The 72,089-nt window shown below is 45.6% G+C and overlaps 1 protein-coding gene across 1 annotated transcript; it reads left to right on the forward strand.

The window, feature by feature from the left end:
- Window positions 1–14,634: 14,634 nt before the first annotated feature.
- Window positions 14,635–56,396, forward strand: LOC137547904 (interleukin-8-like). The gene is made up of 4 exons (XM_068271125.1): window positions 14,635–14,793; window positions 15,120–15,255; window positions 16,887–16,970; window positions 55,968–56,396. The coding sequence occupies exons 1-4, from the start codon at window positions 14,727–14,729 to the stop codon at window positions 55,990–55,992; spliced, it is 312 nt and encodes a 103-aa protein (XP_068127226.1). The 5' UTR covers window positions 14,635–14,726; the 3' UTR covers window positions 55,993–56,396.
- Window positions 56,397–72,089: the final 15,693 nt, after the last annotated feature.

Below are 72,089 nucleotides of genomic sequence, written 5' to 3' on the forward strand. Positions count from 1 at the left end.
GCTGCTGACCACTGGCTGCTGGGGTGGATGTTATAGCTTGCGTGGGGCGTTGGCTGTTGCTGTTGTTGGGAGTGCTGCTCACAGCGGAGGTCTCTGAGGAACTCATGGTGAGCTCATATAGTGGTTGACGGTGAGTGGAGTATTACTGATCCCAGCAATATACACACTGACTGGCAGAGTACGCAATGCTATATAGTCTGGCTGAGCCGTGTACACAGAGTGGCAGTGAACAATGCTATATAGTCTGGCTGAGCGGTGTACACAGAGTGGCAGTACACACAATGCTATATAGTCTGGCTGAGCCATGTACACAGAGTGGCAGTAAACAATAGTATATAGTCTGGCTGAGCGGTGTACACAGAGTTTCAGTAAACAATGGTATATAGTCTGGCTGAGCGGTGTACACAGAGTGTCAGTAAACAATGGTATATAGTCTGGCTGAGCGGTGTACACAGAGTGTCAGTAAACAATGGTATATAGTCTGGCTGAGCGGTGTACACAGAGTGGCAGTAAACACAATGCTATATATAGCGTGGTTGAGCGAGGTGCACAGTGGCAGTACACACAATGCTATATAGTCAGGCTAAGCCGTGTACACAGAGTGTCAGAAAACACAATGCTATATATAGCGTGGCTGAGCGAGGTGCACAGTGGCAGTACACACAATGCTATATAGCCAGGCTAAGCCGTGTACACAGAGTGTCAGAAAACACAATGCTATATATAGCGTGGCTGAGCGAGGTACACAGTGGCAGTAAACAATATATAGTGTGGCTGAACGAGCGGTGTACCACTATTCCCAACAGACACAGAACAGTACACAGAATGCTATATAGTGTGGCTGAACGAGCGGTGTACTACTGTTCCCAGCAGACACAGAACAGTACACAGAATGCTATATAGTGTGGCTGAACGAGCGGTGTACCACTATTCCCAGCAGACACAGAACAGTACACAGAATGCTATATAGTGTGGCTGAACGAGCGGTGTACCACTATTCCCAGCAGACACAGAACAGTACACAGAATGCTATATAGTGTGGCTGAACGAGCGGTGTACTACTGTTCCCAGCAGACACAGAACAGTACACAGAATGCTATATAGTGTGGCTGAACGAGCGGTGTACCACTATTCCCAGCAGACACAGAACAGTACACAGAATGCTATATAGTGTGGCTGAACGAGCGGTGTACCACTATTCCCAGCAGACACAGAACAGTACACAGAATGCTATATAGTGTGGCTGAACGAGCGGTGTACTACTGTTCCCAGCAGACACAGAACAGTACACAGAATGCTATATAGTGTGGCTGAACGAGCGGTGTACTACTGTTCCCAGCAGACACAGAACAGTACACAGAATGCTATATAGTGTGGCTGAACGAGCGGTGTACTACTGTTCCCAGCAGACACAGAACAGTACACAGAATGCTATATAGTGTGGCTGAACGAGCGGTGTACCACTATTCCCAGCAGACACAGAACAGTACACAGAATGCTATATAGTGTGGCTGAACGAGCGGTGTACTACTGTTCCCAGCAGACACAGAACAGTACACAGAATGCTATATAGTGTGGCTGAGCGAGGTACACAGTGGCAGTAAACAATGCTATATATAGTGTGGCTGAGCGAGCGGTGTACTACTGTTCCCAGCTGCGACACACAATGACTGGGGGGGACCCTGGCTAGCGTGGCTGGAGCGCGAACTACCCTGCCTGCCTACCCAAAGCTAAACCCACAGACAAATGGCGGAGATATGACGTGGTTCGGGTATTTATTTACCCGAACCACGTGACCGTTCGGCCAATCAGAGCGCGTTCGGGTCCGAACCACGTGACCCGTTCGGCCAATCACAGCGCTAGCCGAACGTTCGGGGAACGTTCGGCCATGCGCTCTTAGTTCGGCCATGTGGCCGAACGGTTTGGCCGAGCACCGTCAGGTGTTCGGCCGAACTCGAACATCACCCGAACAGGGTGATGTTCTGCAGAACCCGAACAGTGGCGAACACTGTTCGCCCAACACTAGCTGTGAGCCACCTCTCCTATCTCCATCTCTGAGAGAAACCTACCCACTACCTCCACTCCTCTATCCTGTGGGATACTGGAGTAGAGGGCCTCCACATCCAGGGCCACCAACAAAGACCCAACAGGCAATTGTGCACCCTCAATGATCTCCAAAAGATGTGAAGTGTCCCGAACATATGACGGCAGACGATGCACATGTGGCTGTAAGTGTTTATCCACATAAACACTTATTTGTTCGGTGAGTGACCCATTGCCTGAGACAATGGGTTGTCCCGGTGGTCTCACTAAACTCTTATGCACTTTAGGTAAAGCATAAAACGTAGGTGTGGTGGGGTTCTCCACCTTGAGAACAGATCCCACTTCCGCCGTAATGATACCTTGGCCAATTGCCGTATCAATTAAATCAAAAAGCATACGTTGGTTGTTGATGACCCTGGATGCAGGCACCCTCCGATACCAGTCCTTGTTGTTTAAAATCTTATGACACATGTATGTGTACTGTTCAACCCTCATGACGACCACGTTCCCCCCCTTATCCGAAGGTTTAATAACAATGTCCCTATTATTGCGCAGCTCAGCCAGTGCGCATTGTTCCACCTCAGAGAGGTTGGGTGTTTGATTATTCGTTATCCATAGATTACGAATGTCCCTCTCAACTAGAGAGACAAACGTATGGACACTGGGGCACAGGGAGAAGGGGGGGAACGAGGCAGACCTAGGTTTAAATTGCCGATTGATCTGCTCACTGACAGTTCGTTTAGGAACAGTAAAGCCAAACAAATCTTCCCCATCGTCACAATTAGTCTCTTCACTTAACTTGATCAAATCCATAAGCGCTCTGTAATCCTGATTGGACCAATCTTTCCAATCTGAGATGGCGCCCCCTAGAGGAGCTTCGCTTTTTCTTTTATGTAAAGTCTTTAAGGTGAGGTTGCGGCCAAACAGATGTAGATCCTTCACAAATTCAAATCTATCCAGGTTGCTGCTAGGGCAAAACCCAAGACCCCTACCCAAGAGGTCAATGGTGCCCTGGGTTAAGTCATAACCTGATACATTAATGACTTGCAAGTTGCCAGAACTTGTAGGCAAACACTGGAGTGGAGAATCCACTACATCCGTATTGGCGGCTCCTCGTCCTCCCCTAAAAAACCAACAGAAGAGGACTGAGAGCTGGAAGGCCCACATGCTCCCAGATCTGATTCACTCTCCTCTCCCTGGGAATCTGTTACGTTTGTTAGATATTTATTAATGGGGCCTGTCTGTTTATCCTTGCCTCTATTCTGTTTCTCTCTCTTCTTTTTAATTTCCTTGTTTTTGACAGTATCAGGTAAACTTTTTCCAGTGACCGATCTAGTCAAAGGGCGGTGCGGAGTATTGGGATGCAGATCGGCAGAAGATACTGAAGTGTGAACGGACGAATCAGAATCGTCCACTGCGCTAGAGCCAGCCGGAGCCTCAGCAGGAACCTGTGGTGATGGCTTCCTTAGGGGATGTCTATGGGGCACCGGTTTTTTAGGTGGTGCTTTCCCCCACTTATATGCGTAACCAAACTTATACGCGATTTTATCACGCTCAAGTTTGTTATCCTTTCTATTGACAATCTCCTTATTATATTTAGCAATGTGAATTTTTAGATTCTTGTTTCTTATATCTAAAACACTTGCTGACGAGGACAATGCTTCAATGGCTTCTGCTTCACTGGACAGAGATTCATCAAGTTTTACTAAAATGGACTGTAATTCTAAGACAGCTGCTAAACAGGTGACTATTACTGCAACATCAACTGAAGTAAGCAGAGCCTCTGAGTCCTCTGCTAGAGATCCTGAAGCATCCAAAGTACTGGGTGAAGCATAAGACTCTGCGGCTTCAGCTTCACTGAACAGGATCACTGAACAATCCATGTTGCAGGGCAGAACCATGGAAGCACCTGCTGGACAGCACAATGATTCTGTGACCTGAGCTTCATTGGACAGAACTACTGAGTAATTCATGGTACAGGGCGAATTTACTGGAACATTTTCTGGATAAGGTAATGATTCTGTGATTTCAGGTTCACATAACAGATGCTCTGAACCATTTGTGGAACTAGAGCAAGGTGCTGAAACAGGAGGATCAGGATACAGAGTTTGCGAATCTGAATCACAGTTCTTCAACTGTGAAGTTGGAAAATTCAGATGCTGGGGTTCTAAGGTTAGCAAACATGATTGCTGAGACTCGGGAACTGATGCAGTGCATCCATTGGTGTCTGCTGGATCATATGGTTTGCAGGATGCAGAAAACAAATCAGTAGGAATTTGTTTGTATTTTTTAGCAAAACGTTTTGCGATCAATTTAACAAATTCCAGGGGGTCATCAAGAACCTCCTCGTTTTCATCAGCAACTTCCTCGGCCCAAGTTCTCATCTTGCTATCAAGCAGGTATAAGATAATAAACCTGGACTGCTGAAGTGTTGTAGCTGATATGAAAAAAAGAACACAAATTCAAAATTTTGCAATTCTGCAAGAAATTCAAAAAATACTTATTGCCACCATTATAATGGGCTAGAGAAGTAAGGTGTGCATCTGGAAGAAGACTAGCAGGTGATGTCGTTGCTAGGGGCAACGGAGAGACAGAATTGACATTGGTTAATGAGTGTTGCTCACACTGACTCCCAGAGCGATCATTCAAGATCTCATTTCATGCATCAATTAAAGGAGTCACAAAATCATGCACACACAGATCCATTTCAATCAAAGAAAAATCAGAATCGATGCATGCATGCAAAATGATATTACTCTTAGTAGTGTAAAATTCATAGAAATATTCTCGAACATTCTCCAATTCATAAATCAAAGCTTTAATTTCCCATTTTTCAAACGGAGGATCCCATTCATTCTTGTCAGGAACTAAACAATTATTCTAGGCATGATTTTTAGCTTGAACAGTCTGCAGGAAGCTAGCAGGAGTGGACTTGGCTTGGTTTATAGTTCCTGAGAAAATCGATTGTAAAGTTTCAAAGGAAAAAAAATACACATTAAAAAAACAGCCAACTTTAATGGTTAATAGCAAATCCACCTTGAATTCTAGAAACCCTAAATTTGCAGGATATGTTAAGGAGATCATTGGGAATAAGAGGAAAAAACAATTTTTCAAAAAGACCTTATAGTTTTTGAGAAAATCGATTTTAAAGTTTCAAAGGAAAAAAGTATACTTTTAAATGCGGTAAATGTCACTTTTAGTACCTAACGGTAGTGTCATTTTACATGTATCAAAAGAAAGAGCAATACATTTCCTGACAGGGTTTCCAGGGGGTCCATACGCAGCCGCAGTGCTTTGGCCAGGGATTGCTATACAGCCGCAATATGGCTGTATGAGGATCCCTGGCATTTTTTTCCTATTTTCCCAATTTTGTTTTTTTAGAGTGTGGGAATTTTTTTTTTTTAATTATGTAGGGTCCCCCCTCCTGTAAATTTTTAACCCCTTGCCCCCCCCCATGCAGGCTGGGGTAGCCAGAATGTTGAGCTCCGACCGATTGGGGCTTAAAACCCTGACTATACCAGCTGCAAAAAAGGTCCCTTAACCACTTGCCGACCGCGCACTCATAACGCGCATCGGCAAAGTGGTAGCTGCAGGACCAGCGACGCAGTATTGCGTCGCCAGCTGCAGGCTAATTAATCAGGAAGCAGCCGCTCGCGCGAGCGGCTGCTTCCTGTCAATTCACGGCGGGGGGCTCCGTGAATAGCCTGCGGGCCGCCGATGGCGGCTCGCAGGCTAAATGTAAACACAAGCGGAAATAATCCGCTTTGTTTACATTGTACGGCGCTGCTGCGCAGCAGCGCCGTAAGGCAGATCGGCGATCCCCGGCCAATCAGCGGCCGGGGATCGCCGCCATGTGACGGGGGACGTCCTGTCACTGGCTGCACAGGACGGATAGCGTCCTGTGCAGCCCCGATCACCGGGGATGACAGGTAGGAGAGGGAGGGGGGGAATTTCGCCGCGGAGGGGGGCTTTGAGGTGCCCCCCCCGCAACATGCCAGCCAAGAGGAGCGATCAGACCCCCCCTGCACACCATCCCCATAGGGGGGAAAAAAGGGGGGCGATCTGATCGCTCTGCGTGCTGCCTGATCTGTGCTGGGGGCTGCAGAGCCCACCCAGCACAGATCACAGAATACTGCGCTGGTCCTTAAGGGGGGGTAAAGGGTGGGTCCTCAAGTGGTTAATGCCAATTTTTGCTCCGGGGTATCTGTTGGGGGGGGGGGGGGGTTGGCCCAGGTTTATTTTGCCCTGGGGCCCCATTGTTGCTTAAACCGGCCCTGTTCTTTACAGAAGGTAATTGCTTAGGGATTCTCAGCATCACAGGATCAAAATGGAATCACCTGCATCCTGATTGTTTTTGAATACAGCTGACTGGCTAGCTGCCAGGAGTTCATTGAGAGGATATGGTAATGGGGATATTCTTAACCAGTTATGGATCACAAAAGCTATAAATTCTAGAGGCTTTTCTCTCAAATTAGAGTGATTCAAAACATCAACTGCCCAGTCATAAAGTTTACCTTTGAACAGAGTGTAAACTAACTGAACACCCCAGGTAGAGACAGGTGTCAGGAAAACATTTGCTTGCTGTTTCAAATCTTGCAAGCTTTTCAAATCTTTCAAAAAACAAGGAACCATAACACACTGTGTTAGAGACCTCCTCCATGTGAATTTGTGATGGGCCCGACATAATGTGATGGCTGGGGGTTATACTTTCTGACCACCCAGATCAACAAGGCTAGTGGCTGAATAATGGAAGAGGCTACACAGGTTGCCCAGAGCAACTGCAGCTCTGGGCTTCTGATATCGCTACAAATAAGACACAATGGCAGCGTAGTGCAATGTTGCGCTGCCTATGGTCTGAGTAAAATCACAAACACTGGTCCACATGACAGCCCAGGGGCCCCTCACTCACTGGGGCCCCCAAACCACCATGCGACACCTAGAGGGAAGTGCGGGCAAGCCCTGGACCTGCTCACCTCCAGGGAACTCACCCCACCACCTCTAAACTGAATGCCAACTGCAACAAACACAATTGCTAACTTCCAGTCAGAGCAATATCCTGCCTCTATCTGGCCAGCAGACGCTAGTCAGCCAATCAGATGCACTGTCATACACCCTTTGCCTGCTGTACCATACCTAGCAGGAATTACATAGATCAGCATTCAGGTGGGAGGCTTCGGTTGGACGCAATCGTGAATTGCGTCGTTTACAGGGACGCCTCGTGTAGGCACATCTCCCACACGGTCCCCTCCCTAACCACTCACCTGTCAACCGCATCCTAGAAGCTGCAAAAAATAAAATACAATTTAAAATCACAAACCCTGGTCCACATGACAGCCCTGAGTAACCAGACAAAGAATGAACAGACAGACTGACTTGACTGACTGACTGTTGCCCAGGGCGGATGCCGTCTGAGCCTCTGGCTAAGTAACAAGACAGATAACAGAAAGACAGACAGTGTTTGCAAGACTAAGCGCTGCCCAGGCGATAGCAAGCTGTGATGATCTGCTCGGCTGCCTGTGCAGGCAGGCAGTTTTTTGACCATTGTTTAGGTTTGCATGCTGCATGACTCTGGAAAGAAGAGCTTCTATCAGTTTTGCAGCTTGTGCTTGCAGAGGAATTTGCATACGTTGTCATGCAAATTGCCTGGCCACATTCATTGGAGGCGTGTACTATAAGTACTATGTGTTTCCCACAATGCTTGGCTGTTCATAAGGATTTAGTCCTGTGTAACACTCCTGGAGGGGTGTCAGCCTTACTCTCTGTTTGAAGATCAGCTTAGAGTAATTCCTGGAAAACTGCACTAGGCAGGTTTCCTTAGTGCAGTTAGGATTGCTTATCTGTTTGTTTGTTCTGTTGCTATTGTCCTGTCCCAGCGGTGGCCGACAGGAAATGGTTCTGATCTCTGTTCTTGAAGTATAGCTGGAGCAGCGGTTGCTATCAGCTATCTCTTCTGATCTGTCTCACTTGGATCGCACTAGCATCTTGCGCTAGCGCTGTGGATTCTTCTGTTCTGTCCCCTTGGATCGCGCTAGCCACTTTCCGCTAGTGCTGTGTATCCTTCTGTTCTGCTACTCTGTACCTGGATCGCACTCGCCTTGAGCTAGTGCTGTGGATCCTTCTGTTCTGTCTACCTGGATCGCACTCGCCTTGAGCTAGTGCTGTGTATCCTTCTGATCTGTCTTCCTGGATCGCACTAACCGCTAGCAGTAGCGGCTGTGGATCTTTCTGATCTGTGTTTCTGCTTGGATCACACTTGCTCTGACGGAAGAGCGGTGGATCCTTTCTGCCTAGTTCCTGTTTCACGTTTGTCTGTCTTGTCTGCTACGAACGCTTGCTGGAGGCTCGGTGAGGTAACCGTTAAGCAAGCGCTCGTGTCCTCTGTTTCATGTTTGTCTGTCAATGGTTAGTTAGGCGTGCTTGTCTCTATTGTGCTTATCACGTGGAGACCGCGCACGAACGTGCACTGTTGCGAATGAGTGCGGTGTTCGCGTTCAGTTAGCGTTTGTTATTTTCCTTGTTATTCTCATTGTATTATTTGCTGTGCCTTTGCTGACCTCGTATTCTGTTCTGATCTGCCTTGTGTCACGTCTGGCGATCGCACCTCTCGCGATCGCGTTCCTATTTCATATCTGCTGTTGTGTGTGCACTGTCGCGGGGTGGCGACTAGGTTGGCGCACACACATACAACCTGTCCCTTTGCTCGTTCTCATTCGCAATCGCCTCTCTTGCGATTGCGTTTTGCACTTCGTACAATTCCTGTCTGGCATTTGTGGAGGTACAGAGGATTGGTTCCTCTGCACTCCCCAGCGCCATCTGCCGACAGGAATTTCCCTCTACGGGTGCGTAGCACCTTTTGCTGGGTGCCTGCAAATATACGCTTGTGGAGGATTTCCGCCGTATCAGCGCACGCGTTGTGCGCTGATCACGGAGAAAGTTCCACAATCGTTACAGTATGAACAGCCCAACCCAAAACCCCAGTGTAGACGGAATTTCTGATTTATACGATTTTGTCGAGTTTGGGTCCTGTGTCTTTAAGAGCTTTAAAAGGCTAAATTCAGAGACCAAGGCGGAATTTCTTTCTGAATGTGTGAGGTTTTGCCTGAATCCCACTTTTCAGATTTCTAATCCGTCCTCGTCGGCTCTTCTGTTTGCCTATGTGCTCTTAAAAGACGATTTGTTCACCTGGGCATATGATGTGCTAAAAACCAATTCTTGGAATAATAATCTGTATCAGTTTCTTGCAGTGATATTCTCTCACTGGTTTAAACTGCCTGGCTTACCACCTGCTCTGATTGAGTGTGTAGCTGCTGATAGGTCAGCTGATCTTTCCCTTCCATGCAAAACTTTTCAGTATGACAATCAGTTCAATGTGTCTGTTGCCACTTCAGGTTTTAAACAGCAGACATGCAAAGTGGCTAAAAAGAGAAAAACTAAAAAACGCAAGCATCAGAATAAAACACTCCCTATTGATGTTTATAATGATGTTGTTCCGTCTCCGGCTTTTTTGCCCCAATCCAAAGCTTATGTGGATCCTGCTATAGGTAGGATCGCACACTATATTAAAGCAGTTAAAACATCTGTTCTTGTTCCTGAACTCCACCCATATGGAGATTATCTGGATACTAGCCTGTTTGAAGCCCCATTTGCTTCCTGGGATGTTGGGGCCTTGCTGTAAGAATTTGATTTTGATTGGAAAGCCTTTTGCGATTTTTACATTGCAAAAAGCGAAGATGTCTTGAATGATTGTCTCGATTCTATGTACCTTTTGATTGATTCCGATGAATGTGACGAGGGTGATGTGGATCTGGTGATCTATGTATGGCAAACGATTTTGGATGAGTTGTACACACACCAACCAATTGATTCCAATAAAGAGACATCGTTGTCGGATGATTGTTCCTGCCTTTCTGGGGTAAAGCATGAGAGTCTTGACTTTGTGCAATCTGAAATGAATGAGTGTGCCGCTGTGGTTGATTCCTGTGCGAATCCTGAAGGATTCTCTCCTGCCAGTGTGCAGTTTGAATCTGTGCGATCTGATGCCGGTTTCTCGGATGTTCCTGCAGATTGTGATCGGCATGAGTCTGCCGGTTTTCTCAAGGATGTGTGGGATCCTTTGTCATTTAGTAACAGATCTTTGAGATCTTCCGTCTGTGACCCTACTATGGGGAAAATTTCTCGACTATGCAGCGTCAAAAGTAAAATTAATATGCCTAATAAAGTTTATCCTGTTGATGTCACTATTTCTTCTGCAAATGAGTCTGTCTCACCCTGTTCACACCTGTAAGGACCCGTTGCCTGATGACAGTTGCTCCAGTGTTTCGGTCCTAGATGCCTTGCAGTCTGCTCCGCAGATCGCGGAGGTTTGCGCTATGGAAGCATCAGTTTCATAACCTAAAGTGAATTTTGATTCGCAGGTTTTGCGTTCTGATTCCTCGGATTCGACATTGTTAGCTGAATCTAAGAGTGAGACAGCGCTTCGGTTTTGCGAATCTGATGCTGAACCTTCTTTGCCTTATTCAGAGACGCTTTCTCTGAACCTGCCCTGTACCATGAATGAAAACATGTTTTCCTTTCACACTGACGTTTGTGAGCCCCTTTCTTGCTCTGAGGGAAGTGCTGATTCTGCACCCTGTACTCTGGATGAGTCAATGTGGCCCTGCTTAGAATCCCCTGCAGTGTCCCTAGAGGCTCGTCTAGGTATTGCCACTATACTCACCTGTTTTTCTGCAGTTTTGGAGTTACAAGCTAGTTTGACTGCCACACAGAATTTTGGGTACAGTGAGAATGAAGTTGGGGAGTCAGTGTGTGTTCCAGTGGATATACCTGTACATTCCCCTCATGATGATGAGATCCAGTCTCAGTTTGTGGTGGAACCTTCCCTGGGACATCTGCCCTGTCCACAAAATAAAGTTCCAGTTTTGCCCTGTAACATGGATAGTTCAGAATCCTTCTTAGAAAACCTGGAAAATGATGTTCCTGAGGTCTTGTTTGATGTTCTGGAGGTCTCCGAGTTCCTCCCAAAGGGTGCAGAACTTGTAGGAGATGTCTCCTGCCCCCCAAGTTCTTCTGAGCTGTTGCCCTCTTCCGTGGGCATTGCTGCCTTGCTGGCTACCTTTTCAGCTCTGGTGGAGCTTCAGTCATGGGTAGTCAATGATGAATTTCTGTCAGATACCCTTACAGTCATTGAGATATCTAAGCCTGAGACCGAGTCTTCTTTTGAAATACCAGTACCTGTGACCTCTACTCGTGATGACTTTCTGCCCGATCCTGGTTTTGGTCTGGTCGTGCCGAACTCTGAGGTTGGCAGTTCCCCGACATGTCCTGAGGTTTCTCTTGTGCTGGTGTACCCCAGTGTGCTCTGTGACCCAGAAAGCCCAAGTGTGCCTCAGTTACCAGCGTACTCAGATGCTTCCTCAGTGGAGACATGTTCTGATTTAGCCTGCCTGCTTGCATGCCCAGAAGTGGTCCCTGAAAGTCTTGATCTTGATGGGTGTCCTCATAATTCTGAGTCTGGAATTGTCATTGGTTCCATAGTGGTTCTTGATAGTTCTCCATGTGAGCCTGGTGATTGTTCTGCCCTCTTGGGATCTCTGTGGAGCTTCAAAAGGTTCTGGGAGATTCCGGGAGAAATTTTGCTTGGTACCCTGGATAAGATCAACGGTGGCTTTTGTGTTGTAAGGGACACTTCGAACAGGTTTTGTGGCAGATTCGGTATTTTCGGACGCTCCTTGGAAGGTGGTGGGTATTGTCTGGAGGGTGTTGATGGCTTCTTCTCTGGTATCCACAGTCCTGATTGGTGTTACGCTGCGACTTGTAGTGCTGATGGGCATGTTTCGGTGGCTTCTGTTTCCGATGAGGTCGGTTTCGGGTGGACTGACTCTGGAATTGGACCTTGTCGGGCTGTCCCGACCTTCATGAGTCTTCGGTTGGAGTCTTTTGCTAATAGCAGTTTTGAGGGTCATCTGGAATTCGACCCTGGAGGGGGGGGGGGGGGGGTACTGTGATGATCTGCACGGCTGCCTGTGCAGGCAGGCAGTTTTTTGACCATTGTTTAGGTTTGCATGCTGCAGGACTCTGGAAAGAAGAGCTTCTGTCAGTTTTGCAGCTTGTGCTTGCAGAGGAATTTGCGTACGTTGTCATGCAAATTGCCTGGCCACATTCATTTGAGGCGTGTACTATAAGTACTATGTGTTTCCCACAATGCTTGGCTGTTCATAAGGATTTAGTCCTGTGTAACACTCCTGGAGGGGTGTCAGCCTTACTCTCTGTTTGAAGATCAGCTTAGAGTAATTCCTGGAAAACTGCACTAGGCAGGTTTCCTTAGTGCAGTTAGGATTGGTTATCTGTTTGTTTGTTCTGTTGCTATTGTCCTGTCCCAGCGGTGGTCGACAGGAAATGGTTCTGACCTCTGTTCTTGGAGTATAGCTGGTGCAGCGGTTGCTACCAGCTATCTCTTCTGATCTGTCTCACTTGGATCGCACTAGCATCTTGCGCTACCGCTGTGGATCCTTCTGTTCTGTCCCCTTGGATCGCGCTAGCCACTTTCCGCTAGTGCTGTGGATCCTTCTGTTCTGCTACTCTGTACCTGGATCGCACTCGCCTTGAGCTAGTGCTGTGGATCCTTCTGTTCTGTCTACCTGGATCGCACTCACCTTGAGCTAGTGCTGTGGATCCTTCTGATCTGTCTTCCTGGATCGCACTAACCGCTAGCGGTAGCGGCTGTGGATCTTTCTGATCTGTGTTTCTGCTTGGATCACACTTGCTCTGACGGAAGAGCGGTGGATCCTTTCTGCCTAGTTCCTGTTTCACGTTTGTCTGTCTTGTCTGCTACGAACGCTTGCTGGAGGCTCGGTGAGGTAACCGTTAAGCAAGCGCTCGCGTCCTCTGTTTCATGTTTGTCTGTCAATGGTTAGTTAGGCGTGCTTGTCTCTATTGTGCTTATCACGTGGAGACCACGCACGAACGCGTGCACTGTTGCGAATGAGTGCGGTGTTCGCGTTCAGTTAGCGTTTGTTATTTTCCTTGTTATTCTCATTGTATTATTTGCTGTGCCTTTGCTGACCTCGTATTCTGTTCTGATCTGCCTTGTGTCACGTCTGGCGATCGCACCTCTCGCGATCGCGTTCCTATTTCATATCTGCTGTTGTGTGTGCACTGTCGCGGGGTGGCGACTAGGTTGGCGCACACACATACAACCTGTCCCTTTGCTCGTTCTCATTCGCAATCGCCTCTCTTGCGATTGCGTTCTGCGCTTCGTACAATTCCTGTCTGGCATTTGTGGAGGTACAGAGGATTGGTTCCTCTGCACTCCCCAGCGCCATCTGCCGACAGGAATTTCCCTCTACGGGTGCGTAGCACCTTTTGCTGGGTGCCTGCAAATATACGCTTGTGGAGGATTTCCGCCGTATCAGCGCACGCGTTGTGCGCTGATCACGGAGAAAGTTCCACAATCGTTACACAAGCATTCAGGCAGGTACAAGACAGGACTATAGATTGGAGCGTAACTAGTAGCAACCGCAACTCACAGTCACGTCCACAGAAGCAGAGCAAGCAGGTTAACAACCAGTCACCAGCAAGCATCCACACAGGCAAGACTACACGAAAAGAACGTAACTAATAGCAACCGCAGCCTATAGTTACGTTCCCAGAAACTAGAGTAGCAGAAATACTACCAGTCACTACCACAACGTGGGGATGGCAGAATCCAAGCTCTCACGATAGTGGACTTCACTGACCCACAGCGGATGCAGCGAACAGCCGTCAGGCATGGAAACAAGGCAATACACAATGGTACAGAAAAATAACAAACGGCTCAACTAACGGATAAATATATATTAGCAAGTCAAGTCAAGAAACTAGTCAAGAAAGTCAAGAAACTAGCTAAAGCACAGGTAATAAGGTTGCATAGAACTACAATAACAGATCTATACAGAGTAACAAAGTGCCCAGCAGACCAGCGTACTGACCGCTATGTCAGGCAGAGTCTGAAATGGGAGGCAGACTTTTATGCCGGCATCAGCCAATGGATGCAGGTATACAAATTTCCACACACCTGAAAGGTAATCATTCAATCCTGAGCTGGCTTGATTACCATTTGCTAGCTGAAAGACTATCATAACAAATGCATGCAGTACTATGCAACAACATGCATATAGGAAATCCAGGGCTATCTGGCTGCGGCTCAACTGCAGCAAACCATACGAGGAATCCTGACAGCATCCTGAACTGCTCTGAACTGCAGAGTGATTGCAAATGACAATCAGACTCACTGCGAATGCGCGACCGAATGCAAGCAGACTAGCCAGAGCTGCCCAGTTTCAGCTCCACTGCAAGCAACAGAACATGCTACAGGAGAGATCCTGACAGTTGCATGGTTTATATCATATACGGTATGTGTTCTATAGTGTGCATGTGTGTACATGTCTGTGTCTGTGTACAGGGGAGGGGGAAGGGAGGTGGTCAAACAAGTTTTCTTTTCTGTGGGAAAAAAAAGGTCCCTAGGCACAAGTAATAATTCCTTGAAATCCTAATTCATATCATGACAAGCTGTGACGAAGGACAAATTGCTGAAACTGAAATGTACAATTCACTTCTCAGCTGCAAAACAGAAGCTCTAGGACACAGCAAAGCTAAAACAAGCAAGCAAGGAAACCTGCCAAGGAAATCCGCAAAGGACTTCAACCATGACATTCAGCAAAACTTTCACTGTTGCTCTCGCCCTATTCTTAATTTTCACCACTGCAATAGAAGGTACAGCAGGTTTATAAATAATTTTTCAACCCTTTTTTTTGCTTAATGACCAGTTATAAAATCAGATTTTGGATTTTTTGGGGGATTTTTAGGCTGATTTTAGGCTGCATCTGTACAGAATACATTTAATTATTCAAAAAGTATTTAGTTGCCTGTAGTGTTGACTACATAGCTGAGAAAAAAGCTGAGAAACAGGAAATAGAAGCAAATAAGAATGTACTTGCTGTATGAATGTGAGCATCATCTGTGCAGCAGAAGCATGTCTTCTATATAAGTGGTTGATTTAAGATTAAAAATGTTTTTTTGTTTGAATATTTTAAACACAGGTATGTCAATACAGAGATCAGCAAGAGACTTAAGATGCCAGTGTATAAAGCGTCAATCAAAAAAAATACGTAGAGTCTTAATTAATAACTGGGAACATTTACCCAGTGGTCCCCACTGCAAAAAGGATGAAGTAATGTAAGTATAATTATACGCTAACAGATTAAACCTAGTACTGTACATATTCGCTATTACACTTAGTTCAATTGGTTCAGATTAAAAAACGTTTTTTTTTTAGTTTTTGGTGGCATGAGGAAATGTTAGAACTTTTTTATTATAACTATACACTATACTTTTATTATAACTATGCATTAGTGTAGAATTTCCCTTCAGTTGGCACTGTGTAAAATACTTGGGGGGGGGAGATGTAAAAATCTTATTGTTGGAGGAACAGTTTATGATATACCCTCAATCTGGGCACCTGCTCTGATGACCATTATCAAATATATGAATATTTTCCCTCATATCTCTTTGTATTTCTGGGAAAGAACGTGGGGAGACTTTTCTGAAAAGAGGGCATAAACAGAAGGACATGTAAACACTCCACTGGGAGGTACACTCTCAGAACCTTCTCAGACTTGAAGGACTACTTTCAAGGGAGTCAGAAAATAAAAAAGGACAGTGATATCAATGCTTAAATGACACACTTTGTAACAAATACTTTGTCACTCAGTTACACAAACACTCAGCCCCAGCTATCAGCAAAAGTCACAATAGCACCACAGTATGGCTACATTCAATTTTGTTGTGCATGTTGGGGGGAGCATGGGCGGCACTACACTGGGGCACTGCCCCCCCTCCTGTGAATCACTGTGCCCCTGAGTGCCCCTCCCCCCCGCTCAGTAACATACAGTTAACTGTTTCCAGGCTCCAGCAGCATGCAGGTGAACAGGATGTGGTCTGTAAAAAACGCTTCATGTTCCCCTACGTCTATGTAGGTGTTAAAGGATAACCGAAGTGACATGTGACATGATGAGATAGACATGTGTATGTACAAATAACTATGCTGTGTCCCTTTTATCTCTTTCTCTGCCTGAAATAATTAAATATCAGGTATGTAAGTGGCTGACTCAGTCCTGACTCAGACAGGAAGTGACTATAGTGTGACCCTCACTGATAAGAAATTCCCCTTTTTATCTATTTCTTGCTCTCAGAAGCCATTTTCTGCTAGGAAAGTGTTTTATAGTTGGAATTTCTTATCAGTGAGGGTCACACTGTAGTCGCTTGCTGTCTGAGTCAGGACTGAGTCAGCCACTTACATACCTGATATCTAACTCTTTCAGACAGAGAAAGAAAAAAAGGAACACAGCATAGTTATTTGTGTGCTAGGCACTATACATACACATGTCTATCTCATCATTTCACAAGTCACTTCGGGTATCCTTTAAGTAAACCAAGGGTCTTATCTATTTGCCATAAACACCTCACAATCCTTGCAAGATCCATTGTAATTAATATACTTGGATGACACTTATATTTGCAAAACAAATCTCTCTACCTTCTTCTGACTGTATGTTTTAACATTGTCAGTCAACAGGAATAGTCTGGAGAAGGCTTACAATCTGAAAGCTTACGGTTTTTCTTTTAAATTTGACAATAAACTAGAGTTTGTATTTCACAGACAGGAATTGTTTAATCAGGATAATAATCCAGATTCATGACTTCCTGTCTGTAAACAACAAGCTCTAGTCTCCATGTTTGCATTGTTATGTAATAAAACATTTGCCATACAGATATTTATAGTTTTAATATATATTTAATTTTTTCAGAATCAATCTTAAAAGTGGACACCAGGTCTGTGTGAACCCTTCTGCTACTTGGGTAGTTAAACTTCTCAAGGAATCACCAAAAGGGTAAATTTATAGGCATTGCTAAAGATGTAATAAAATATAAAATAATATGCCTTTGTTTAGTTTTTAGTTTTTTTTTTTTTACTACCAATACATAAGTGCATCATGTGTTTTACTTGAATATTTGATATTTGATACAAACAGTTTGAAGTCAGCAAAATTGTACTTCTGGCACACAGTACTGAGATGCAGATCCTGCATTCAGACACCGTTAAAGTGTACCCGAGGTAGAATCATAGTAAAATAGGCGTACATTTGAAAAGGGCGCCTGGAAAAAAGGGCACCTGATATCGACGAAAAAAGGCCAGATTTGGCTACAAAAGGTGCCTGGCATAGCGGAGATGCCAAAATTGGCTACAAAAGGCGCCTGGTGTGGCCGATAAGCTACAGTGGGATGCAAAAGTATGGGCGACCTTGTTAATCGTCATGATTTTCTGTATAAATCGGTGGTTGTCAATTATATATATCATATAGGAGACACACACAGTGATATTTCAGAAGTGAATTTAAGTTTATTAGATTTACAGAAAGTGCGCAATAATTGTTAAACAAAATGAAGCAGGCGCATAAATGTTGGCACCACAAAAAAGAAATGAAATCAATATTTAGTAGATCCTCCTTTTGCAAAAAGTACAGCCTCTAAACGCTTCCTGTAGGTTCCAATGAGAGTCTGGATTCTGGTTGAAGGTATTTTGGACCATTCCTCTTTACAAAACATCTCTAGATCATTCAAGTTTGATGGTTTCCAAGCATGGATAGCTCTCTTTAACTCACCCCACAAATTTTAAATTATATTCAGGTCTGGGGACTGAGATGGCCATTCCAGAATGTTGTACTTGTTCCTCTGCATGAATGCCTTAGTGGATTTTGAGCAGTGTTTAGGGTCGTTGTCTTGTTGAAAGATCCAGCCCCGGTGCAGCTTCAGCTTTGTTACTGATTCCTCTACATTGGTTTCCTGGACATTGGTATCCAGGATGTGCTGATACTGAGTGGAATCCATGTGTCCCTCAACTTTGACAAGATTCCCAGTCCCTGCACTGGACACACAGGCCCACAGCGTGATGGAACCACCACCATATTTTACTGTAGGTGGCAGGTGTTTTTCTTGGAATGCTGTGTTGTTTTTCCTCCATGCATAACGCCGCTTGTTATGCCCAAATAACTCAATTTTAGTTTCATCAGTACACAGCGCCTTATTCCAAAATTAAGCTGGCTTGTCCAAATGTGCTTTAGCATACCTCAAGCTGCTTTGGCTTCCTCTGCATCACTCTCGCATGCAGCATTTCTTTGTGTAAAATGTGACGAATGGTTGAACGATACACAGTGACTCCATCTGCAGCAAGATGATGCTGTAGGTCTTTGGTGCTGGTCTGTGGGTTGACTCTGACTGTTATCACCATTCGTCACTTCTGTCTATCCAAGATTTTTCTTGGTCGGCCACTTCGAGCCTTAACTTGAACTGAGCCTGCGGTCTTCCATTTCCTCAATATGTTCCTAACTGTGGAAACAGAAAGCTGAAATCTCTGAGACAGCTTTCTGTATCCCTCCCCTAAATCATGATGGTGAACAATCTTTGTCTTCAGGTAATTTGAGAGTTCTTTTGAGACCCTCATGTTGCCACTCTTCAGACTAAATTAAAAGAGGAAGGAAACGAACAATTGACCCCCTTAAATACTCTTTTTCATAATTGTATCCACCTGTGTATGTAGGTCAGGGGTCACTGAGCTTACCAAGCCATTTTGAGTTCCAAACATGAGTTCTAAAGGTTTTGAATTCAATAAAATAACAAATTTATGCACCTGCCTAATTTTATTTAAACAAATATTGCGGACTTTCTGTAAATCAAAGAAACTTCATTTCACTTCTCAAATATCACTGTGTGTGTCCCCTACATGATAAATTTAACTGACTTTTTTATCGTAACAACCAACGATTTATACAGGAAAATCATGACGATTAACAAGGTTGCCCAAACTTTTGCATCCCCTTGTAGTTTTAGTTTATTAAAAAAAGATGCCAGCTATTTTCCAAAATATGTTGGGCTATGACAGGGTGCTGTATATAGCCGAAATTTGTTGGACTATAAAAGAGTACTGTTATAGCTGAAATTTGTTGGGATGATAAAGGGCACTGGATATAGCCGAGAAAAGTGATATAGCCCACAAAAGTGATATAATCGGGAAAAGTGATTATTATGACCTAACTTCTCCCTACTCTCACACAGAATCCTCCCCTGGTGGTGCCTATGTCTAATTTTAAGACCCCTCCCCCCGATGGTGCCTAACCCTAAGACCCTCACAGTGGTGCCTAACCCTAATACCCCCCCAGTGGTGCCTAACCTTAAGACCCCCCTGGTGATGCCTAAACCTAAGACCCCCCTAGTGGTGCCTAATCCTAAAACCCCTCGGTGGTGCCTAACCCTAAGACCACAGGGGGGGGGGGCCTTGTGGTGCCTAACCCTAAGACTCCCCCAGTGGTGCCTAACCCTATGACCCCCTGCTTGAAATGCCTAATCCTAACCCAGTGGTGGTGCCTAACCTTAATCCCCTATGGTGGTGCCCAATCTTCAACGCATTTCATGTCAAGTGTATATGTTATTTTGAACTGATATAACTGGATTAACTGATATAAATGAATTAAAGCACATATTATTATTATTGATTTATGAAGTGCCAACACATTCCAGAATAAGAAACAGCAAAGTTATATTTAATTATTTATGTATTGTCTGGTTCTACAACAACATTTTAAAACAGGAACATATTAGAAACGTATGAAGTATGAAACAAACTTTTCATTTTCTTTGATTGGAAATCTGTCAGCTGGTTCGGTGAAATTAAAGGACACCTGAAGTGAGAGGGATATGGATGCTGCCATATTGGTTTCTTTTTAAGCAATACCGGTTGACTGCTGATCCTCTGTCTCTATTACTTTTAGCCAGAAACCCTGAAAGCATGTCATGCAGCCAGCAGATCAGATGTTTCCAACTTTCTTTTTTCAAATCTGATAAGGTTAGCTGCATGCTTGTTTCTGGTGTGATTTAGACCCTACTGCAGCCAAACACATCAGCAAGGCTGACAGGGAACTGGTATTGTTTAAAAGAAAATAAACATGGCAGCCCATATATAAATGTGACACAGTGTCGGGCATGCCGCTTGGGAAGTTTTATAGAGCACCATGTTCTCCCAGAATAGGCACCATGTACCCCTTCCACCGATCCCCTCTCCCTCCAGAACTGAGATGCAACATGATGATTTTATCAAGCTGCGCCCCTGTACATTGGACAGAGAAGATCAGAGCTGGTGGTGCTATCGGCGCAGGCGAAAGGCACGATGAGTATCATTGCCAGCTACCTGCTATCGATGCAGACAGAGAGGAGGGGAGGGGGGATCCTATAAAGGGGCACCTATAGGTAACTAACCTGTACTAGGGCACCTATAGCTAGCTAACTTATACTGGGGCACCTAACCTAGACTTGGCTAACCAGTACTGGGGCACCTATAGCTGGCAAACTATACTGGGGCACCTATAGCTGGCTAACCTATACTGGGGCACCTATAGCTGGCTACCTATACTGGGGCACCCATAGCTGGCTAACGTGTACTGGGGCACCTATATCTAGTTAACCTATACTGGGGTACCATACCTGGCTAACCTATACTGGGGCACCTATAGCTGGCAAACTATACTGGGGCACCTAAAACTAGCTAACTATACTTGGGGCACATTTAACTGGCTAACTATACTGGGGCACCTATAACTGGCAAACTATACTGGAGCACTTAAAGCAGTATAAATATATTGGGGCACCTTTAGATTGCTAACTATACTGGGGCACCTATAGTTGGCTAACCTACACTGGGGCACCTATACCTGTGGATAACTTATACTGGAACACCTATAGCTGGCAACCTATAGTGGGGCACCTATAGCTGGCTACCTATACTGGGGGCAGCTATACTTGGCTACCTGTACTGGGGACAATTATACTCACCATTGGCGTGCTGATCCCTTGTCGTGTACCTCTGATCAGTGGGGTACCTAGGGCATTTGACACCCAGTGCTGTGTATTAAAAGACACCCCCACCCCTAAAAAAAAGGAGAGGAGTGAGTGTGGCATTTTAAGCGTGCCATGGCTGGTAATGCCAGGTATAGGTGCCCCCAGTATAGGTAATATAGTTGCCCCAGTATAGATAGCATAGTTGCTCCCATAAAGTTGGCCTAGTATAGGTAATAAAGTTGCACCCAGTATAGGTAGCTAGTATACTTGCCCCCAGTATAGGTAGTATAGTTGCCCCAATATAGGTAGTATAGTTGCCCCCAGTGTAGGTAGTATAGTTGCCCCAGTAGAGCTAATATAGTTGCCCCCAGTGTAGGTAGTATAGTTGCACCCAGTGTAGGTAGTATAGTTGCCCCCAGTGTATGTAGTATAGTTGCCCCCAGTGAAGGTAGTATAGTTGCCCCAGTATAGCTAGTATAGTTGCCCCCGTGTAGTTAGTATAGTTGCCCTCAGTGTAGGTAGTATAGTTGCCCCAGTGCAGTTGCCCCAGTAAAGGTAGTTTAGTTGCCCCAGTATAGCTAGTATAGTTGCCCCCAGTGTAGATAGTATAGTTGCCCCCAGAGAAGGTAGTATAGTTGCCCCAGTATACCTAGTATAGTTGCCCCCCCCCCCGTGTAGGTAGTATAGTTGCCCCCAGTGTAGGTAGTATAGTTGCCCCCAGTGTAGCTAGTATAATTGCCCCAGTATAGCTAGTATAGTTGCCCCGGTATAACTAGTATCGTTGCCCCCAGCAAAGGTAGTATAGTTGACCTCGGTATATGGGGGAAGCTTGGAAGAAGGGGCAGCAGTGACAGAGGGGAATCAGACCCCCCACCTCCCTCACCTGGGTCCCCTCCTTCTTGCACTTCCCCCTCCAGATTAGCGACGGCAGACAGAGGCGGCAGGAGAGGAATTACTCACCTGCTTGCTGCATTCCAGGTGATGGCGTGCAGAGTCATCGTCACGCGACACTGGTCTACTCCTTCTCCACCACTCACTTTGCTTCCTTATTAGCGGAAGCACAGTGAGCGGTGGAGAAGGCAGAGACCAGTGTGATGTGATGATGATGCTGCGCGCCATCGCCTGGAATGCAGGAAGCAGTTGAGTAATTCCTCGCCTGCCGCTCCTGTCTGCCGCTGCTAATCTAGAGGTGGAAGCGCCAGAATGAGGGGACTCAGATGAGGAAGGTGGGGGTTTGTCCCCGCTGCCCCTCCTTCAGCACTACTTCCCCCTCCTGCTCATGGCCACTGTGAGGGGCCTTGGGGACACCCCCTCCTGTCTATCATCTGTGCGCCACGCCTCCGGCGCCCAATGGCAGGAGCGCCCCTCCCTCTGATAGTGACATTTTCTCTGGAGATTGTTGTTGATCGTGCCAGGATCACGCAGTGTCATCAACATCTGGGTAAAATAAAAGTTTGCTTTCTTAAAACAGAAAGTATTTACGATAATTCAGGTTGGAGTGAGCTCCGAGATGTCTGAGAGCAAACTTATTTTTTTGTATAGAATTCAATACAATAACCTGCAGGGAATTCTGAAGACGAATGAGCACAGCACAGTTAGCGACACAGGACAAATGCAATGCAAATGTATAAATGCAAACACGGGGGTATATTTATACACTGGGGGGCAGCGGTCAGGCGGCAGACATAGCTCATTCTTGAGAGATTTCATACTGAAATCATTCGGGAATCAGCCTGCTCTGTATCGGCAGCTGGAAGATCTCTCTCTAATCAGATTCGATCAGAGAGAGAATTGTCTCTTGGTCAAATCTTGTTATCATCACTAGATGTATGGCTACCTTTACAAGCTGTGAGCAGAAATTATGCCTATGCATAATTACACATCGTAATTTGCAATTGCGCATCATAATCGTAATGCTACATTTCAGGGTAAAATGTAATTCATTTTGTATGTAATTGTAATCATTCATAATTTCGTGTAATTTTTCACATAAGTTTTGCATAATTTTGTGCTGACTTTAGCGGCTAAAGAGACTCTGTAACAACATTCTCAGCCTTCTTTCTTCTATCCTATAAGTTCCTACACCTGTTCTAATGTGGTCTAGATTACTGCAGCCTTTTCTAGTTGCACTGTCTCAGTAATATATCTAATCTTCTTTTCTTTGTCAAGCTTTGTCGACCCAGGAAGGAACGGGCTGCCTCTGTTGTAATGAATTTCAAGTTATGCACGCCCCCTGCAGGCTCTGTGTGCTTTGTTTACTCCCCACTCTCTGCTCTCAGTTTCAGAAAAGACTGATGCAGTTTGTGAGGCTGAGGGGGGAAGGAGCTGCCTGTCACATGCCTGCCACACTGTGACTAATCCCAGACTGGAGTGCAGATAATTTAACTTGTAGTATACTGTGACATTATATATATACTGTATAATGCATATTATTATATAACACATACACACACGCACATATACATTCACACACATATATATATATATATATATATATATATATATATATATATATATATATATATATATATATATATATATATATATATATATATATATATATATATATATATATATATATACAGTGGAGGAAATAATTATTTGGCCCCTCACTGATTTTGTAAGTTTGTCCAATGACAAAGAAATGAAAAGTCTCAGAACAGTATCATTTCAATGGTAGGTTTATTTTAACAGTGGCAGATAGCACATCAAAAGGAAAATCGAACAAATAACCTTAAATAAAAGATAGCAACTGATTTGCATTTCATTGAGTGAAATAAGTTTTTGAACCCTCTAACAATAAAAGACTTAATACTTAGTGGAAAAACCCTTGTTTGCAAGCACAGAGGTCAAACGTTTCTTGTAATTGATGACCAAGTTTGCACACATTTTAGGAGGAATGTTGGTCCAGTCCTCTTTGCAGATCATCTCTAAATCACTAAGGTTTTGAGGCTGTCTCTGTGCAACTCTGAGCTTGAGCTCCCTCCATAGGTTTTCTATTGGATTAAGGTCCGGAGACTGACTAGGCCACTTCATGACCTTAATGTGCTTCTTCTTGAGCCACTCCTTTGTTGCCTTTGCTGTATGTTTTGGGTCATTGTCGTGCTGGAACACCCATCCACGACCCATTTTCAGTTTCCTGGCAGAGGGAAGGAGGTTGTCGTTCAGGATTTCACGACACATGGCTCCGTCCATTTTCCCGTTAATGCGATTAAGTTGTCCTGTGCCCTTAGCAGAAAAACACCCCCAAAGCAAAATGTTTCCACCCCCATGCTTGACGGTGGGGACGGTGTTTTAGGGGTCATAGGCAGCATTTTTCTTCCTCCAAACACAGCGAGTTGAGTTAATACCAAAGAGCTCTATTTTGGTCTCATCAGACCACAGCACCTTCTCCCAGTCACTCACAGAATCATTCAGGTGTTCATTGGCAAACTTCAGACGGGCCTGCACATGTGCCTTCTTGAGCAGGGGGACCTTGCGAGCCCTGCAGGATTTTAATCCATTGCGGTGTAATGTGTTTCCAATGGTTTTCTTGGTGACTGTGGTCCCTGCTAATTTGAGGTCATTCACTAACTCCTCCCGTGTAGTTCTAGGATGCTTTTTCACCTTTCTCAGAACCATTGACACCCCACGAGGTGAGATCTTGCGTGGAGCCCCAGAGCGAGGTCGATTGATGGTCATTTTGTGCTACTTCCATTTTCGAACAATCGCACCAACAGTTGTCACCTTCTCTCCCAGCTTCTTGCTAATGGTTTTGTAGCCCATTCCAGCCTTGTGCAGGTCTACAATTTTGTCTCTGACATCCTTGGACAGCTCTTTGGTCTTTCCCATGTTGGAGAGTTAGGAGTCTGCTTGATTGATTGATTCTGTGGACAGGTGTCTTTTATACAGGTGACTAGTTAAGACAGGTGTCCTTAATGAGGGTGACTAATTGAGTAGAAGTGTCTAACCACTCTTTGGGAGCCAGAACTCTTAATGGTTGGTAGGGGTTCAAAAACTTATTTCACTCAATGAAATGCAAATCAGTTGCTATCTTTTATTTAAGGTTATTTTTTCGATTTTCCTTTTGATGTGCTATCTGCCACTGTTAAAATAAACCTACCATTGAAATGATACTGTTCTGAGACTTTTCATTTCTTTGTCATTGGACAAACTTACAAAATCAGTGAGGGATCAAATAATTATTTCCTCCACTGTATATATATATATACTGCATATATAAACAAACATCACTTCCTGGTTAGCAGCCATGTTTTTTGTTTGTAAACACTGCCTGAAACTGACGATTAAAAGTCAGGATTGCGCCGGGGAGCGGCAAAGAGAGATCCAGATCACAGTGACTTGATTGGTATGTTGTACAAACCGGACAGTGCAGATTCTCTTTAATAGCAAAGCCCCCAGCCCCCCATACATGCTATTGCTATCAAAATTGCTGCATATGTTAACTAGAGAGGGCTCGAACCTCTGATATTAGGTGCGCAAACCTCGAACGCGAACTTCTATAAAAGTTCAGTTCACGCAAACTTTGCGAACCGCAATAGACTTAATGGGCAGGCAAACTTTCAAAACTTCAAACATTAATTCTGGCCACAAAAGTGATGGAAAAGATGTTTCAAGAGGTCTAACACCTGGTGGGGGGCATGGCGGAGTGGGATACATGCCAAAAGTCCCAGGGAAAATTACAGATTTGATCCACAGCAGGGTTTTAAGGGCAGAAATCACATTGCATGCTAAATTGGCGGCATAAAGTGCTTTAAAACATCTTGTGTGTGTATACATCAATCAGGGAGTGTAATTTGTGTACTGCTTCACACTGACAGACCAAACTCACTGTGTAACGCACCGCAAATAGCTGTTTGTGTAGTAATGGCCAAGCTGGACTGGTGCCCATATGGTCGAGCTGAGGTAGCTCAATGACTGAACAACAGTGACTGAGTGTCCAGCTGATCGAATTTGTTCTGTCCACAATGAAGCAATGACCTTATTATCTTGGGTCAAGTGTGCCTCCCAACACACTCATATAGCCGGTCATTGCTTCATTGTGATACGCAAGCCCCTTCACCGCGGCAAGGTAACGATCACGAAGGGGAATAGACACATGTGCATGCCTTTTGTTTTGTTGTTGCAGCCGCAGTGCAGCTAGAAAAATTACGAATCAGCTGATTTTGGCACGCGGCTCTGAGAGCCGAGCACCGAAACTGGGCACCATCATAGCAGCAATGCTATGATGCGCACCCCGTTTAGTGGTAATTCGGGGCTCTGGCGGCTTCCAGACCTCGAATTACATCTCCCTCTGAATTGCGACAACTCAGAGGGGGCACAGTATTTATGCCGCCTCGCAGTTTAGCGGCAGTGGCGAGAGCCGTCATTCGGCTTTCCCTGCGCCGAACTGAGCGGCACCAATATGACATGCACCCGAAAAATTAGGCAGGCATGTACAAGCACCAGAAAAATTATTATAGCGGACACTGCTTAGCCTTAAAAATTAAGGAATCCACCTGGAGTCCTGGACCCTGCTGGTGGTGGCGGAGAAGGCAGCCAAGCGGCCTGCAGGCAGAGATGCTGTGTGTGGGGACTGACTTAGTCTTCGGGCAGGCAGTAGCCCTCTGGGATCCATGCCTGATAAAGGTCAGGTACTGAACACTTTTTTTGGCCTAGGCGACTTCTCTTCTCAGTGACAATGCCTCTAGCTGCTCTGAAGGTCCTTTTTGACAGGACGCTTGAGGCAGGGCAAGACAGAAGTTGTAAGGCAAATTGTGACAGCTCTGGCCACAGGTCAAGCGTGCGCACCCAGTAGTCCAGGGGTTCATTGCTGCTCAGAGTGTCTACATCCGCACTTAAGGCCAGGTAGTCAGCTACCTGCCAGTCAAGGAGTTGGTGGAGGGTGGATCCGGAAGGGCTAAGGCAAGGCGTTGGACTAAAGAATGTCCACATGTTCATCATCACCATGAGATCGCTAGAGAATTCTGTCCTTGCCTGCGTGGACATGGGAGGAGGAGGAAGATTAATGGCAGTGGCACCTTTATTCCGTTGTGCTGTGACATCACCCTTAAACGCACTGTAAAGCATACTTGCCAGCTTGTTCTGCAAGTGCTGCATCCTTTCTGCCTTCTGGTGATTTGGAAACATCTCCGCCACTTTGTGCTTATACCGAGGGTCTAGTAGCGTTGCCACCCAGTACAGGTCATTCCCCTTGAGTTTTTTTATACGGGGATCCCTCAACAGGCTGGACAGCATGAAAAACACCATCTGCATAAAGTTGGATGCCGACGTACTATCCATCTCCTCTTGCTCTTCCTTAGTGATGTCAGGTAAGTTCTCCTCCTCCCCCCAGCCATGAACAATACCACGGGAAAGGTGAGCAGCACAAGCCCCCTGCGATGCCTGCTGCGGCTGTTCTTCCGCCTCCTCCTCAAAAAAACACCTTCCTCATCTGACTCCTCTTCCCCCACACGACTCTTCCTCCTCCTCCCCCCTCCTCTGTGCTGCCGCAGATGTTGAGGAAACATCTGGTTATGCTGATGATTGGTATCAAGTCGCTGATGGTACCTTCACTGCGACTCACCAGGTTTGTCACCTCCTCAAAGGGACGCATGAGCCTGCAGGTATTACGCATGAGTATCCAGTACTTCGGCCAGAAAAGCCCCAGTTTCCCAGAGCATGATCTTTCACTGTAGCTGTACAAATACTGGTTGATGGCTTTCTCCTGTTGTAACAGACGGTCAAACATCAGGAGCATTGAATTCCAGCGAGTCAGGCTATCGCAAATCAAGCGCCTCACTGGCAAGTTGCTTCTCTGCTGTATATCAGCAAAGCGTGCCATGGCTGTGTAGGACCGCCTGAAATGCCCACACACCTTCCTGGACTGCTTCAGTACCTCCTGTAAGTCTGGTTATTTAGACACAAATCTTTGAATTATTAGATTCAGCACATGTACCATGCAGGGTACATGTGTCAACTTTCTCAAACTCAAAGCCGCAATGAGGTTACTGCCGTTGTCACACACCACGTTGCCGATGTCCAGTTGGTGCAGGGTCAGCCACTGATCCACCTGTTTGTTAAGAGCAGCCAGGAGAGCTGCTCCAGTGTGACTCTCGGCTTTGAGGCAAGACATGTCCCAGATGGCGTTACACCGTCGTACCTGGCATACAGCATAGGCCCTGGGGAGCTGGGGGTGTGTAGCTGGAGAGGAGATTGCAGCACCAGTAGAGTAGCACTGCCATTCAGCCAAGGAGGAGGAGGATGACAGCGAAGAGAATGTAGTAGGAGGAGTAGGTGGAGAAGGAGAGGAGGTGGCAGCAGGCGGTGCTGTGGTCAGATGGACCCTTGACCCAACGCTGTGTGCCAGAGATGACACCACTTGCCTTTCAACTTCATGGTACAGTTTGGGTATCGCCTTTTTTGAGAAATAATTGTGGCCTGGTATCTTCCACTGTGGTGTCCCAATCGCCACAAATTTTTGGAAGGCCTCAGAGTCCACCAGCTGGTATGGTAACAGCTGGCGAGCTAACAGTTTCGCCAAGGAAGCTGTCAGAAGCTGGGCAAGGGGGTGACTGGCAGACATTGGCTTCTTCTGCTCAAAGATTTCCTTCATGGACACCTGGCTGCTGCTGTGGGCAGAAGAGCAGGAACCGCTCAAGGTGAGAGGCGGAGTGGAGGAGGGTGGCTGTGAAGGTGCAAGGGAGAAAGTGGCTGAAGATAATGCACCTGAAGGAGGAAGAGGAGAAGGAGGGTGGCTTTGCTTTTGTGTGCTGCTTTTCCTAGGGTGGTCTTCCTATTGCAGTTTGTACTTTTTCATCATGTGCCTTCGTGAGGGAGTTGTCCCTACGCGGGTCTTGGTCTTTCCACGGCTCAATTTTTGGTGGCAGAGATTGCATTGCTCTCATCTGAGGCAGACACACAAAAAAATGTCCACACCGCTGAGCCCTGGGATGATGGCACTTTGGTGGTGTCGTCAGCAGCTGATGTTGAAGGGCATGTTGGCTGGCTGTCCATAGGTGGTGATACATGCCACTGGACACTGCCACGAGCTGTTTCTGATGATGAGCTCCCCCTGCTTCTTTCAGCAACTTGTCTCCTCCTACTCCTCTCTGACCCCCCCTCTGAACTGTTCCCCTGGTCATCATGTCTATTAGGATCCCACGTGACATCCATGGCAGTATCATCATCATTGTCATCATCATAATCCTCCTCCACAGCTTTGCTTGTATCAGACACCTCATAAACTGCACCAACAGCAGGTACTTCATTATCCTCCTCACACCTTATGTCCATAGTGATGCCTAACTCAGGCATATGAAGTGGTGTAACTTGCTTAGCGCCTTCATCTTGTTGTAACAATAATGGCTGTGAATCAGTTAATTCCCCACCAAATAACTCCTGCGAAGTGTCAAATGGAGCGGATGTGGTGCTTGTAGTAGCACTGGTGGCTGCGGAAGATGAGGTGTTCTGTGTTAAATAGTCAACTACGTTCTGACAATCTTGGGAGTTGATAGCACGTCCCTTCTTCTGAGCACTGTACTTTAGTCCAGGGCCACAGGAAATCACATCAGCACGACCTCGTACAGACCTGCCGGGTGGCCTCCCTCTGGCTCTGCCTCTGCCTGTTGTTTTGTCCATATTGGGGGGATGAAGTGAAAGGTATGCACTGACTTGACTAATACAATGTGCAGTCACACAGGTGCAATGAAAAGGTATGCAGTGACTGCTGGTAGAACAATGTGCGGTCACACAGGTGCAGTGAAAGGTATGCAGTGACTGCACAATGCTGGGGATAGCAGAGCGCAGGGGGGTCCTGGGGGCACACCATAGGGCAACAGAGGCTGGTGATAGTGTGCACAACCAGCCTCTGTGCCCCACTAACATCATTAAATCCCACCTCGGGTTCTCTTTAAAGAAGCAGTGGGTGAGAAACTGTTGCTGTGTACTTAGTGTGTCTTTGCCATGGCGCAAGGTTATTGTAACGATTGTGGAATTCTCTCCGTGATCAGCGCACAGGACGTGCGCTGACACTGCGGAAATCCTCCACAAGCAAATAATTTGAGGGATCCCAGCAAAAGGTGCAATGCACCTGTAGAGGGAAATTCCTGTCGGCAGATGGAGCTGTGGAGTGCAGAGGAACAGCTCCTCTGCCCTGCCACAGACGCCAGACAGGAATTGCACGAAGGGAAGAAACGCAGGGCAAGATAGCCCTGAAAGAGAGAGATCAAAGCGACAGAGGGTGTGTGTGTCCACCAATCTAGTCGCCACCCTGCGACGATGAACACACAACCATGAAGATCAGGTGAGAAGGCAATCGCCAGAGATGGCGATTGCTAACAGCGAGACAAGACCGAATAAGCACAGATGAGGAATGTATGTATGTCTACCAATCTAGCCGCCAACCTGCGACGGCGGACACACAACAGAGGAAACCAAGTGAGAACGCAATCGCCTGAGAAGCGATTGCGAAAGAGAATGAGCACAGGGACAGAATGTAGGTATGTGCCCCAATCTAGTCGCCAACCCGCGACAGTGCACACACAACAGCAGAAACGAAGTAGGAACGCAATCGCGAGAGAGGCGATTGCCAGAGGTGACACAAGGCTTAAGCAAGACAGGGCATGAGAGTAGCAAAGGCACAGCAATCATACAATGAGAAGATAAGGAAAATAACAAACGCTAACTAAACGCGAACACCGCACTCATTCGCAACAGCGAATGCGTTTACTGCACGGTCTCTGCGTATTAAGCACAACAGAGACAAGCACGCCTAACTAACCACCGACAGACAAACATGAAACAGAGGGCGCGAGCGCTTGCTTAACGGTTACCTCACCGAGCCTCCAGCAAGCGTTCGTATCAGACCAGACAGATACATGAAAACAGGAATAAGTGAGAGATACGATCCACTGCTCTTTCCGCCAGAGCAAGTGCGATCCAAGTATAGCAAGATAGCTTAGCAGGATCCACGGCTCTTTCCGCCAGAGCAAGTGTGATCCAAGTATAGAAACAGAGCGAGCTGGATCCACTGCTCTTTCCACCAGAGCAAGTGCGATCCAAGTACACCAAGAGAGACAGAACAGGCAATACAAATAATACAATCCTGACTGCTCTAGCAAGGATGCCTAGCGCAGTCCCAGGCATTACGCTAAGCTAATCTTCAAACAATAAGCATGGCTGACACTCCAGGAGTGTTTCACAGGACAAACCCTCATGACCAGCGAAGTACTGTGGAATCACATAGTATATATAGAGCCAGCCTACAAAGGATGTGGCTAGGCAATTTGCATGACAAACGTATGCAAATTCCTCAGCAGCAGCAAGCTGCAAAACTGACAAAAGGTCTCTTTTCCAGAGACCTGCAGAATGCAGACCTGAACAGTGGTCAAAAAGCTGCCTGCCTGCGCAGGCAGCTGAGCGGATCATTACAGTTATGAGTTGTCCGCTGTCCAGTGTACTTTCAGAGCGAGCCTTCAGTGCCACCAGAGGGCTGGTAACAGACAAGCGCACGAGATTGTCGACAAAATATGTTGACATACTGTCATTTATAAAATTAAATGAATCCTGGATTACTGAACAGTGCAAACCTCCCACTGCAGAAAGTAGGGACTAGCTGTGTAACTTGAAATTTTCACTGCTAGACATTTGATATTTTACAAATATATATTTGAAACCTTCAAATTATCATAAAAATCTCCTGTGTTATTCCCAGATGGTTAAAGGACAACTGAAGAGAGAAGTATATGGAGGCTGCCATATTCCTGTTAAACAAAACCAGTTGACTAGCAGTCCAGCAGATCAATTTGGCTGCAGTAGCATCTGAATTACATCAGAAACAAGCATGCTGATAATCTTGTCAGATCTGACAATAATTTCAGAAACACCTGATCTGCTGCATGCTTGTTCCGGGTCTATGGCTAAAAGTATTAGAGGCGGAGTATTACCCAGATAGCTAAGCAACTGGTATTGTTTCAAAGGAAATAAATATGACAGCCTCCATATTCTTCTCGCTACAGTTGTCCTTTAAAGGACAACTGTAGTGAGAGAGAGGTATATGGAGGCCACCATATTTATTTCCTTTTAAGCAATACCAGTTCCCTGGCTATCCTGCTGATCATATAACGTTAATACTTTTAGCCATAGACCCTGAACAAGCATGCAGCAGATCAGGTGTTTCTGATATTTGTGTCAGATTTCTGACAAGATTAGCTGCTTGCTTGCAGAGATGCTCTCATGAGTAATCACTCATGATTCAAATGAGGCGTAATTGCTGCAGCTGAGTGGCTGGTTGATAAGTGGTTAATTACCCATAATGCCGCTGTCCGCCCTGCGTTTCAAAGAGCTTGCACGCGTCCTATTGGTTGCGTTGCAAGTCTCACTATGGCGCACTTCCTCCTACCGTATCGGCTTTAAGGAGGAAGTGTGCCATATTGAAGCTTGCAACGCGACCAACAGGACGCGTGCAAGCTCTTTGAAACGCAGGGCGGACAGCGGCATTATGGGTAATTAACCCCTTATCAACAAGCCACTCAGCTGCGGCAATTAAGCCACATTTGAATCCCGAGTAATAACTCGTGATCACTCATGAGAGCATCTCTGCATGCTTGTTTCAGGGCTGCCAGGCAACTGGTTTTGTTTTAAAAGAAATACATTTGGCAGCCTCCATATACCTTTAACTACAGTTGTCCTTTAAGCATGGTTGCTGTGTCCAAGCCAATGTTCTATCTGCCTCTGGATTTTTTTTTATTTGTACACTGCCAGCTTTTCCTGACTTATGGGGGTGATGGTCACTCTGACTGAGCCGCTGCCCTCCCACCACTGTCATTTTATGTGATATGTACACTGCTTGCTTCTCCTGACTTATGGGGGTGATGGCCACTCTGACCGAGCCGCTGCTCCCCCCGCCACTGTCATTTTATGTGATATGTACACTGCCTGCTTCTCCAGACTTATGGGGGTGATGGCCACTCTGACCGAGCCGCTGCTCCCCCCGCCACTGTCATTTTATGTGATATGTACACTGCCTGCATCTCCTGACTTATGGGGGTGATGGTCACTCTGACCGAGCCGCTGCTCCCCCCGCCACTGTCATTTTATGTGATATGTACACTGTCTGCTTCTCCTGACTTATGGGGGTGATGGCCACTCTGACCGAGCCGCTGCTCCCCCCGCCACTGTCATTTTATGGGATATGTACACTTCCAGCTTCTCCTGACTTATGGGGGTGATGGCCACTCTGACCGAGCCGCTGCTCCCCCCGCCACTGTCATTCTATGTGATATGTACACTGTCTACTTCTCCTGACTTATGGGGGTGATGGCCACTCTGACCGAGCCGCTGCTCCCCCCGCCACTGTCATTTTATGGGATATGTACACTGCCAGCTTCTCCTGACTTATGAAGATGATGGTCACTCTGACCGAGCTGCTGCTCCCCCCACCACTGTTATTTTATAGGATACTAGCTGATGACCCGGTGTTGCCTGGGTATGTATCTGGCTGGTGTTGGCTTCATCCACTTTTCCTAACCCTAACACACAAACACCTAATGACCAAGTTTGTGAGCTTTGGAGTCTTTGGCATCAATAATTTGTATATTCCCATAGAAATCAAACAAATCAGATAGGCCGTTTGTGGCTCCGCTCCTCTCCAGCATTTGAACCGCAGTCAACCAATGGCCAACTGTAGCAGGTTTGAGACTTCTGCTATTAACAGTGTAAAAATGGCAGCAATTCAGATATTCCCCTTGAAAATCAACAAATGCATTTTGATTGGCTATTATAGGCTCCACCCACTTCCCTGAATATTAATCAGTCCCCCAGTGATCATCCGGGCAAAGTTTGAGAACCCTGCCATTTACAGTGTAAAAATGGCTGCAGTTTATATTTTCCCAGTAAAATTTGTTTTTGGCTCCGCCCACTTTTTTGTAACCTTGACACACAGTCACTCAATGACCAATTTTGTCAGCTTTGGGGTCCTTGACATCAATAATTTGTATTTTTCCAGTGAAATGAAACAAATCTGATTGCTGTGGCTCCACCCTCTTTTCTGAATTTGAACCCCAGTGACCCAATGACCAACTGTACTGTTTGAGGCTTGTGCCATTAAGAGTGCAAAAATGGCAGCAATTTCAATATTCCCCTTAAAAAACAACAGGTGAATTTTCTGAATATTAATCCCAGTCACCCAGTAACCAACTGTGCAAAGTTTGAGAACCCTGCCATTAACAGTGAAGAAGGGCTGCAGTTTACATTTTCCCAGGAAAATCTGTTTTTGACTCCACCCACTTTTTGTAATCTTGACACACAATGACCAAGTTTTGAGCTTTCAGGTTCCTGGCATCAAAATGGTGTGAATGGAAGCATTTTATCCAGCAAAGAAATCTGTTTGTGGCCTTTAGTAAATTTGAGCCCCAGTCACTTAATGACCGACTGTAGCAGGTTTGAGGCCTCTGCCATTAACAGTGTAAGAATGGCAGCAGTTTCAATATTCCCCTTGAAAATCAATAGGTGAGTTTTGATTGGCTGTTGTAGGCTCCACCCACTTTCATGAGTATTAATTCCAGTATCCAGTGACCAACTGTGTCAAGTTTTAAAACCCTGCCAAAAACAGAATGGCTGAACTCAATGTAACAAATCTGATTGGCTGTTTATGGCTCTACCCCCTTTTTGAATTTGGACCCCAGTCACCCAATGACTGTTTTAGGTTTAAGGCCTCTGCCATTAACAGTGTAAGAATGGTAGCAATGTAAATATTCCCCTTGAAAATCATTTTTTATTGGTTGTTGTAGGCTCCACTCACATTTCTGAATATCAATCCCAGTCACCCAGTGACCAATAGGGATGCTCGGAAAATTCCGCGGAATTATAAATTCCGTGATTCCGGCCGGAATTAGGTCAATTCCGATTCCGGTAGTCAAATCGGAATTCCTATACCTCTCAAACGGAATTCCGCGCAAATTTTATAATTCCGACGGAATTTTCCGGAATGACATAAAAAATCTCTCTCTCTCTCTCTCTCTCTCTCTCTCTCTCCTCCTCCTCCTCCTCCTCCTCCTCCTCCTCCTCCTCCTCCTCCTCCTCCTCCTCTCTCTCTCTCTCTCTCTCTCTCTCTCTCTCTCTTCTCCTCCTCCTCCTCCTCCTCCTCCTCCTCCTCCTCCTCCTCCTCCTCCTCCTCCTCCTCCTCCTCCTCCTCCTCCTTCTCTCTCTCTCTCTCTCTCTCTCTCTCTCCTCCTCCTCCTCCTCCTCCTCCTCCTCCTCCTCCTCCTCCTCCATCCATCCATCCATCCATCCATCGCAGTAGGGAATTGCAGATTTTCAAAACAGCTTATATACCATAGCTGGGATTTGAACCCAGAACCTAGTGTGTAGTAGGTATCTGTCTTACCCTCTAGACCATGACCCACACTACATGCTAAAGCTGCCGGTAGCATAAACCATACTTCCATTATGATCAATTCGATAGAAAAAGTAGCATGATTAAGGATTTGTACTTTTTGAAAAGCATGCTTATTTATATACCATAGCTGGGATTTGAACCCAGGACCTAGTGTGTAGTAGGTATCTGTCTTACCCTCTAGACCATGAACCACACTGCATGGAAGTAGGTATCTGTCTTACCCACTAGTAAGGCTGAGGAATTTCCGACGGAATTCCGAGTAAATCGGAATTCCGCGGAACTGACCCGGTATACCGTCGGAATGGAACGGTAACGGAATTTCTATATGTCGGAATGCGGAATTGTGCCGGAAACGGAAATCGGCTATTCCGACCATGCCTGGTGACCAATGACCAACTGTGTCAAGTTGGAGAACCCTGCCATTAACAGTGTAAGAATGGCTGCAGTTTATATTTTCCCATGTAAAACGTTTGTTGTTTTTGGCTCCGCCCACTATTTCTAACCTTGACATACAGTCACTCAATGACCAAGTTTATGAGCTCTGGGGTCCTTGGCATCGATAAGTTGCAATTTCCCACTGAAATTAAACACATTTTATTGGCTGTTTGTGGCCCACCCCCTTTTCAGAATTTAAACCCCAGTCTTCCAGTGACTGACTGAATTGAGGCCTCTGCCATTAAGAGTGTATGAAGGGCAGCAATGTAAATATTTCCCTTGAAAATCAATCAATCCCAGTCACCCAGTAACCAACTGTGCAAAGTTTGAGAACCCTGCCATTAACAGTGAAGAAGGGCTGCAGTTTACATTTTCCCAGGAAAATATGTTTTTGACTCCACCCACTTTTTGAAATCTTGACACACAATGACCAAGTTTTGAGCTTTCAGGTTCCTGGCATCAAAATGGTGTGAAGGGAAGCATTTTATCCAGCAAAGAAATCTGTTTGTGGCCTTTAGTAAATTTGAGCCCCAGTCACTTAATGACCGACTGTAGCAGGTTTGAGGCCTCTGCCATTAACAGTGTAAGAATGGCAGCAGTTTCAATATTCCCCTTGAAAATCAATAGGTGAGTTTTGATTGGCTGTTGTAGGCTCCACCCACTTTCATGAGTATTAATTCCAGTATCCAGTGACCAACTGTGTCAAGTTTTAAAACCCTGCCAAAAACAGAATGGCTGAACTCAATGTAACAAATCTGATTGGCTGTTTATGGCTCTACCCCCTTTTTGAATTTGGACCCCAGTCACCTAATGACTGTTTTAGGTTTAAGGCCTCTGCCATTAACAGTGTAAGAATGGTAGCAATGTAAATATTCCCCTTGAAAATCATTTTTTATTGGTTGTTGTAGGCTCCACTCACATTTCTGAATATCAATCCCAGTCACCCAGTGACCAATGACCAACTGTGTCAAGTTGGAGAACCCTGCCATTAACAGTGTAAGAATGGCTGCAGTTTATATTTTCCCATGTAAAACGTTTGTTGTTTTTGGCTCCGCCCACTATTTCTAACCTTGACATACAGTCACTCAATGACCAAGTTTATGAGCTCTGGGGTCCTTGGCATCGATAAGTTGCAATTTCCCACTGAAATTAAACACATTTTATTGGCTGTTTGTGGCCCACCCCCTTTTCAGAATTTAAACCCCAGTCTTCCAGTGACTGACTGAATTGAGGCCTCTGCCATTAAGAGTGTATGAAGGGCAGCAATGTAAATATTTCCCTTGAAAATCAATCAATCCCAGTCACCCAGTGACCAACTGTGCCAAGTTTGAGAACACTGCCATTAACAGTGTAAGAATGGTTGCAGTTTATAATGTCCTATGTAAAAAATGAAGTTGTTGGCACCGCTCACCTTTTCTAACCTTGACATACATAAGACAATATATATATATATACACTGTACAGCGCTGCGTAATATGTCGGCGCTATATAAATACTAAATAATAATAATAATAATAATAATACAATCAGTCAATTACCAAGTTTATGAGCTTTGGGGTCCTTGGTATCAATTTGTATATTCCCATTGAAATTAACAAATCTGATTGGCTGTTTGTGGTTCCGCCCCCTTTCTGTATTTGAATCCCCAGTTACCCAGTGACCAACTGTACCAGGTTTGAGGCATCTGCTATTAATAGTGTAAGAATGGCAGCAATTTAAATATTCCCCTTGAAAATCAAAAGGTGAATTTTGATTGGCTATTGTAGGCTCCACCCACTTTCCTGAATCTCATTCACCCAGTGACCAAGTGTGCCAAGTTTGAGAACCCTGTGATTAACAGTCTAAGAATAGCTGCAGTTGACATTTTCCCATTAAAAATGAATGGCTGGAATTTGATTGGCTGTTTTTCCCGGATTTGTAACTTCAGTCAAGAAGTGACCAACTGTGCCAAGTGTGGGGATTCTGGCTTGAATACTGTGAGAATGGCAGCCTTTTACACTTTTTCCAATGACATGAATGGGTGAAATATGATTGGGTGTTTGTAGCTCCGCCCAGGTGTGCAGGGGGGCCGCGAGACCCCCAGAACATTTTATCTCAGGTAGTAAGGGATCTTAATACCAAGTTTCGTTCAAATCGGTCTAGCCGTTTTCGAGTGATCGCTGCACATACACACATACGCACACACACACACACACACACACACACACGCACGCACGCACGCGCGCACGCACGCGCGCACACACACACACGTACATCCGATTTTATATATACAGATGTACATTGCCAGCTTCTCCTGGACATGACTTATGAGGATGATGGTCACTCTGACCAAGCCACTGATTCCCTCCCACCACCACCACTGTCATTTTATGGGATATGTACACTGTCTGCTTCTCCTGACTTATGGGGGTGATGGTCACTCTGACCAAGCCGCTGCTCCCCCCTCCACTGTCATTTTATGGGATATGTACACTGCCTGCTTCTCCTGACTTATGGGGGTGATGGTCACACTGACCGAGCCGCTGCTCCCCCCGCCACTGTCATTTTATGGGATATGTACACTGTCTGCTTCTCCTGACTTATGGGGGTGATGGTCACTCTGACCGAGCCGCTGCTCCCCCCGCCACTGTCATTTTATGGGATATGTACACTGTCTGCTTCTCCTGACTTATGGGGGTGATGGTCACTATGACCGGGCCGCTGCTCCCCCCGCCACTGTCATTTTATGGGATATGTACACTGCCTGCTTCTCCTGACTTACGGGGGTGATGGTCACTATGACCGAGCCGCTGCTTCCCCCGCCACTGTCATTTTATGGGATATGTACACTGTCTGCTTCTCCTGACTTATGGGGGTGATGGTCACTATGACCGAGCCGCTGCTCCCCCCGCCACTGTCATTTTATGAGATATGTACACTGCCTGCTTCTCCTGACTTATGGGGGTGATGGCCACTCTGACCGAGCCGCTGCTCCCCCCGCCACTGTCATTTTATGGGATATGTACACTGTCTGCTTCTCCTGACTTATGGGGGTGATGGTCACTATGACCGAGCCGCTGCTCCCCCCGCCACTGTCATTTTATGGGATATGTACACTGCCTGCTTCTCCTGACTTATGGGGGTGATGGTCACTATGACTGAGCCGCTGCTCCCCCCGCCACTGTCATTTTATGGGATATGTACACTGTCTGCTTCTCCCGACTTATGGGGGTGATGGCCACTATGACCGAGCCGCTGCTTCCCTCTGCCACTGTAATAATACTGACATGTGCGCTTCTTAAAATTATTTTTTTTATTCAAATCACTTAGTATATTTAGGCGTTTAACAAAAAAAAAAAATAACATAAATGTATACTTTTTTCCTATCGTAAGTTTAACATTGATTTTCTCCAAAACTATTAGGTCTTTTTGAAATATTTTTCCCCCTTACACCCGCTGTTCTCCTTAACATACTCTGTCAATTTGGTGATTCTAGCTAGTAAGAGGGCTTTGCAGACTTTAGGTGAAAATAAACGCTAAAATATTCAGGCGAATTTTCGCTTGTCAAAGTAAAAATTGTACTTATTTTGGCAAAAATATGGCGAAAAGAATATTTGCATTTTCGATCATCACTGCCTCGTATGTCCTGATCTGTGCCTCTCTGTGTTCCTGGACATACGAGGTACATCCAGGTCAGAATCAAATTATAAATCCCGCGCACAGTTCACACAGTGATTACCACTTTTTACAATCAACAGTCAGTGGGATCGCTGCAGAAAGTCCAGTCACTGGGTAATGAAGTTCAATTGTACTGCTGCGCTCTCCAGTCCAGATTATAACCACCTCAGCTCTCAGGTGGGTCTCTAAACAGAACGTTATGACCAACTTCACTTGCTTCTGTAGAGAGGAAAAAACTCAACTTAGGTTAGTACAGTTCAAATAGCGAAACAATTCAAGTGCTGCAGACGCCATGCCTGTGTATCAACACCCATTAACCGTGCCACTCCAACTCATTGCATGCCACATTGCTCACCAGATGTAGTCCACCTCTATACACGGGTGGAAACTGCGCTCTATATTGTATCCAATCAAATCCATGATCCTCAATAGCTTACAAAAGCCTCTTGCAAGGACTTTCCTTTATTCTCACAGTTAAAATTGCTCAATAAAAAACATAAAAAGAAAGCGCATATAGTGTAATACTGTCAATAATGCCTCTGTGCGCAGTAAATCAATTTCACTTACGCTGTCAGAAGCAGTCTGCGCATGTCATATACAGGTGGATGCCAATGCCCATCCGTCTGGCTCCCGGGTGCGTCCTAACGATTCCGCGCTCCCCCGTTCCGCCTCCTCACTCAGTCGCAAGGTATAGTCTTGTGCGCTTCTCTGTTGACCGGCCGGTCCGTGCGCTTCCTGGATCCTGTACGACGTCAGACGTATAGCTATATTGAGCAATTTTAACAGTAAGAATAAAGGAAAGTCCTTGCAAGAGGCTTTTGTAAGCTATTGAGGATCGTGGATTTGATTGGATACAATATAGAGCACAGTTTCCACCCGTGTATAGAGGTGGCCTACATCGGTGAGCAGTGTGGCATGCAATGAGTTGGAGTGGCACGGTTAATGGGTGTTGATACACAGGCACGGTGTCTGCAGCACTTGAATTGTTTCGCTATTTGAACTGTACTACCCTATGTGGAGTTTTTTCCTCTCTACAGAAGCAAGTGAAGTTGGCCATAACGTTCTGTTTAAGACCCACCTGAGAACTGAGGTGGTTATAATCTGGACTGGAGATGTTATGCCTCACAGGGAGTACTGTTGACCTTACCACTGCGGAAAAGAACTTCCCAGAGCACAGAGTCTAAGTGACCACGGGTCTTCACCCTAAGGCCCACTGGGGCCAAAAGGACTTCGCTGCCTAGTGCCCACCAGGTTGCGCTCCAGGTCATCCTAACAGTGGTTCAGAAAACAGCAACGCTGCAATGTGGAAATGCAAGGTACCAAATCAGCAGGTAATATCGTAGTCAGGGAGTTCCGAGGTCAGGGCTGGCAGAGTTCAATCAAGACGGTAAGACAATCCGAGGGTCGAGGCAGGCTGGGTTCAGGCAACACGATAAACAGGCAAAAGGTCGGGGCAGGCAGAGGTCAAGCGGTATCAGGAACAGGCCGAGGTCAACAACAGGAATCAATCAGGATACAAGCGGGCAGAAACACAGGCTACTGCTAGCAAGCTGTACGAACTGACAGCAATGATGCACAAGGCTAGCTGGTTTAAATAGGCCGTTTGGCGCCAAGGGTAGGACGCCACGCATGCGCACAAGCGGACTCATGGACGCATTGCGCATGCGTAGAAGTACGCACATGCGTACTATTGTCCGCATGACGCCGGCTGCACGTGTCTGCGCCTGTGCAAACTACATAGCATGGTGACATCACGCCAAAGGGCGTAACACCACGCGAGATGCATAGCAAATGCCGGCCCCTCCTGCGCACGCGAGTGCGTACTGATCCCCGGGACTGACACGCAGGAAGCTGGTGAGTATGACATTGCCCCCCCTCAACGGCATCCTCTGGATGCCTCTTGGACCAGGCCTGTCAGGATGTAAATTATGAAAAGATTTAATTAGTCTGGATGCATGGATATTAGATGCAGGCTCCCAAGAATTTTCTTCCACATCGAACCCCTTCCATTTAATTAAGTAATAAAGTGAACCTCTACTAAGTCTAGAATCTAGGATTCTCTCTACCTCAAATTCTTCAACTCCATCAATGAGAATAGGAGGAGGCGGCAACACTGCCCGGTTCTTAAAAGAGCATGGTATTACTTGTTTAAGGCAGGAGACATGAAAAACTGGATGAACCCTCATAGTATCTGGAAGTTTTAACCTAAATGCCACAGAATTAATCTGCTTTTCAATAGGAAAGGGACCCACAAATTTAGGACCCAACTTCCTAGATGGACATCTTAATTTCAGATTAGCTGTGGAGAACCACACCATATCAACAATTTGGAATTGAGGAGCTTCACATCTCTTCCTATCTGCTTGATATTTAACCCTGAGTTGAGTATGTTTCAGATTGGCTTGCAATTTCTTGAAGTTCTCTGTGAGACAGGATAAACGTTGTTGAACTTCTGGAAGCTGAGAATCACAGCGTACAGTAGGAAGTATGGCTGGATGGTAGGCATAGTTAGCGTAAAATGGGGTCTGTTTGGTAGAGGCATGGATACTGTTATTATACGCAAATTCAGCAGTGGACAATAAAGAGGACCAATCTTCTTGTGAGGCAGATGTAAAGCAGCGTAAGCATTGTTCCAATGTCTGATTTGTTCGTTCTGTCTGTCCGTTAGATTGAGGATGATAACCAGATGAGAATGACAAGGTGATACCAAGTTTGCTACATAGCTCTTTCCAGAATCTTGAGGTGAATTGAACTCCCCTGTTGGATACGATGTCAGAGGGGAGTCCATGAAGCCTGACGCTATGATTTAGGAAGGCCTCAGCAGTAACGGCAGCAGTCGGTAAGCTCTTCATTGGAACGAAGTGTGCCATCTTAGTAAATCGATCAATAATTACGAAAATCGTAGTGAAACCATCTGAGGGTGGCAAATCAGTAATAAAGTCCATAGACAGCATCTCCCAAGGTCTAGATGGAATGGGTAATGGAGTAAGTAAACCCCATGGCCTGTGGCGAGAGTTCTTAGATCGGGCACAAGTGGTACAAGATGAAACAAAGTCTTTACAGTCTTTAGCAAGCTGAGGCCAAAAGAAATGTCTCTGAACTAATTCTTGAGTCTTACTAACACCAAAATGGCCAGCGAGTAGATTGTCATGGCATTGCTGTCAGGGCCGGGCCGAGGCATAGGCTGGAGAGGCTCCAGCCTCAGGGCACAGTGTAGGAGGGGGCGCAGAATTCATTCAGCTGTCATTCCTAATTGTGTTTGAAGCAGACAGAAATAAGAAAAGGGGATGCATGGCAGTGACTACAAGCCAGATAACTAGATATTAAGGTGTTGGGGAGGTTGTGGGCCCTGTGGCGCCTCTTAGTCTAATAGCAATCAGTGTGTGAATGCTGGGGTGGCAGGGATGGAGGGGCGCACTTTGATGTCTCAGCCTTGGGTGCTGGAGGACCTTGTCCCAGCTCTGATTGCTGTAATACGGTAGTACGTAGATTAGGGGGAACAAATAATTTGTTCTCATGGAAGAAGATGCCATCCTGTGACTGCAACTGCTCAGTGAGCTCAGCGGGAAGTGCAGAAGACTGTTGCTTAATTTGATCCAGCAATTCTGGTTGTAGCAGAAAGAAGTTCATAGGAGAGAGAATAGTATCTGGGTCTGTCTCTGATTGGGAATCTCCTGGAAACATCCGGGACAAGGCGTCAGGTTTAACATTTTTGTTGCCAGGCCTGTAGGTTTCATGAAAATCGAAACGAGAAAAGAAGAGGGCCCATCGGGCTTGTCTTGGATGAAGACGTTTTGCGGTCTTTAGATATTCCAAGTTCTTATGGTCTGTGAAAACAACAATAGAATGTTGTGCTCCTTCCAATAAATATCGCCACTCTTCAAAAGCAGCCTTAATGGCCAGCAGCTCTCGATCAGCAACATCATAATTCTTTTCAGATGTATTCAACTTACGGGAAAAGAAAGCCACTGGATGAAGTAAGTTCTTTGGGCCAAAGCGTTGGGATAGAACTGCCCCTATGGCTACTTCAGATGCATCAACTTCTAAGAAGAACGGACGTGATGGGTCAGCGTGTTTAAGAACTGGGGCTGACGTAAACAGCTGTTTAAGTCTTTCAAAAGCGATCTGGGCGTCAGGAGTCCAGCAGAATTTCTGATGGGCCTTGGTGAGCTGTGTGATTGGGGAGACAACGGCAGAGAAGTTCTTGATGAATTTTCTATAAAAATTTGCGAACCCAATAAAACGTTGTACCCCTTTCTTGTCGATAGGAGCTGGCCATTCCAGTATAGCAGATATCTTTTGAGAATCCATCTTGATTCCATCGGAGGAGATTTGTAACCCCAGAAACTGTACTCTATCCTGTTCAAAAGCGCATTTCTCCAGCTTGGCGTATAAATTGTGAACACGGAGCCAGGTTAGAACCTTTTTGACGTGGAGTCGGTGCTCACTCAAAGAGGGGGAAAAGATCAGGATGTCATGAAGATACACTGCCATGAACACATCAATGAAGTCTCAGAAAATATAATTTATAAAGTATTGGAATGTAGCTGGTGCGTTACAAAGGCCGAATGGCATAACCATATATTCGTAATGTCCGTAACGAGAACGGAAGGCCGTCTTCCATTCGTCTCCTTCACGAATTCGGATGAGATTGTATGCTCCCCGAAGATCAAGCTTTGTAAAGACCTTGGCAGTTCGCAGTCTTTGGAACAGATCCGGAACCAGAGGTAGAGGATAACGGTTCTTGATGGTGATTTTATTTAATTCACGATAGTCCACACAAGGCCTGAGAGAACCATCTTTCTTTTCGACAAAGAAGATTCCAGCCCCGGCTGGTGAGGTTGAGGGGCGGATAAACCCTTTGGCCAGATTCTCATCAATGTATTCTTTCAGCACTGCAGACTCAGGTTCTGAGAGAGGGAACACTTTTCCAAAAGGAATCTCTGCACCTGGGTGAAAGTCAATAGGACAATCGTAAGGACGATGTGGTGGCAGAGTGTCGGCAGCTCTTTCGTCAAAAACATCCCTGAAGTCCTTGTACTGAACTGGAAGCAGAGATTCTAAGCTGGATTTGAGGCAAAGTAGTTGGCCGGCCTTAGGAAGGCAGAACTGTTGACAGTACTTGGATTGAAAGTTCACAGTTCCCGAGCTCCAATCGATGGTTGGATTATGAGCTTGAAGCCATGGAATTCCCAAGATGATAAGGAATAATGGAGAAGGAATCAAATCAAAAGTAAGAAATTCTTGATGATCTTCTGAAATGGTAACAAGTGTAGGGTAAGTTTCCAGAGTGATGGGTCCAGTACCCAGAAGAGACCCATCAGCAAGCTGTATAGGCAGAGGAGTATTCTTTTGACGGGTAGGAAGCCTTAATTGTTGAGCAAGTTGAATGTCCAAGAAACAGGAACAGGCTCCGGAGTCAATGATAGCTTTAACTTGGGTTATTGCGTCTGGGCCCTGTAAAGAAAGAGACAGTGGGACATGAGTGGATGAAGGACGAAGAATACGAGGCTCAGCTGCAGTGCTTGACTCGAGCTTACCATTAGGTCTCACAGGACAGTTGTTGCGGAAGTGTCCTTGGGAACCGCAGTACATGCAAAGGTTGGCTTGTCTACGTCTCTGGCGTTCTTCCATGGTCAATGGAGATCTGGCTAATCCAAGTTGCATTGGTTCTATGGTATCCAAGTCGGAAGATGATGTATTGGAAGAAGCTGCTTGTGACGGAGAGGCACTATACGCAGGAAGGTTCCAGGAGGTACGAGTGACGCCTGATCTCTCGAGTCGCCTTTCTCTCAGACGCCTGTCGATTTGGGTTGCCAGTTGAATAAGTTCCTTTAAAGTTATGGGAATGCCCACCCGAGCCAGCTCGTCTTTGAGTTGTTCCGACAGACCCAGACGGAACTGGAACTTCAGTGCAGCATCGTTCCACTGGGTATCTCCACTCCAGCGACGAAAGTCCGAGATATATTCCTCCACTGGCCTGCGGCCCTGACGCAAGTTTTGAAGTGCAGTTTCAGCTGAAGCAACTCGAGCTGGGTCATCATAAAGTTCTGCGAGTGCTTCGAAGAAGGTAGCTACGGTGTTCAGTGCAGGATGATCTTGTTCACGCAACTGTAATGCCCAAGCTTGTGGTTCATTCTGGAGAAGAGAGATGATAGTACCCACTTTGGCCTGTTCAGTGGCATAGGTTCTTGGGTGTAGTGAAAACAGCAGAAGACAGGCTCCTTTAAAAGTTCTGAACTTGCTACGATCCCCGGTAAACCGATCTGGCAGTGGAGTCTTAGGTTCAGGCATGGGAGCGTTAACTGTTATGTTAGGTGCAGAAGTAGGTGGTGCCGCAGTAGGTAAATTTTGAACTTGAGTCTGAAGCTGGACAAAGTTACCCTGGATCTGTTGCACAGAGATGCTGAGTTCGGATACCAGTTTGCAAAGCGTATCAATGTCAGGCGAATTCCCAGCAGCGTTCATCTTGGCTGTCAGTTTCTGTTATGCCTCACAGGGAGTACTGTTGACCTTACCACTGCGGAAAAGAACTTCCCAGAGCACAGAGTCTAAGTGACCACGGGTCTTCACCCTAAGGCCCACTGGGACCAAAAGGACTTCGCTGCCTAGTGCCCACCAGGTTGCGCTCCAGGTCGTCCTAACAGTGGTTCAGAGAACAGCAACGTTGCAATGTGGAAATGCAAGGTACCAAATCAATATCGTAGTCAGGGAGTTCCGAGGTCGGGGCTGGCAGAGTTCAATCAAGACGGTAAGACAATCCGAAGGTCGAGGCAGGCTGGGTTCAGGCAACACGATAAACAGGCAAAAGGTCGGGGCAGGCAGAGGTCAAGCGGTATCAGGAACAGGCCGAGGTCAACAACAGGAATCAATCAGGATACAAGCGGGCAGAGAAACAGGCTACTGCTAGCAAGCTGTACGAACTGACAGCAATGATGCACAAGGCTAGCTGGTTTAAATAGGCCGTTTGGCGCCAAGGGTAGGACGCCATGCATGCGCACAAGCTGACGCATTGACGCATTGCGCATGCGTAGAAGTAAGCACATGCGTACTATTGTCCGCATGACGCCGGCTGCGCGTGTCTGCGCCTGTGCAAACTACATAGCGTGGTGACATCACGCCAAAGGGCGTAACACCACGCAAGATGCATAGCAAATGCAGGCCCCTCCTGCGCGCGCGAGTGCGTACTGATCCCCGGGACTGACACGCAGGAAGCTGGTGAGTATGACAGGAGAGCGCAGCAGTACAATTGAACTTCATTATCCAGTGCAGAATGCCGCCGTTCTCCCGCACATGTGCGCCCCCGTCACGCGTGGTGTGAACTCTCATGCACTTTTCTGATAGTGAATGATTGCTGCTACCAGCAATCATTCACATAAAGTTTGGTGAAAAAAGTTGTTGTTTTTAAAGAGACAGTGAGCCCATTAATAAATAAAGTTTTAACCCCTACAAGACTAATAAAACCCTTGTGTCACCTATTCTTGGCGCTAAGATTCATGAACACCTGTAATGGCTGCCACCCATAGAGATGGCGACAGCTTGGGGACCCAACGCTGCATAGATGCATTGAAATGTTGTTGCCTAGCAAAGCATCTATACAGTACTGGGGTACCCAAACTGTGCGCCATAGTGATCACATGCAATCGCTACAGACGCACAGGCTGGTGATGATGGAACGCTACATGCCTAGCAAGTGATGAAATATGGCATGTATGGTATTGTTTTAACCGGGACAAGCCAATAATGTATTTTGAGGGGGTTTACAATTGTGGCACTTGTCATGTAAAAATTATAAAGTTTATGCCTAATTTTCTTTGATTAAGTGCGTGTTAAAAAAAAAAAACACCTAAAGAAAGCCTAAAATATCCTGAAAAAAAACATCAGTATCAGTTTGATGGCATAGGTAATAAAATATTATTGCTGTAATGATAGTGACAAAGCTATTATGCCAAAATTGTCAGGAATCTTAAAGGACGATTGTAGGGGGTAGGGGGAAAAAGAGTTGAACTTACCCGGGGCTTCTAATGGTCCCCTGCAGATGTCCTGTGCCCGCGCAGCCACTCACCGATCCTCAGGTCCCCGCCTCCAGTTCATTTCTGGAATTTCCGACTTTAAAGACGGAAAAATACTGCGCCTGTGTGGCCGTGTGCTCACTCCCGCTGATGTCACCAGGAGCGCACTGTGCAGGCGCAGACCGTACTGGGCCTGCACAATACACTCCTGGTGACGACAGTGGGAACAAGGGCATGGCCGCGCAGGCGCAGTGGTTTTCCGACTTTAAAGTTGGAAATTCCAGAAGTAAACCGGAGGCGGGGCCGGAGCATTGGTGAGTGGCTGCGTGGGCACAGGACATCTGCGGGGGACCATTAGAAGCCCCGGGTAAGTTCAACTTTTTTTCCCCCTACAGTAGTCCTCTAAGGGCTAAAAACCCCTGAATGCGAAGTGATTAAGGAAAATAGTGGGTACAAGTCAAAAAAGTCAAAAAGGACCTTGTAGTTTTTGGGGAAATCAATTTTAAAAAAGCAAAGAAAAATGTTTTTTGTTAACTGTCATTTTTCTGAGTTTAAAAAACATTTTTCTTAGTATTTTTAAAATCTATTTTACAACCACAAGGTCTTTTTGAAAAATTATTCTTTTGACTTGTGCCCACTATCCTTCTTAACATATGTAGCAATTTCGGTGACAGTAGCATGTATGGGGGCTTTGTTATTCACCGGCAAATTCGGCACAAAATAATGCAAAAATTATGCAAAAATGTATGCGAAATTAGGAATGATTATACAAAATCAATCGAATTAACAATTTGAAATTAGGTATAGACGTAACTGTGAAAACTTACATTAAATTTTGCATAATGGTAATTAGCTGACTACGATCATCACTGACCTTTCCATCCGTATTAGTGCAGGTTGAGCAGCTGCAGCCTGGAAGTGTAAATGATAAGAGATTTTGGGGAGTCATTTTGAAATTTTAGTTTTGATTTTATTTTGTGTTACAAGCTTGTATTATACTGAAAATGTATTCTACACTCTTGCTTGACACATCTTGGTAAGTTACAGGAAAAAGGGTTATGAAAATTAATTGGATCATTTTTTTTGCACAGAAAATCAGCAGAAACTGAATGCCAAGGAGAGTAAAAACAAGTCTCCTAAGTTACATAAGTCAAGTCTCCATGATGTGACTGAAAACGAAGCGCTATTGTTTTTATTTTTTTGTCCATCAGAAAAACAAGACCCAACTTATACTAACTCAGCTTGCCACTAAAATAGCGGATGGAGCTCCAAAGAAATATGCATCCATTTGTAGAATTGTATAAATTTTCCTGATAAATATGTGTAAATCAATCTTTATGGGCAATACGGTGGCGTAGTGGTTAGCACTCTCGCCTTGCAGAGCCGGGTCCCCGATTTAAATCCCAGCTGCATGCAGTTTGTATGTTCTGCCCGTGTCTGCGTGGGTTTCCCCCCTGGCACTCCTCTGATTTCCCTAGCAGAGCCGGGCCTAGGCAGAGGCGAGAGAGGCTTCAGCCTTAGGGCGCATTGTTTCACTCAGCTATCATTCCACTATTGTATTTGAAGCAGAGAGAAATAAGAAAATGGTATAGATGAGTGACTGCAAGCCAGATAACCTTAATTTAAGGTGTTGGTGGGGTTGGGGGCCTTGGGGCACCTCTTACTCTAATAGCAATCAGTGAGTGATGGCTGGGGTGGAAGAGATGGAGGGCTGCACTTTGGGTTTTCAGCCTTGGGTGCTGAAGGACCTTGTCCCGGCTCTGTTCCCTAGACTACCTTACGTACACTACAAAATACATACATAGATATATGACTATATGACTATTTTTGGTTCGTGAACCGCGACCACGAACCTCCGCAAACGTTACTTTCGTGAACCGCAGTAGACTTCAATGGGGAGGCGAACTTTGAAAACTAGAAACATTTATGCTGGCCACAAAAGTGATGGAAAAGATGTTTCAAGGGGTCTAACATCTGAGTTTTTGCATGGTGGAGTGGGATACATGCCAAAAGTCCCGGGGAAAAATCTGGATTTGACGCAAAGCAGCGTTTTAAGGGCAGAAATCACATTGCATGCTAAATTGGAGGCCTAAAGTGCTTAACATCTTGAATGTGTATACATCAATCAGGATGTGTAATTAGTGTACTGCTTCACACTGACAGACCAAACTCACTGTGTAACGCACTGCACACAGCTGTTTGTGTAGTGACGGCCGTGCTGGACTACTGCGCACCATGGCGAGATTGCTCTTCCTCACTCAGTGATGTCAGGTAATGTCTGACTGCCTTATCAACTTTCAATGGTTCTTTCTCTACCATCGTTAAAGCTTGCATCTAATTTTTAAATTACTTTTTCTGCTGGCTGTTCCGTACCTGCAACGAGAATCTGTTATGGAGGGCAAGTCTGCCATTCATTCAACTATGTGAAACCTTCGATGGTACTTTCTCAGTACCATGGTGACCACGGGTAATGGCCGGGGAATCAGGGTTCGATCCCAGGCTGGAGTTGGAGCCTGAGAAATGGCTACCACCACACATCCAAGGAAGGCAGCAGGCATGGCATGCAAGTCCCGAGGTAGTGACAAAAAACAACAATACAGGAGGACTTTCGAGGCCCTACTGTATATGAGACGAATCAACTTTAAATCCTTTAATGACAATCTGTTATGGAGGCCAAGTTTGCCATCCATTTATTCAAGTGAAATGTATGCACTGACTGCCAGGTATAATGCAATGTGTAGTCACAGATGCAGTGAAAGGTATGCAGTGACTGCAAACAGCTGTTTGTGTAGTGACGGCTGTGCTGGACTGGTGTGCACCATGACGAGAGTGCAGGTGATGGCGGCTTTCCAGCTCATATGGTCGGGCTGAGGTAGCTCAATGACAGAACAACAGTGACTGTCCAGCTGATCGAATTTGGTCTGTCCACAATGAAGCAACAACCTTATTATCTTGGGTGTGCCCTCCCCCCCGAGACACTCATATAGCCGGCGGTCATTGCTTCATTGTGATACGCAAGCCCCTTCACCGCGGCAAGGTAACGATCACGAAGGGGAATTGACACATGTACATGCCTTTTGTTTTGTTGTTGCAGCTGCAGTGCAGCCAGAAAAATTAGGCAGGCATGTACACGCACCAGAAAAATTATCATATCATATAAAAACTCAGGAATCCGCCTGGTGTCCTGGACCCTGTTGGTAGTGGCGGAGAAGGCAGTCAAGCGGCCTGCAGGCAGAGATGCTATGTGGGGAGCGACTTAGCCTTGGGGCAGGCGGCTAGTCAGTCACACGGCGTGCAGGCAGAGATGCTGTGTGTGGGGACTGACTTAGTCTTCGGGCGGGCAGTAGCCCTCTGGGATCCATGCCTCATTCCTTTTGATAAAGGTGAGGTACTGAACACTTTTGTGACTTAAGCAACTTCTCTTCTCAGTGACAATGCCTCCAGCTGCGCTGAAGGTCCTTTCTGACAGGATGCTTGAGGCAGGGCAAGACAAAAGTTGTATGGCAAATTGGGACAGCTCTGGCCACAGGTCAAACCTGCGCACCCAGTAGTCCAAGGGTGCGCATCGCTGCTCACATTGTCTACATCCACACTCATGGCCAGGTAGTCAGCTACCTGCCGGTCGAGGCGTTGGTGGAGGGTGGATCCGGAAGGGCTAAGGCGAGGCTTTGGACTAAAGAATGTCCGCATGTCCGACATCACCATGAGATCGCTGGAGCGTCCTGTCCTTGCCTGCGTGGACATGGGAGGAGGATTACTGGCAGTGGTACCTTTATTCCGTTGTGCTGTGACATCACCCTTAAACGCACTGTAAAGCATAGTTGACAGCTTGTTCTGCATGTGCTGCATCCTTTCTGCCTTCAGGTGAGTTGGTAACATCTCCGCCACTTTGTGACTATACTGAGGGTCTAGTAGCGTGGCCACCCAGTACAGCTCATTCCTCTTGAGTTTTTCTATACGGGGGTCCCTCAACAGGCTGGACAGCATGAAAGATGCCATCTGCACAAATTTGGATCCAGACGTACGATCCATCTCCTCTTGCTCTTCCTCAGTGACGTCAGGTAAGTTCTCCTCCTCCCCCCAGCCACGAACAATACCATGGGAACGTTGAGCAGCACAAGCCCCCTGCAACGCATGCTGCGGTTGTTCTTCTGCCTCCTCCTCCAAAAAAAAAAAAAATAACACCTTCCTCATCATCTGAGTCTGACCCCTCTTCCCCACATGACTCTTCCTCCTCCTCCCCCTCTGTGCTGCCGTAGGTGTTGAGGAAACATCTGGTTCTGATGAGAATTGATCCCTCAACTCTTCCTACTGTTCCTGTTCCTGTTCACGCTCGTCCACAGCTTTATCCACCACTCTACGCACGGCACGCTCCAGGAAAAAAGCATACGGGATCAAGCCGCTGACGGCGCCTTCACTGCGGCTCACCATGTTTGTCAACTCCTCAAACAGCCGCATGAGACTGCAGGCATTTCGCATGAGAGTCCAGTTCTTTGGCCAGAACATCCCCATCTCCCCAGACTGTGTCCTTCTACTGTAGTTGTAGAGATACTGGGTGACGGCTTTCTACTGTTGTAGCAGGCAGTCGAACATAACCAGAGTCGAATTCAAGCAAGTCGGGCTATCGCAAGTCAAGCAAGTTGTTTCTCCACTGAATGTCGTCAAAGCGTGGCATGGTCATGTAAGACCGCCTGAAATGCCCACACAACTTCCTGGCCTGCTTCAGGACGTCCTGTAAGCCTGGGTACTCAGACACAAATCTCTGAATGATGAGATTCAGCACATGTGCCATGCAGGGAACGTGTGTCAATTTTCCCAAATTCAAAGCTGCAATTAGATTGCTGCCGTTGTCACACATCACGTTGACGATGTCCAGTTGGTGCAGGGTCAGCCAATGATCCACCTGTTTGTTAAGAGCAGCTAGGAGAGCTGCTGCAGTGGGACTCTCCGCTTTCAGGCAAGACATGTCTAATATGGCGTGACAACGTTGTACCTGGCATGCAGCATAGGCCCTGGGGAGCTGTGGCTGTGTAGCTGGAGAGGAGATCGCAGCACCAGTAGAGTTGAACTTCCACTCAGCCTAGGAGGAGGAGGTTGGAGACAGTGAAGAGGATGTAGCAGGAGGAGAGAAGGTGGCAGCAGGCCTGCCTGCAAGCCGTGGAGGTGTCACAAGTTCCACTGCACAGCCACGTACTGCCTGCTTGCCATCGGTCACCACATTGACCCAATGGGCTGTGTAAGTAATGTACCTGCCCTGATCGTGCTTGGCAGACCAGGCATCCGTGGTCAGATGGACCCTTGACCCAACGCTGTGTGCCAGAGATGACATCACTTGCCTCTCAACTTCATGATACAGTTTGGGTATCGCCTTTTTAGAGAAATAATTGCAGCCTGGTATCTTCCACTGTGATGTCCCAATGGCTATACATTTTCGGAAGGCTTTAGAGTCCACAAGCTGGTATGGTAACAGCTGGTGAGCTAACAGTTCCGCCAAGCCAGCTGTCAGACACCGGACAATGGGGTGACTGGCAGACATTGGCTTCTTCCGCTCAAAGATTTCCCTCAAGGACACCAGGCTGCTGCTGTGGGCAGAGGAGCAGGAACCGCTCAAGGTGAGAGGCGGAGTGGAGGAGGGTGGCTGTGATTGTGAAGGTGCAAGGGAAGAAAGCGGGTGAAGATGATGCACCTGAAGGAGGAAGAGGAGAAGGAGGGTGGCTTTGCTTTTGTGTGCTGCTTTTCCTCAGGTGGTCTTCCCATTGCAGTTTGTGCCTTTTCTGCATGTGCCTTCATAAGGCAGTTGTCCCTACATGGGTGTTGGCTTTTCCACGGCTCAATTTTTGGAGGCAGAGAGAACAGATGGCATTGCTCTGATCTACGGCAGACACACAAAAAAATGTCCAACCCGCTGAGCCCCCCTGGGGTGTGGGCAGTGGGCACTATGGTGGCCTCAGCAGCTGACGTTGAAGGGCATGTTGGCTGGCTGTCCATAGGTGGTGATACATGGCACCGGACACTGCCACCAGCTGTTTCTGATGACGAGCTCCCCCTGCTTCTTTCAGCAACTCGTTTCCTCCTACTACTCTCTGGCTCCCCCTCTGAACTGTCCCCTTGGTCATCTTGTCTATTAGGATCCCACGTGGCATCCGTATCATCATAATCATCATAATCATCCTCCCCAGCCTAGCTTGCCTCAGACACCTCATAAACTGCAACAACAGCAGGTACTACATCATCCTCCTTCTCACACGTTATGTCCATAGTGTCGCCTAACTCAGACATATGAGGTGGTGTAACTTGCTTAGCCCCTTCATCTTGTTTTAACAATAATGGCTGTGCATCAGTGATTTCCCCACCAAATAACTCCTGCGAAGTGTCAAATGCAGCGGATGTGGTGCTTGTAGTAGCGCTGGTGGTTGCGGAAGATAAGGTGTTCTGTGTTAAATAGTCAACCACGTCATGACAATCTTGGGAGTTGATGGGACGTGCCTTCTTCTAAGCACTGTACTTTGGGCCAGGGCCGCACAAAATCACATCAGCACGACCTCAAACAGACCTGCCGGACGGCCTGCCTCTGGGTCTGCCCCTGCCTCTGCCTCTACCTGTTTTGTCCATATCGGGGGGGGGGGAGGGGAATGAAGTGAAAGCTATGCACTGACTTGACTAATACAATGTGCAGTCACACAGGTGCAGTGAAAGGTATGCAGTGACTGGTATTACAATAGCGTGCGGTCACACAGGTACTGTGAACAATTATGCAATGGTGGGTATTACTAATGTGCACTTGTCACACACACACAGGTACCGGACAGGCACAGTGACACTGCGTGTGCTCATTTAGGTAGGTGGGTGCACTAAACAACAGGTAGGTATATGCAGTGGTGAGTATTGCAAATGTGCACCTGTCACACACAGGCAGGTTCCGGACAGGCACAGAGACACTGCGTGCGCTCACCTAGGTAGGTGGGTGCACTGAACAACAGGTAGGTATATGCAGTGGTGGGTATTACAAATGTGCACCTGTCACACACAGACTGGTACCGGACAGGCACAGTGACACTGTGTGCGCTCATGTAGGTAGGTGGGTGCACTGAACAACAGGTAGGCATATGCAGTGGTGGGTATTTCAAATGTGCACCTGTCACACACACAGGTACCGGACAGGCACAGTGACACTGCGTGCACTCATGTAGGTAGGTGGGTGTACTGAACAACAGGTAGGTATATGCAGAGGTGGGCATTACAAATGTGCACCTGTCACACACAGACAGGTACCAGACAGGCACAGTGACACTGCGTGTGCTCACGTAGGTAGGTGGGTGCACTGAACAGTGAACAGGTGCAGTGATTGGGATTACAAATGTGCAGCTGTCTGTCACACACACAGGTTGTCACTGAATGTGCTGGGCCTGGCAGTGGCACAGTAGCAATTACCACCAAGGTGGCCAAAGGCCAGCTGCGACTGACTGATAGGGCTTTATATAATGCAAGTGGGCCACACACAAAAAAAAATAGATCACAAGAACAAGATTAGCTCTCAAAAGAGCTGTTGAGGGGTGCTTTCTTAGCAATAAGAATCAGCAAGGAACAAGCTAACAAGCCTACAAGAGCCTAACTAAGCTTTCCCTATAGAAGCTCTCCCTTCTCTAATTACTGCAGGCACACGAGTGAGTGAAAAGGCTGATGCTGCCTGCCTTTTATAAGGGGGGTGGGGTTACAGGAGGGAGTGTAGCCTTATTGGCTACAATGTGCCTGCTGACTGTGATGTAGAGGGTCAAAGTTGACCCTAATGATGCACTATGGGGGCGAATCGAATTTCCGGTAAAGTTTGCGGTTCTCCACGATCACGAACTTCAGAAGTTTGCCGGTACCCATTCACCGGCAAACCGTTTCGGCCATCTGTAATTGTGAGCCCCTCTGAGGGACAGTTAAGTGACAAGACAATATACAGTACTCTGTACAGCGCTATGGAAGATGTCAGCGCTATATAAATACTAAATAATAATAATAAACCAATATTCCATTTCCTGTACACATGATTACATGTTTGAAGTGGAAAGCCTTTACTTAACTGTGCTCTACTGAACGTATCATTTAGTCTGTCCGTCTAGAACAGGCATGGGCAAACTCGGCCCTCAAGCTGTTACGGAACTACAAGTCCCACAATGCATTTGCCTTTATGAGTCATGACTGCGGCTGTCAGACTCCTGCAATGCATTGTGGGACTTGTAGTTCCTTAACAGCTGGAGGGCCAAGTTTGCCCATGCCTGCTCTAGAATTATGTATCTGACCTATGAAAGTGATAGATGATTCAACTCATAAGTGTAGTTTACGGTTTTAGTAATTAGACTGTTATATAAAATTATATCATCGCTGTTGAATATTATTATTAAGTAACATTTAAAAACATTTAATCATAACATGTGAATACAGTCTTTATGAAAAGATCTAAAATTAGAAAAAAAAACACTTTACAATTCTTGTAGAAATTTTAATTTTAAAAACATTTTTTTCTTTTACAGAAAGAAAAATAAGCCAAAATCTTGAATGAAAATGGACACTCTTTTAAGACAACAACTTTTCGTTTTTTCAACAGCAGGAAGTAAATACAATTACATACAAAATACAAAAATTAGATAAAAGCATCATAGATAATATTATGTCCATATTATCCATATATATGTGAGAAAAATGTGTCACTAACAAGAATATCTAGGGAAAAAATGCCAAACATTCCAACAGATATCTGCAGAAAGGTACTGTGCATACTTAAACACTTCAGGTTCTGGGGTTTTTACCCCTTAAGGTTTCTGACAATTTTGGCATATCAGCTGTGTCACTGTTGATACAGCAATAACTTTTTATTACCTATGCCATCAAACTGATACATACATTGTTTTTTCAGGACAAACTAGGCTTTCTGTCTATAACATTTTTTTCAAAGTATTTTTTACCGGTACTTAATGGAAGAAAATTAGACGTAAACAAAAAAAAAAAATACAATTTTTTTCATGTTTTCTGCTTCCTAATTTTTACATGACAAGTGCCACATTTGTAAAACACCTCAAAATACATTACTTGGCTTGTCCCGGTTACAATGATACCATACATGCCATATTTCATGACTAGTTGGGCATATAAAAACATGTATGCGTTTTTTATACGTTTTCGTTTTGCATTTTATGCAAATCACTAGGAAAACAACAGGAAGCGGAAATACATCACAAAAACAATTTTTTTAAGCAAAAATGCATGGGAAAACGCATGAAAAATGCATACCATTGCGTCTCCATTGACTTTATGTGAGTTTTTCATGTGTTTTTGAAAAGTATGCAACAAAACCAGCATTTTTCAAAACACACGCATGAAAAACGCATATGCGTTTTTGATATGCATTTTTCCTGCAGCCCATAGACTTCCATTAGCGGCAAAAACGCAGCGTTTTCCGCAAGGCTAGCATTTTTGCTATGTGCACCTAGCCTAAAACTTTAAAAATAAAAAACACTTTATTTTTTAATGGGCTCATTGTCACTTAAAAAAAAACAACAACTTTTTTTTCACCTAACTTTATGTGAGGGCCTGTGGGCAAATAGATGGAGATTTCCACTCCTTAGCTATTAGGAACTGTGATCCATTACTAGTGATGGATTTTGCGTCCACAAATGCAAATTAACTTCAAACATTTGCGAACCAGCCATTCGCGGCGGGCTTCATAGACTTTAAAGGTAGGCAAACTTCTAAAACTTTCAGAGCATCTCTGCAGCCACAATTTCTTTAACAAAGATGTAAAAAATGTACCAAAACCTGGACAGTGGCATGGCGGAGGAGGATCCACTGCAAAATAGTCACCAAAAATACATGTTTTGTGCAAACTCTTTTTTCATGGTTATTTTTAAAGTTTAATGGCCACCAACGTTAGCATATAATAGCAAAGCCCCTGTGCTGGAAACACCAAATTTGCAGGGTATGTTAAGGACAGTGGGAACAAAAGAGAAAAAATGTGTAGTTTTGGCAAAAATCGATGTTAAAATTAGAGGAAAAAAGTCTATATTTAAATGTGGTAAAATGACAGATAATGTATTAACATGTATGCAAATGTATTTGCGAAAAAAAAATTATGTGGGGGCCGATGATGCCCTAGGGGGGTTCATGATGGCATCTCGGATTCCCCTTTAAGAAGGGGACCACCAGATGCCCGCCCCCTCCCCAGGAGAAATGAGTATAGGGGTGCATAGTACTCCTTACACATTTCCACAAAGGGTTAAAAGAAATACAAATGCAACCATGAGTAAAGTCCTTTAATCATGAATACTTACCTTTAAAAAATGCTCCCACGCCAATATCCTCGGAAATGTACCACGCCACTATCCTCTGGTTAAGTTGATTGAAGATCTCCTCGCACCCGCTGCCACACACCGCAACAGCTCTACGTATACTAAGTATAGCTATAGCATAAGCATTTTCAAATTTATCTCCAAGGCTCCCCATTGGTCTATTAACAGACCAATGGGAATCTGGAGGGTTCCCATTGGTCTGTTAACAGACCAATGGGGGGGGAGCCCTGGAGGAAAATTAGGGTCCAGCCCGCCTGCATAGCTCCCGCTCTCCTCCCCGCCCACCGCACCTATCGTGTCCACCCACGTTGGCACCCTGGAGCACACACAGAACCCTGATATCAGGACATATCAGGACATCCGAGATGAAAATAAACTGATGAGAAAAACAATTGTATTTATCCTCCTTCTCCTTAAAATGACTTTAGATATTCCAAAGTTTTATTTTATATTTAGATCTAGTTTTTAAGCTTTTACTGTTTCATTGTCTCTGCTTAAGGACACCTGTATTGAAGTATGCTAGAGCTCCGATCTATGAATTGTTGACCATTTTTATCTCTTTCCTGCTCCAGGAAGCCATTTACTGACAGGAAAGTATTTTATGGCTGTAATTACTTATCAGTGAGGGTTATGCTATAGTCTGACCCAGTCCGACTCAGTCCCAGAACCTTGCATACCTGATGTTTAACGCTTTCAGGCAAAGAAAGAAAAAAAGGAACACAGTCTAGTTATTTGTGTGCTTGGCACTATACACACTATACATACACATGTCTATCTCATCTTGTCACATGTCACCTCGCTTGTCCTGTGATGTTGTATTGTAGATGAGGAGTTAGGAGGAATCCTGCACTGCCTGCATTGCAACAATTCACAGGGATTAACCATTCTTGTTTTCATGCTTTCGGTTAATAGATAGAAACCCTAGCCCACATGCAATTCCCTTTTATCTCTTAAGTGGTATTTTCACACCTTGTCAATAAAATGTCTTTTAAACCACCAGCAAGCAAGAAAATACTCAAAATAATTTTATGCTACTTTTTCACATACTTTTTGCTACTTTTTAAATTGCAAAGTGCTGAAAGTAATTTGAAAAAGAAGTTGAAAAATGATCTCCTAGGAGAAAACTTAGGAGAAAAAGTTAATTGCATATGGGCCCATGTGTTTATTATTATAATATTTTCTCTAAAGGTGGGTACACACGTCAGATAAAAGTCTTTGGAAAATGAAAGATCACAGACCATTTCTATCCCCTTTCATGTAGTATGAGAGCCATACTCTACACAGTATATTCTATGGAGCTGAACTCCCCATCAGATAAAAATCTTTGCAAGATGCTGCTCACAAAGATGCTGTACACACACAACAGATCAGTATCTGCAAAAGATCTGTTCCTGCCAAGAATCTGTTCCTGCAAAATGCATTCATAGTCTATGACATCTGCAGATCCCATACACACCTTGTTTAATGGACATTCATCTGCCGATCAGACAATTATCTGCCGGTCTGAAGATCCAACCGGGTGGATCTGATCTACAGATAATTGTCCGTTAAACAAGGTGTGTACGCGATCTGCAGATATCATAGACTATGAATGCATTTTGCAGAAACGGATCTTTGGCAGGAACAGATCTTTTGCAGATACTGATCTTTTGTGTCTGTACAGCATCTGTGTGTGCAGCAGCTTGCAAAGATTTTTATCTGATGGGGAGTTCAGCTCCATAGAATTGACTGTGTAGAGTATGGCTCTCATACTACATGAAAGGGGGTAAAAATGGTCTGTGATCTTTCACTTTCCAAAGACTTTTATCGGACGTGTGTATGCACCCTAAGTCTCACAGGGAGTTCAGGATCTTAATGGGGTTGCTTAGTTACAAAATTGAAAAATGAAAAGTTGGAAACTTAAGCTGGCCATACACTGGCCCGATTTGCCGCCATTTCGACAGCAGATTCGATCACTGGGATCGAATCTGCTGCCAATCGTTCGCGCTACACGCCGAATTTCGATCCATTTCGTCCGATCCCGTCGATCGCTCCGTGCGGAAAATTACCGTCGATCGCCCGCGGGTAGGGAGCGCGTCGCTAGCGGCGTTCGAGTGCCCGACAACTGACGCAATAGAGCCGCATACATTACCTACTCCGCCGGCACGACTACCCCCGGTCACCGCTGCTCCGTGTCCGCGCTGGTCTCCAGCATGCTTCAGTTCCTCCTGCCCAGCAGGAAGTTTAAACAGTAGAGGGAGCTCTACTGTTTAAACTTCCTGCCGGGCAGGAAGAAGTAAAGCATGCTGGACCTGGAGACCAGAGCGGAGAAGATAGCGGAGACCTGGGGACTGGAGTCGCGCCGGCGGAGCAGGTAATGTATGCGGGCATGCGGGTGGGGGGAGCTGCGGCAGCAGCACCACCACCACCACAACAGATTGTGAACGGTTTCAGGCTGAAATTGGTTCACAATCTGTTTGCAGTAAAGGTAGCCATACGATCCCTCTCTGATCAGATTCGATCAGAGAGGGATCTATCTGTTGGTCGAATCTGATGGCAAATCGACCAGTGTATGGCTACCTTAATTTTCTTTTTCTGTCATTATGATGATCTACTTTTCAACTTTTATAGATTGACTTTTCAATAAAAGAATATTCATTTTTTAATATATATATCTTAATGACTACTTATGTATTATTTTATTTATGCAACAACTGAACAGTTAAAAATACTTCTATGTGTAACTATTATTCAATTTTTATTGATTAAAAATAGGGCCCATGTGCAATTAACCTTCTCCTGAGTTTTCTACTGGGGGATAATTTTTTTCATCTTTTCTTTTGAGTAACTTTTCAGCACTTTACAATTAAAAAATACAAAAAAGTAGGTGAAATGGTACTATCAAAATTATTGTTTGTATTTTCTTGCTTGCTGATGGTTTAAAAAGTTTTTTATTGTGAAGTTGTGAACATATCACTTAGGAGAAAAAGTGAATTGCATATGGGCCTAGATTGCTAACTAAAAAGTTAACCCAGATTTTCAGTTATATCTTAAAGTGTTCCTGAGACAGGCAAAATAAACAAAAATTATACATACCTGAGGCTTCCTCCAGCCCCCTTCAGGCTAATCAGTCCATCACTATCATCCTCCGCCGCCTGGATCCTTCTGCAGTTTTGCCCGTTAATTCCGTCAGTTGGTGGCATTTGGCACAGGCATAATCAGTCCACGCTCCCTCGGCCGGGAGTGCTCTGGGCCTGTGCAGTAGTATAGCGCAAAACTCTGCCAATGACAGGAGTGCAACCGAGCGCACACGGCCAAGCCACACATGTGCAGGCCAGGATCCGCTGACTAGTGCAGTTACCACGGCGGCGGAGGACAACGGTGAGGGACCGATTAGCCTGGGGCTGGAGAAAGCCCCAGGTGTGTACAAAACTTTTATTTTGAGCCATCTCACATTTACTTTAAGGCATTTTCCCTCAGCTTTAGCTAAAGTGAGCTTGATGTACTACAAGCTTAAAGCACTGCCACAGATCCCAGATTATTACTGAGGATCTACATTGTGCTTGTAACTGAAAAAGTGGGAAGGGGAAAAGAATCAGTTTTTTATACAACCTACTCAGCTAATATCTTTCTTAGGGCCCGTTTCAACTATCGCGAATCCGCATGCGGGCAACGCATGCGGATTCGCACAGCCGATGCAAGTGGATGGGCCAGTTTCCACTTGTCAGTTTTGCTGTGCGTTTTTTTGTGCAGGATTTTTCTGCATGGCACAGCCCTCAGAATTCGCCTGCGTGTGGAATGCAGGCGAATCGCACGCAATGTATTTAATAGGGAAATCGCATGCGTTTTCCCCATGCGTTTTTGCCGCGAATTCGCATGCGATTTCGCATAGGTACCCATGTTAATTCACACAGGCAGTGACATGGTTACAATTGCATCACCCTAACCTATGCGAAATCGCATGCGAAATCGCGGCAAAAAACGCATGTGGAATCGCACCCGCATCCGATTTGCCTGCGGTGATTCGCCGGCGATTCCGCAACGCTATAGTGGAAACGGGCCCTTAATGATCTTTGTGGTAGTGTGTTTGCATATTTACTATATAGTTTGTATTTCTATTTATTTATAAATATTTTATAAGCAACTTTATTGCATTGTATTTAAGTATATGAATGAAATCTATATTTAAAATTGTTAATCTAAATGTTAATAATTTCCTGAAAATGTGTCTGATTGCTTTGTTTCCAGTGATTAAAAAATGATTTTTAAACTTTTAAAAATGCTAATTCACTTGGGTGTGCAAGTGATCACCTGAAACCATCACAACAGCACATGCATTTCAATAGAAAGGTTAGATGGCAGCAAACCTCTGGCAGCAAAGAAAATACAGGTGTAATCAAGTAGAAAAGAACAGCGGATCACTATTCCATGGGCAGAGGCTGTACTAGAATGAATATAAGGTTCATGTGCACAGTAACAGGACCATTGCTTAGTCTGACTACAAACACTCTAGTCAAGTTACAATCAACTAAGGTTTGCGTGTATTTTTTTATTATTAAAATTGTCTGAGATCCAAGCATTCATACATTACACTACTACACTAGAAACATTTTTGATATAAAAAAAAAAATTATAAAAGAGAATTAGCTCTCAGCTTTCATCTGCCCATTTTGAACCCCTGGAGATAAAATCAAATTGAGTTACTGGGCTGGCAGTATGATCAGGAGTTGGTAACCTTGTGGATACAGGAAGTCAGGCATCCCACATTGAATTATTTAGAGTACTCTTTAAGTCAATATATGTATACTTATGAATATACAGTATATGAGTTTAAGCTCTATATTAACTGTTGTCATAGCCTACATTGGAATTATACAGTATATCCTTTCTGTACATTCAACACGTGAGTATAGACCTTGTGTGCTCAAAACCCTAAGGTCTTATTATTATGACTTCCTGGATACTTGCACACATCTTTTATGACTGGCTGGTTGGTAAAGCATATCACATGTATCCTCTATAATAAAACCCCTGTGTCCCTGCGTGTGCTCTCTCTGTGTAGCTGAGTCTGTGCTTTTTGCTACTGCCCATGTGCGCAGCACGGACCCAGCCTCACAGAGACAGGAGGACAGTCAGGGACGGGGCCAGGGAGCCAGGCGGGCATGTGAGCAGGCGGCCGCATGTGCGGCTGGTGTGCGCGCGTGTGTGCGGCGGGTGCGCGTACGTGCATCAGGTGTGCACGCGTGCGCAGTACATGCGGCGGGTGGTGGCGAGAAACACAGACCCTAGAGCTCATTTTCAAATGGGCTTGGGTCTGCTAGTATGTATATATTTATTTATTATCATCTTCCCCCTATGGGTAGTGTGTCTCTTCTTCAGCTTGGAGTATGCTCTGGCAGTTCCTGAGATATGCCGAAGCCTCTTTCCACCACGAGTCACATCACATAAAGGCAAACTTTGACTTTTACTTTTCACATCCCCTCCAGCTCCTCTCTCTGGCCCATCTTCTTCTTTGGCTTCTTATGTTCCTCCTTCTTAGACTGGGTTCACACTTATAAAAAAGTAGGGGTGTTTTCCGAATGTGTGAAAATGCATTTGCGTCATATATTATTATTTAGTATTTATATAGCACCAACATCTTCCTCAGCACTGTACAGAATATATAGTCTTGTCACTTAACTGTTCCTCAGAGGGGCTCGCAATCCAATCCCTACCATAGTCAAATGTCTAGAGCAGGTAGGTCTCGCCTACCGACACATTTCTTCTGCCCACAACACAGGCTCCTTCAGGAAGGGCAGACCAATACCATATTGACTTATAAAACTCTGCCCAACCATGCCTTCAATTCAACCTCATGAATATTCATTCATTAAAAACACCATAGGAGCAGCTGATCAGTGCACAAGCTGCAGGCATTAAAAGCTGCAGTTTTAAACATCTTGGGCCCACTTTTTCACCTGAGTTTTCTCCTAGGAAATAATTTTTCATCTTTGATTTACAATAGTTTTTCAGTGCTTTTTACCTAAAAAAAAGTAGGTGAAAAAGTAATATTAACCACTTGAGGACCACAGTCTTTTCGCCCCTTAAGGACCAGAGCCTTTTTCTCCATTCAGACCACTGCAGCTTTCACGGTTTATTGCTCGCTCATACAACCTACCACCTAAATGAATTTTGGCTCCTTTTCTTGTCACTAATACAGCTTTCTTTTGGTGCTATTTGATTGCTCCTGCGATTTTTACTTTTTATTATATTCAGCAAAAAAGACATGAATTTTGGCAAAAAAATGATTTTTTTTAACTTTCTGTGCTGACATTTTTCAAATAAAGTAAAATTTCCTATACATTTGAGCGCGAAAGTTATTCTGCTACATGTCTTTGATAAAAAAAAAACCATTCAGTGTATATTTATTGGATTGGGTAAAAGTTATAGCGTTTACAAACTATGGTGCCAAAAGTGAATTTTCCCATTTTCAAGCATCTCTGACTTTTCTGCGCACCTGTCAGGTTTCATGAGGGGCTAAAACTCCAGGATAGTACAAATACCCCCCAAATGACCCCATTTTGGAAAGAAGACATCCCAAAGTATTCAGTGAGAGGCATGGTGCGTTCATAGAAGATTTTATTTTTTGTCACAAGTTAGCGGAAAATGACACTTTCTGACAAAAAAGAAAAAAAAAAAAGTTTCCATTTCTTCTAACTTGCGACAAAAAAAAATGAAATCTGCCACGGACTCACTATGCTCCTCTCTGAATACCTTGAAGTGTCTACTTTCCAAAATGGGGTCATTTGTGGGGTGTGTTCACTGTCCTGGCATTTTGGGGGGTGCCTAATTGTAAGCACCCCTGTAAAGCCTAAAGATGCTCATTGGACTTTGGGCCCCTTAGCGCAGTTAGGCTTCAAAAAAGTGCCACACATGTGGTATTGCCGTACTCAGGAGAAGTAGTATAATGTGTTTTGGGGTGTATTTTTACACATACCCATGCTGGGTGGGAGAAATATCTCCGTAAATGACAATTTTTTTTTTTTTTTACACACAATTGTCTATTTATAGAGATATTTCTCCCACTCAGCATGGGTATGTGGAAAAATACACCCCAAAACACATTATACTACTTCTCCTGAGTACGGCGATACCACATGTGTGGCACTTTTTTGCACCCTAACTGCGCTAAGGGGCCCAAAGTCCAATGAGTACCTTTAGGATTTCACAGGTCATTTTGAGAAATTTGGTTTCAAGACTACTCCTCACGGTTTAGGGCCCCTAAAATGCCAGGACAGTATAGGAACCCCACAAATTACCCCATTTTAGAAAGAAAACACCCCAAGGTATTCCGTTAGGAGTATGGTGAGTTCATAGAAGATTTTTTTTTTGTCACAAATTAGCAGAAATTGATTTTAATTTTTTTTTTCACAAAGTGTCATTTTCCGCTAACTTGTGACAAAAAATAAAATCTTCTATGAACTCACCGTACTCCTAAAGGAATACCTTGGGGTGTCTTCTTTCTAAAATGGGGTCATTTGTGGGATTCCTATACTGCCCTGGCATTTTAGGGGCCCTAAACCGTGAGGAGTAGTCTTGAAACCAAATGTCGCAAAATGACCTGTGAAATCCTAAAGGTACTCATTGGACTTTGGGCCCCTTAGCGCAGTTAGGGTGCAAAAAAGTGCCACACATGTGGTATCGCCATACTCGGGAGAAGTATTATAATGTGTTTTGGGGTGTATTTTTACACATACCCATGCTGGGTGGGAGAAATCTCTCTGTAAATGACAATTATTTGATTTTTTTTACACACAATTGTCCATTTACAGAGAGATTTCTCCCACCCAGCATGGGTATGTATAAAAATACAACCCAAAACACATTATACTACTTCTTCTGAGTACGGCGATACCACATGTGTGACACTTTTTTGCAGCCTAGGTGCGCTAAGGGGCCCAACGTCCTATTCACAGGTCATTTTGAGGCATTTGTTTTCTAGACTACTCCTCACGGTTTAGGGCCCCTAAAATGCTAGGGCAGTATAGGAACCCCACAAGTGACCCCATTTTAGAAAGAAGACACCCCAAGGTATTCTGTTAGGAGTATGGTGAGTTCATAGAAGATTTTTTTTTTGTCACAAGTTGGCGGAAAATGACACTTTGTGAAAAAAAAACAATACATATCAATTTCCGCTAACTTGTGACAAAAAATAAAATCTTCTATGAACTCACCGTACTTCTAACGGAATACCTTGGGGTGTAGTCTTTCCAAAATGGGGTCACTTGTGGGGTTCCTATACTGCCCTGGCATTTTAGGGGCCCTAAACCGTGAGGAGTAGTCTTGAACCCAAATGTCTCAAAATGACCTGTGAAATCCTAAAGGTACTCATTGGACTTTGGGCCCCTTAGCACAGTTAGGCTGCAAAAAAGTGTCACACATGTGGTATCGCCGTACTCAGAAGAAGTAGTATAATGTGTTTTTTGGTGTATTTTTACATATAACCATGCTGGGTGGGAGAAATATCTCTGTAAATGACACATTTTTGATTTTTTTTTACATACAATTGTCCATTTACAGAGAGATTTCTCCCACCCAGCATGGGTATGTGTAAAATTACACCACAAAACACATTATACTACTTCTCCTGAGTATGGCGATACCACATGTGTGACACTTTTTTGCAGCCTAGGTGCGCTAAGGGGCCCAACGTCCTATTCACAGGTCATTTTGAGGCATTTGTTTTCTAGACTACTTCTCACGGTTTAGGGCCCCTAAAATGCCAGGGTAGTATAGGAACCCCACAAGTGACCCCATTTTAGAAAGAAGACACCCCAAGGTATTCCGTTAGGGGTATGGTGAGTTCGTAGAAGATTTTATTTTTTGTCACAAGCAGAAATTGATTTTAATTTTTTTTTTCACAAAGTGTCATTTTCCGCTAACTTGTGACAAAAAATAAAATCTTCTATGAACTCACCGTACTCCTAAAGGAATACCTTGGGGTGTCTTCTTTCTAAAATGGGGTCATTTGTGGGATTCCTATACTGCCCTGGCATTTTAGGGGCCCTAAACCGTGAGGAGTAGTCTTGAAACCAAATGTCGCAAAATGACCTGTGAAATCCTAAAGGTACTCATTGGACTTTGGGCCCCTTAGCGCAGTTAGGGTGCAAAAAAGTGCCACACATGTGGTATCGCCGTACTCGGGAGAAGTATTATAATGTGTTTTGGGGTGTATTTTTACACATACCCATGCTGGGTGGGAGAAATATCTCTGTAAATGACAATTATTTGATTTTTTTTACACACAATTGTCCATTTACAGAGAGATTTCTCCCACCCAGCATGGGTATGTATAAAAATACAACCCAAAACACATTATACTACTTCTTCTGAGTACGGCGATACCACATGTGTGACACTTTTTTGCAGCCTAGGTGCGCTAAGGGGCCCAACGTCCTATTCACAGGTCATTTTGAGGCATTTGTTTTCTAGACTACTCCTCACGCTTTAGGGCCCCTAAAATGCTAGGGCTGTATAGGAACCCCACAAGTGACCCCATCTTAGAAAGAAGACACCCCAAGGTATTCTGTTAGGAGTATGGTGAGTTCATAGAAGATTTTTTTTTTGTCACAAGTTGGCGGAAAATGACACTTTGTGAAAAAAAAACAATACATATCAATTTCCGCTAACTTGTGACAAAAAATAAAATCTTCTATGAACTCACCGTACTTCTAACGGAATACCTTGGGGTGTAGTCTTTCCAAAATGGGGTCACTTGTGGGGTTCCTATACTGCCCTGGCATTTTAGGGGCCCTAAACCGTGAGGAGTAGTCTTGAACCCAAATGTCTCAAAATGACCTGTGAAATCCTAAAGGTACTCATTGGACTTTGGGCCCCTTAGCACAGTTAGGCTGCAAAAAAGTGTCACACATGTGGTATCGCCGTACTCAGAAGAAGTAGTATAATGTGTTTTTTGGTGTATTTTTACATATAACCATGCTGGGTGGGAGAAATATCTCTGTAAATGACACATTTTTGATTTTTTTTTACATACAATTGTCCATTTACAGAGAGATTTCTCCCACCCAGCATGGGTATGTGTAAAATTACAATCTAATGTGTGTCTGTCCGCCTCTGGGATAAAAAGTGATATATATCGGGGAGTCCCGTTAGGCCTAGAGGTCCATCATTCCTCCTTGTGGATCCAATATGTGTACATGCTTCCCAATCGGACTCGACCCTTTATAGATGCTTGGCAATCTGTTTATTGCATTTAAAAAGCAGTAATACAAGAGCACAGCAACAGCATGACGTTTCGGGCAAAGGCCCTTTATCAAATGCATTTGATAAAGGGCCTTTGCCCGAAACGTCATGCTGTTGCTGTGCTCTTGTATTACTGCTTTTTAAATGCAATAAACAGATTGCCAAGCATCTATAAAGGGTCGAGTCCGATTGGGAAGCATGTACACATATGTGTAAAATTACACCACAAAACACATTATACTACTTCTCCTGAGTATGGCGATACCACATGTGTGACACTTTTTTGCAGCCTAGGTGCGCTAAGGGGCCCAACGTCCTATTCACAGGTCATTTTGAGGCATTTGTTTTCTAGACTACTTCTCACGGTTTAGGGCCCCTAAAATGCCAGGGCAGTATAGGAACCCCACAAGTGACCCCATTTTAGAAAGAAGACACCCCAAGGTATTCCGTTAGGGGTATGGTGAGTTCGTAGAAGATTTTATTTTTTGTCACAAGTTAGTGAAAAATGACACTTTGTGAAAAAAACAATAAAAATCCAATTTCCGCTAACTTTTGACAAAAAATAAAATCTTCTATGAACTCATCATACACCTAACAGAATACCTTGGGGTGTCTTCTTTCTAAAATGGGGTCACTTGTGGGGTTCCTATACTGCCCTGGCATTTTAAGGGCCCAAAACCGCGAGGAGTAGTCTAGAAAACAAATGCCTCAAAATGACTGTTCAGGGGTATAAGCATCTGCAAATTTTGATGACAGGTGGTCTATGAGGGGGCAAATTTTGTGGAACCGGTCATAAGCAGGGTGGCCTCTTAGATGACAGGATGTATTGGGCCTGTTCTGATGGATAGGAGTGCTAGGGGGGTGACAGGAGGTGATTGATGGGTGTCTCAGGGGGCGGTTAGAGGGGAAAATAGATGCAATCAATGCACTGGGGAGGTGATCAGAAGGGGGTCTGAGGGGGATCTGAGGGTTTGGCCGAGTGATCAGGAGCCCACATGGGGCAAATTAGGGCCTGATCTGATGGGTAGGTGTGCTAGGGGGTGACAGGAGGTGATTGATGGGTGTCTCAAGGTGTGATTAGAGGGGGGAAATAGATGCAAGCAATGCACTGGCGAGGTGATCAGGGCTGGGGTCTGAGGGCGTTCTGAGGTGTGGGCGGGTGATTGGGTGCCCTAGGGGCAGATTAGGGTCTAATCTGATGGGTAACAGTGACAGGTGGTGATAGGGGGTGATTGATGGGTGATTAGTGGGTGTTTAGAGGAGAGAAGAGATGTAAACACTGCACTTGGGAGGTGATCTGATGTCGGACCTGCGGGCGATCTATTGGTGTGGGTGGGTGATCAGATTGCCCGCAAGGGGCAGGTTAGGGGCTGATTGATGGGTGGCAGTGCCAGGGGGTGATTGATGGGTGGCAGTGACAGGGGGTGATTGATGGGTGATTGACAGGTGATCAGTGGGTTATTACAGGGAATAACAGATGTAAATATTGCACTGGCAAATTGATAAGGGGGGGTCTGAGGGCAATCTGAGCGTGTGGGCGGGTGATTGGGTGCCCGCAAGGGGCAGATTAGGGTCTAATCTGATGGGTAACAGTGACAGGTGGTGATAGGGGGTGATTGATGGGTGATTGATGGGTAATTAGTGGGTGTTTAGAGGAGAGAATAGATGTAAACACTGCGCTTGGGTGGTGATCTGATGTCGGACCTGCGGGCGATCTATTGGTGTGGGTGGGTGATCAGATTGCCCGCAAGGGGCAGGTTAGGGGCTGATTGATGGGTGGCAGTGCCAGGGGGTGATTGATGGGTGGCAGTGACAGGGGGTGATTGATGGGTGATTAACAGGTGATCAGTGGGTTATTACAGGGAATAACAGATGTAAATATTGCACTGGCGAATTGATGAGGGGGGGTCTGAGAGCAATCTGAGCGTGTGGGCGGGTGATTGGGTGCCCGCAAGGGGCAGATTAGGGTCTAATCTGATGGGTAACAGTGACAGGTGGTGATAGGGGGTGATTGATGGGTAATTAGTGGGTGTTTAGAGAAGAGAATAGATGTAAACACTGCGCTTGGGTGGTGATCTGATGTCGGACCTGCGGGCGATCTATTGGTGTGGGTGGGTGATCAGATTGCCCGCAAGGGGAAGGTTAGGGGCTGATTGATGGGTGGCAGTGCCAGGGGGTGATTGATGGGTGGCAGTGACAGGGGGTGATTGATGGGTGATTGACAGGTGATCAGTGGGTTATTACAGGGAATAACAGATGTAAATATTGCACTGGCAAATTGATAAGGGGGGGTCTGAGGGCAATCTGAGCGTGTGGGCGGGTGATTGGGTGCCCGCAAGGGGCAGATTAGGGTCTAATCTGATGGGTAACAGTGACAGGTGGTGATAGGGGGTGATTGATGGGTGATTGATGGGTAATTAGTGGGTGTTTAGAGGAGAGAAGAGATGTAAACACTGCATTTGGGAGGTGATCTGATGTCGGATCTGCGGGCGATCTATTGGTGTGGGTGGGTGATCAGATTGCCCGCAAGGGGCAGGTTAGGGGCTGATTGATGGGTGGCAGTGACAGGGGGTGATTGACGGGTGATTGACAGGTGATTGACAGGTGATTGACAGGTGATCAGGGGGGATAGATGCATACAGTACACGGGGGGGGGGGGTCTGGGGAGAATCTGAGGGGTGGGGGGGTGATCAGGAGGGAGTAGGGGGCAGATTAGGGACTAAAAAAAAAATAGCGTTGACAGATAGTGACAGGGAGTGATTGATGGGTGATTAGGGGGGTGATTGGGTGCAAACAGTGGTCTGGGGGGTGGGCAGGGGGGGGGGGTCTGAGGGGTGCTGTGGGCGATCAGGGGGCAGGGGGGGGGAATCAGTGTGCTTGGGTGCAGACTAGGGTGGCTGCAGCCTGCCCTGGTGGTCCCTCGGACACTGGGACCACCAGGGCAGGAGGCAGCCAGTATAATAGGCTTTGTATACATTACAAAGCCTATTATACACTTTCCGTGCGGCGATCGGGCAGCTAGTAACCCGCCGGCGCTTCCGAACGGCCGGCGGGTTACAGCGAGCGTTGGGCGGAGCTAGTCCCCGGCGGCTGATCGCGTCACAAATGATGCGATCGCCGCATAGCCACTCCCGCAGCCGCCCCCGCCGATGGGCGTATTGCGGTCGTTTGGGCCCGGACTTTGCCGCCGCCCATCGGCTGGGGGCGGTCCTTAAGTGGTTAACCACTTGACGACCATAGTGATAACTCCCCTAACGAACAGGCTCATTTTTGCTATACTGGGCTGTGCAGGCTTTTCAGCCGCCTGCACAGCCCAGCTATGGAGCCCAGCGATCGGACTCACCTCCTTTTTTTGTCCCTAAGGGGACATGCCACCGGAGGGGTCCGATCGCTGCGGCAGTTTTTTTTTTTTTTTCATCAGCCTCTATGAGGCTCTCCCTCCCCTTCCCTCCTCCCCTCCGGTATCTGAATTGGAACAGGACGGCGATCCGCCCTGTTCCGCCTCTCATAGGCATCAGCCTATGAGAGGACGGCGCTCCCCGGCCAATCAGAGGCCGGGGATCGCCGATCTCGTACAGCACTGCCGGGGAACGCAGCGCTGTACAGTTGTAAACAAAGGGATTTTCCCTTTCATTTACAAACAGCCTGCTAGCCGCGATCGCAAAAAAAATGAGTTTCACTTACCTGTTAGTGGTGCAATGCGTACATTTTTACGCGTTGCAAGCAACACTAACGCGTAAAAATGTAAGTATTAATGTTCCTGCACCAGCAGGAATGCGTAAAAATGTATGCAATACAGCCTGCCGACCCCAAGGTCGGCAAAAACAAAACTAGCTGGCGGCGGGGGACTGGAGCTGCAGTGAGTGACTACGAGGGCACAGGATGGCTGCATGGAGCTGGTAGAAGCCCCAGGTAAGGGAAAATCATTTTTTTGTTGCCTGATAATTCCTTTAAAAGGCATTTTATTGACAAGATTAAAAATACCACCTAGGAGAAAACTGCATAGAGCATAACATTTGCAACACAGGCTGCAATAAAATTTTTGTAACTAAATAAATGTGTGTCCTTATTGAGCTATAATGTCTGCCA

Source organism: Hyperolius riggenbachi, chromosome 1, assembly GCF_040937935.1.
Source record: "Hyperolius riggenbachi isolate aHypRig1 chromosome 1, aHypRig1.pri, whole genome shotgun sequence".
NCBI classification, from domain to species: Eukaryota; Metazoa; Chordata; class Amphibia; order Anura; family Hyperoliidae; genus Hyperolius; species Hyperolius riggenbachi.

What these genes read in the sequence shown, in the direction of transcription:
- LOC137547904 (XM_068271125.1), top strand. Translation starts at nt 14,727, where the DNA reads ATGACATTCAGCAAAACTTTCACTGTTGCTCTCGCCCTATTCTTAATT. An exon ending in TGCAAAAAGGATGAAGTAAT is followed by an intron (nt 15,256 to 16,886) that starts GTAAGTATAATT and finishes TAATTTTTTCAG; the next exon opens with AATCAATCTTAAAAGTGGAC. An exon ending in CTCAAGGAATCACCAAAAGG is followed by an intron (nt 16,971 to 55,967) that starts GTAAATTTATAG and finishes TTTCTTTTACAG; the next exon opens with AAAGAAAAATAAGCCAAAAT.